This window comes from Scyliorhinus torazame, chromosome 19 (genome assembly GCF_047496885.1).
Source record: "Scyliorhinus torazame isolate Kashiwa2021f chromosome 19, sScyTor2.1, whole genome shotgun sequence".
Lineage (NCBI taxonomy): Eukaryota > Metazoa > Chordata > Chondrichthyes > Carcharhiniformes > Scyliorhinidae > Scyliorhinus > Scyliorhinus torazame.
The window spans coordinates 2,236,917-2,309,005 of NC_092725.1; positions in this window are offsets into that span (position 1 = coordinate 2,236,917).

The following is a 72,089-nucleotide window of genomic DNA, read 5'->3' on the forward strand; positions in this document are numbered from 1 at the left end:
CAGCAGGGTGAGGATCACTCACTGTGTAACTGTACAGAGTCACTGTTTATTCAGCAGGGTGAGGATCACTCACTGTGTAACTGTATCGAGTCACTGTTTATTCAGGGTGAGGATCACTCACTGTGTAACTGTACAGAATCACAGTTTAATCAGGGTGAGGATGACTCACTGTGTAACTGCACAGTCACTGTTTATTCAGAGTGAGGATCACTCACTGTGTAACTGTACAGAGTCACTGTTTATTCAGAGTGAGGATCACTCACTGTGTAACTGTACAGAGCCACTGTTTATTCAGGGTGAGGATCACTCACTGTGTAACTGTACAGAGTCACTGTTTATTCAGAGTGAGGATCACTCACTGTGTAACTATACAGTCACTGTTTATCCAGAGTGAGGATCGCTCACTGTGTAACTGTACAGAGTCACTGTTTATTCAGGGTGAGGATCACTCACTGTGTAACTGTACAGAGTCACTGTTTATTCAGAGTGAGGATCACTCACTGTGTAACTGTACAGAGCCACTGTTTATTCAGGTTGAGGATCACTCACTGTGTAACTGTAGTGTCACTGTTTATTCAGAGTGAGGATCACGCACTGTGTAACTGTACAGAGTCACTGTTTATTCAGGGTGAGGATCACTCACTGTGTAACTGTACAGAGTCACTGTTTATTCAGCAGCGTGAGGATCACTCACTGTGTAACTGTACAGAGTCACTGTTTATTCAGAGTGAGGATCACTCACTGTGTAACTGTACAGAGTCACTGTTTATTCAGGGTGAGGATCACTCACTGTGTAACTGTACAGAGTCACTGTTTATTCAGGGTGAGGATCACTCACTGTGTAACTGTACAGAGTCACTGTTTATTCAGGGTGAAGGTCACTCACTGTGTAACTGTACAGAGTCACTGTTTATTCAGCAGGGTGAGGATCACACACTGTGTAACTGTACAAAGTCACTGTTTATTCAGCAGGGTGAGGATCACTCACTGTGTAACTGTACAGAGTCACTGTTTATTCAGCAGGGTGAGGATCATTCACTGTGTAACTGTAGAGTCACTGTTTATTCAGGGTGAGGGTCACTCACTGTGTAACTGTACAGAATCACTGTTTATTCAGGGTGAGGATCACTCACTGTGTAACTGTACAGAGTCACTGTTTATTCAGCAGGGTGAGGATCACTCACTGTGTAACTGTATCGAGTCACTGTTTATTCAGGGTGAGGATCACTCTCTGTGTAACTGTCCAGAGTCACTGTTTATTCAGCAGGGTGAGGATCACTCACTATGTAACTGTACAGAGTCACTGTTTATTCAGCAGGGTGAGGATCACTCACTGTGTAACTGTATCGAGTCACTGTTTATTCAGGGTGAGGATCACTCACTGTGTAACTGTACAGAATCACTGTTTATTCAGGGTGAGGATCACTCACTGTGTAACTGCACAGTCACTGTTTATTCAGCAGGGTGAGGATCACTCACTGTGTAACTGTACAGAGTCACTGCTTATTCAGCAGGGTGAGGATCACTCACTGTGTAACTGTAGAGAATCGCTGTTTATTCAGGGTGAGGATCACTCACTGTGTAACTGCACAGTCACTGTTTATTCAGCAGGGTGAGGATCACTCACTGTGTTACTGTACAGAGTCACTGTTTATTCAGCAGGGTGAGGATCACTCACTGTGTAACTGTACAGAGTCACTGTTTATTCAGCAGGGTGAGGATCACTCCTGTGTAACTGTACAGAGTCACTGTTTATTCAGGGTGAGGATCACTCACTATGTAACTGTACAGAGTCACTGTTTATTCAGGGTGAGGATCACTCACTGCGTAACTGCACAGAGTCACTGTTTATTCAGGGTGAGGATCACTCACTGTGTAACTGTACAGAGTCACTGTTTATTCAGCAGGGTGAGGATCACTCACTGTGTAACTGTACAGAGTCACTGTTTATTCAGAGTGAGGATCACTCACTGTGTAACTGTACAGAGCCACTGTTTATTCAGGGTGAGGATCACTCACTGTGTAACTGTACAGAGACACTGTTTATTCAGCAGGGTGAGGGTCAGTCACTGTGTAACTGCACAGAGTCACTGTTTATTCAGAGTGAGGATCACTCACTGTGTAACTGTACAGAGCCACAATTTATTCAGGGTGAGGATCACTCGCTGTGTAACTGTACAGAGTCACTGTTTATTCAGAGTGAGGATCACTGACTGTGTAACTGTACAGTCACTGTTTATTCAGCAGGGTGAGGATCACGCACTGTGTAACTGTAGAGTCACTGTTTATTCAGGGTGAGGATCACTCACTGTGTAACTGTACAGAGTCACTGTTTATTCAGGGTGAGGATCACTCACTGTGTAACTGCACAGAGTCACTGTTTATTCAGAGTGACGATCACTCACTGTGTAACTGTACAGAGTCATTGTTTATTCAGCAGGGTGAGGATCACTCACTGTGTAACTGCACAGAGTCACTGTTTATTCAGCAGGGTGAGGATCACTCACTGTGTAACTGTACAGAGTCACTGTTTATTCAGCAGGGTGAGGATCACTCACTGTGTAACTGTACAGAGTCACTGTTTATTCAGCAGGGTGAGGATCACTCACTGTGTAACTGTACAGTGTCACTATTTATTCAGCAGGGTGAGGATCACTCACTGTGTAACTGTAGAATCACTGTTTATTCAGGGTGAGGGTCACTCACTGTGTAACTGTACAGAATCACTGTTTATTCAGGGTGAGGATCACTCACTGTGTAACTGTACAGAGTCACTGTTTATTCAGCAGGGTGAGGATCACTCACTGTGTAACTGTATCGAGTCACTGTTTATTCAGGGTGAGGATCACTCTCTGTGTAACTGTCCAGAGTCACTGTTTATTCAGCAGGGTGAGGATCACTCACTGTGTAACTGTACAGAGTCACTGTTTATTCAGCAGGGTGAGGATCACTCACTGTGTAACTGTATCGAGTCACTGTTTATTCAGGGTGAGGATCACTCACTGTGTAACTGTACAGAATCACAGTTTAATCAGGGTGAGGATGACTCACTGTGTAACTGCACAGTCACTGTTTATTCAGAGTGAGGATCACTCACTGTGTAACTGTACAGAGTCACTGTTTATTCAGAGTGAGGATCACTCACTGTGTAACTGTACAGAGCCACTGTTTATTCAGGGTGAGGATCACTCACTGTGTAACTGTACAGAGTCACTGTTTATTCAGAGTGAGGATCACGCACTGTGTAACTGTACAGAGTCACTGTTTATTCAGGGTGAGGATCACTCACTGTGTAACTGTACAGAGTCACTGTTTATTCAGGGTGAGGATCACTCACTGTGTAACTGTACAGAGTCACTGTTTATTCAGCAGCGTGAGGATCACTCACTGTGTAACTGTACAGAGCCACTGTTTATTCAGCAGGGTGAGGATCACTCACTGTGTAACTGTACAGAGTCACTGTTTATTCAGCAGGGTGAGGATCACTCACTGTGTAACTGTAGAGTCACTGTTTATTCAGGGTGAGGATCACTCACTGTGTAACTGTACAGAGTCACTGTTTATTCAGGGTGAGGATCACTCACTGTGTAACTGCACAGAGTCACTGTTTATTCAGAGTGAGGATCACTCACTGTGTAACTGGACAGAGTCACTGTTTATTCAGCAGGGTGAGGATCACTCACTGTGTAACTGCACAGAGTCACTGTTTATTCAGCAGGGTAAGGTTCACTCACTGTGTAACTGTACAGAGTCACTGTTTATTCAGCAGGGTGAGGATCACTCACTGTGTAACTGTACAGAGTCACTGTTTATTCAGCAGGGTGAGGATCACACACTGTGTAACTGTGCAAAGTCACTGTTTATTCAGCAGGGTGAGGATCACTCACTGTGTAACTGTACAGAGTCACTGTTTATTCAGCAGGGTGAGGATCACTCACTGTGTAACTGTACAGTGTCACTGTTTATTCAGCAGGGTGAGGATCACTCACTGTGTAACTGTAGAGTCACTGTTTATTCAGGGTGAGGGTCACTCACTGTGTAACTGTACAGAATCACTGTTTATTCAGGGTGAGGATCACTCACTGTGTAACTGTACAGAGTCACTGTTTATTTAGCAGGGTGAGGATCACTCACTGTGTAACTGTATCGAGTCACTGTTTATTCAGCAGGGTGAGGATCACTCACTGTGTAACTACAGAGTCACTGTTTATTCAGCAGGGTGAGGATCACTCACTGTGTAACTGTCCAGAGTCACTGTTTATTCAGCAGGGTGAGGATCACTCACTGTGTAACTGTACAGAGTCACTGATTATTCAGGGTGAGGATCACTCACTGTGTAACTGTACAGAGTCACTGTTTATTCAGCAGGGTGAGGATCACTCCTGTGTAACTGTACAGAGTCACTGTTTATTCAGGGTGAGGATCACTCACTATGTAACTGTACAGAGTCACTGTTTATTCAGGGTGAGGATCACTCACTGCGTAACTGCACAGAGTCACTGTTTATTCAGGGTGAGGATCACTCACTGTGTAACTGGACAGAGTCACTGTTTATTCAGCAGGGTGAGGATCACTCACTGTGTAACTGCACAGAGTCACTGTTTATTCAGCAGGGTAAGGTTCACTCACTGTGTAACTGTACAGAGTCACTGTTTATTCAGCAGGGTGAGGATCACTCACTGTGTAACTGTACAGAGTCACTGTTTATTCAGCAGGGTGAGGATCACACACTGTGTAACTGTGCAAAGTCACTGTTTATTCAGCAGGGTGAGGATCACTCACTGTGTAACTGTACAGAGTCACTGTTTATTCAGCAGGGTGAGGATCACTCACTGTGTAACTGTACAGTGTCACTGTTTATTCAGCAGGGTGAGGATCACTCACTGTGTAACTGTAGAGTCACTGTTTATTCAGGGTGAGGGTCACTCACTGTGTAACTGTACAGAATCACTGTTTATTCAGGGTGAGGATCACTCACTGTGTAACTGTACAGAGTCACTGTTTATTTAGCAGGGTGAGGATCACTCACTGTGTAACTGTATCGAGTCACTGTTTATTCAGCAGGGTGAGGATCACTCACTGTGTAACTACAGAGTCACTGTTTATTCAGCAGGGTGAGGATCACTCACTGTGTAACTGTCCAGAGTCACTGTTTATTCAGCAGGGTGAGGATCACTCACTGTGTAACTGTACAGAGTCACTGATTATTCAGGGTGAGGATCACTCACTGTGTAACTGTACAGAGTCACTGTTTATTCAGCAGGGTGAGGATCACTCCTGTGTAACTGTACAGAGTCACTGTTTATTCAGGGTGAGGATCACTCACTATGTAACTGTACAGAGTCACTGTTTATTCAGGGTGAGGATCACTCACTGCGTAACTGCACAGAGTCACTGTTTATTCAGGGTGAGGATCACTCACTGTGTAACTGTACAGAGTCACTGTTTATTCAGCAGGGTGAGGATCACTCACTGTGTAACTGTACAGAGTCACTGTTCACTCAGGATAAGCATCACTCACTGTGTAACTGTACAGAGTCACTGTTTATTCAGAGTGAAGATCACTCACTGTGTAACTGTACAGAGTCACTGTTTATTCAGGATGAGGATCACTCACTGTGTAACTGTACAGAGTCACTGTTTATTCAGGGTGAGGATCACTCACTGTGTAACTGTACAGAGTCACTGTTTATTCAGAGTGAGGATCACTCACTGTGTAACTGTACAGAGTCACTGTTTATTCAGGGTGAGGATCACTCACTGTGTAACTGTACAGAGTCACTGTTTATTCAGAGCGAGGATCACTCACTGTGTAACTGTACAGAGTCACTGTTTATTCAGGGTGAGGATCACTCACTGTGTAACTGTACAGAGTCACTGTTTATTCAGGGTGAGGTTCACTCACTATGTAACTGTACAGAGTCACTGTTTATTCAGCAGGGTGAGGATCACTCACTGTGTAACTGTACAGAGTCACTGTTTATTCAGCAGGGTGAGGGTCACTCACTGTGTAACTGTACAGAGTCACTGTTAATTCAGAGTGAGGGTCACTCATTGTGTAACTGTACATAGTCACTGTTTATTCAGCAGGGTGAGGATCACTCACTGTGTAACTGTACAGAGTCACTGTTTATTCAGCAGGGTGAGGATCACTCACTGTGTAACTGTACAGAGTCACTGTTTATTCAGCAGGGTGAGGGTCACTCACTGTGTAACTGTACAGAGTCACTCTTTATTCAGCAGGGTTAAGATCAGTCACTGTGTATCTGTACAGAGTCACAGTTTTTTCAGCAGGGTGAGGATCGCTCACTGTGTAACTGTACAGAGTCATTGTTTATTCAGGGTGAGGATCACTCACTGTGTAACTGTACAGAGTCACTGTTTATTCAGCAGGGTGAGGATCACTCACTGTAACTGTACAGTCACTGTTTATTCAGAGTGACGATCACTCACTGTGTAACTGTACAGAGTCACTGTTTATTCAGCAGGGTGAGGGTCACTCACTGTGTAACTGTACAGAGTCACTGTTTATTCAGTGTGAGGATCACCCACTGTGTAACTACACAGAGTCACTGTTTATTCAGCAGGGTGAGGGTCACTCACTGTGTAACTGTACAGAGTCACTGTTAATTCAGAGTGAGGGTCACTCATTGTGTAACTGTACATAGTCACTGTTTATTCAGCAGGGTGAGGATCACTCACTGTGTAACTGTACAGAGTCACTGTTTATTCAGCAGGGTGAGGATCACTCACTGTGTAACTGTACAGAGTCACTGTTTATTCAGCAGGGTGAGGGTCACTCGCTGTGTAACTGTACAGAGTCACTCTTTATTCAGCAGGGTTAGGATCAGTCACTGTGTATCTGTACAGAGTCACAGTTTTTTCAGCAGGGTGAGGATCGCTCACTGTGTAACTGTACAGAGTCATTGTTTATTCAGGGTGAGGATCACTCACTGTGTAACTGTACAGAGTCACTGTTTATTCAGCAGGGTGAGGATCACTCACTGCAACTGTACAGTCACTGTTTATTCAGAGTGACGATCACTCACTGTGTAACTGTACAGAGTCACTGTTTATTCAGCAGGGTGAGGGTCACTCACTGTGTAACTGTACAGAGTCACTGTTTATTCAGCAGGGTGAGGATCACTCACTGTGTAACTGTACAGAGTCACTGTTTATTCAGCAGGGTGAGGATCACTCACTGTGTAACTGTACAGAATCACTGTTTATTCAGGGTGAGGGTCACTCACTGTGTAACTGTGCAGAGTCACTGTTTATTCATGGTGAGGATCACTCACTGTGTAACTGTACAGAGTCACTGTTTATTCAGCAGGGTGAGGATCACTCACTGTGTAACTGTACAGAGTCACTCTTTATTCAGCAGCGTGAGGATCACTCACTGTGTAACTGTACAGAATCACTGTTTATTCAGGGTGAGGATCACTCACTGTGTAACTGCACAGTCACTGTTTATTCAGCAGGGTGAGGATCACTCACTGTGTAACTGTACAGAGTCACTGTTTATTCAGCAGTGTGAGGATCACTCACTGTGTAACTGTACAGAGTCACTGTTTATTCAGGGTGAGGATCACTCACTGTGTAACTGTACAGATTCACTGTTTATTCAGGGTGAGGATCACGCACTGTGTAACTGTACAGAGTCACTGTTTATTCAGGGTGAGGATCACTCGCTGTGTAACTGTACAGAGTCACTGTTTATTCAGCAGGGTGAGGATCACTCACTGTGTAACTGTACAGAGTCACTGTTTATTCAGCAGTGTGAGGATCACTCACTGTGTAACTGTACAGAGTCACTGTTTATTCAGGGTGAGGATCACTCACTGTGTAACTGTACAGAGTCACTGTTTATTCAGCAGGGTGAGGATCACTCACTGTGTAACTGTACAGAGTCACTGTTTATTCAGCAGGGTGTGGATCACTCACTGTAACTGTACAGAGTCACTGTTTATTCAGGGTGAGGATCACTCACTGTGTAACTGTACAGAATCACTGTTTATTCAGCAGGGTGAGGATCTCTCACTGTGTAACTGTACAGAGTCACTGTTTATTCAGCAGGGTGAGGATCACTCACTGTGTAACTGTACAGAGTCACTGTTTATTCAGCAGGGTGAGGATCACTCACTGTGTAACTGTACAGAGTCACTGTTTATTCAGCAGGGTGAGGATCACTCACTGTGTAACTGTAGAGAATCACTGTTTATTCAGGGTGAGGATCAGTCACTGTGTAACTGTACAGAGTCACTGTTTATTCAGCAGGGTGAGGATCACTCACTGTTTAACTGTACAGAGTCACTGTTTATTCAGCAGGGTGAGGATCACTCCTGTGTAACTGTACAGAGTCACTGTTTATTCAGGGTGAGGATCACTCACTATGTAACTGTACAGAGTCACTGTTTATTCAGGGTGAGGATCACTCACTGCGTAACTGCACAGAGTCACTGTTTATTCAGGGTGAGGATCACTCACTGTGTAACTGTACAGAGTCACTGTTTATTCAGTGTGAGGATCACTCACTGTGTAACTGTACAGAGTCACTGTTTATTCAGCAGGGTGAGGATCACTCACTGTGTAACTGTACAGAGTCACTGTTTATTCAGCAGGGTAAGGATCACTCACTGTGTAACTGTACAGAGTCACTGTTTATTCAGCAGGGTGAGGATCACTCACTGTGTAACTGTACAGAGTCACTGTTCACTCAGGATAAGCATCACTCACTGTGTAACTGTACAGAGTCACTGTTTATTCAGAGTGAGGATCACTCACTGTGTATCTGTACAGAGTCACTGTTTATTCAGGGTGAGGATCACTCACTGTGTAACTGTACAGAGTCACTGTTTATTCAGGGTGAGGATCACTCACTGTGTAACTGTACAGAGTCACTGTTTATTCAGCAGGGTGAGGGTCACTCACTGTGTAACTGTACAGAGTCACTGTTTATTCAGCAGGGTGAGGATCACTCACTGTATAACTGTACAGACTCACTGTTTATTCAGGGTGAGGATCACTCACTGTGTAACTGTACAGAGTCACTGTTTATTCAGGGTGAGGATCACTCACTGTGTAACTGTACAGAGTCACTGTTTATTCAGAGTGAGGATCACTCACTGTGTAACTGTACAGAGTCACTGTTTATTCAGCAGGGTGAGGGTCACTCACTGTGTAACTGTACAGAGTCACTGTTTATTCAGCAGGGTGAGGATCACTCACTCTGTAACTGTACAGACTCACTGTTTATTCAGGGTGAGGATCACTCACTGTGTAACTGTACAGAGTCACTGTTTATTCAGGGTGAGGATCACTCACTGTGTAACTGTACAGAGTCACTGTTTATTCAGGGTGAGGATCACTCACTGTGTAACTGTACAGAGTCACTGTTTATTCAGAGTGAGGATCACTCACTGTGTAACTGTACAGAGTCACTGTTTATTCAGCAGGGTGAGGATCACTCACTGTGTAACTGTACAGAGTCACTGTTTATTCAGGGTGAGGATCACTCACTGTGTAACTGTACAGAGTCACTGTTTATTCAGGGTGAGGTTCACTCACTGTGTAACTGTACAGAGTCACTGTTTATTCAGGGTGAGGATCACTCACTGTGTAACTGTACAGAGTCACTGTTTATTCAGAGTGAGGATCACTCACTGTGTAACTGTACAGAGTCACTGTTTATTCAGCAGGGTGAGGATCACTCACTGTGTAACTGTACAGAGTCTCTGTTTATTCAGGGTGAGGATCACTCACTGTGTAACTGTAAAGAGTCACTGTTTATTCAGGGTGAGGATCACTCACTGTGTAACTGTACAGAGTCACTGTTTATTCAGGGTGAGGATCACTCACTGTGTAACTGTACAGAGTCACTGTTTATTCAGAGTGAGGATCACTCACTGTGTAACTGTACAGAGTCACTGTTTATTCAGCAGGGTGAGGATCACTCACTGTGTAACTGTATCGAGTCACTGTTTATTCAGCAGGGTGAGGGTCACTCACTGTGTAACTGTACAGAGTCACTGTTTATTCAGCAGGGTGAGGATCACTCACTGTGTAACTGTACAGAGTCACTGTTTATTCAGGGTGAGGATCACTCACTGTGTAACTGTACAGAGTCACTGTTTATTCAGCAGGGTGAGGATCACTCACTGTGTAACTGTATCGAGTCACTGTTTATTCAGCAGGGTGAGGGTCACTCACTGTGTAACTGTACAGAGTCACTGTTTATTCAGCAGGGTGAGGATCACTCACTGTGTAACTGGACAGAGTCACTGTTTATTCAGCAGGGTGAGGATCACTCACTGTGTAACTGTACAGACTCACTGTTTATTCAGCAGGGTGAGGATCACATACTGTTTAACTGTACAGAGTCACTGTTTATTCAGCTGGGTGAAAATCACTCACTGTGTAACTGTACAGTGTCACTGTTTATTCAGGGTGAGGATCACTCACTGTGCAACTGTACAGAGTCACTGTTTATTCAGCAGTGTGAGGATCACTCACTGTGTAACTGTACAGAGTCACTGTTTATTCAGGGTGAGGATCACTCACTGTGTAACTGTACAGACTCACTGTTTATTCAGGGTGAGGTTCACTCACTATGTAACTGTACAGAGTCACTGTTTATTCAGCAGGGTGAGGATCACTCACTGTGTAACTGTACAGAGTCACTGTATATTCAGCATGGTGAGGGTCACTCACTGTGTAACTGTACAGAGTCACTGTTTATTCAGAGTGAGGGTCACTCATTGTGTAACTGTACAGAGTCACTGTTTATTCAGGGTGAGGATCACTCACTGTGTAACTGTACAGAGTCACTGTTTATTCAGCAGGGCGAGGATCACTCACTGTGTAACTGTACAGAATCACTGTTTATTCAGGGTGAGGATCACTCACTGTGTAACTGCACAGTCACTGTTTATTCAGCAGGGTGAGGATCACTCACTGTGTAACTGTACAGAGTCACTGTTTATTCAGCAGGGTGAGGATCACTCACTGTGTCACTGTACAGAGTCACTGTTTATTCAGCAGGGTGAGGATCACTCACTGTAACTGTACAGAGTCACTGTTTATTCAGCAGGGTGAGGATCACTCACTGTGTAACTGTACAGAGTCACTGTTTATTCAGGGTGAGGATCACTCACTGTGTAACTGTACAGAGTCACTGTTTATTCAGCAGGGTGAGGATCACTCACTGTGTAACTGTACAGAGCCACTGTTTATTCAGCAGGGTGAGGATCACTCACTGTGTAACTGTACAGAGTCACTGTTCACTCTGGATAAGCATCACTCACTGTGTAACTGTACAGAGTCACTGTTTATTCAGAGTGAGGATCACCAACTGTGTAACGGTACAGAGTCACTGTTTATTCAGGGTGAGGATCACTCACTGTGTAATTGTACAGTGTCACTGTTTATTCAGAGTGAGGGTCACTCACTGTGTAACTGTACAGAGTCACTGTTTATTCAACAGGGTGAGGATCACTCACTGTGTAACTGTACAGAGTCACTGTTTATTCAGGGTGAGGATCACTCACTGTGTAACTGTACAGAGTCACCGTTTATTCAGCAGGGTGAGGATCACTCACTGTGTAACTGACAGAGTCACTGTTTATTCAGGGTGAGGATCACTCACTGTGTAACTGTACAGAGTCACTGTTTATTCAGCAGGGTGAGGATCACTCACTGTGTAACTGTACAGAGTCACTGTTTATTCAGAGTGAGGATCACTCACTGTGTAACTGTACACAGTCACTGTTTATTCAGGGTGAGGATCACTCACTGTGTAACTGTACAGAGTCACTGTTTATTCAGCAGGGTGAGGATCACTCACTGTGTAACTGTACAGAGTCACCGTTTATTCAGCAGGGTGAGGATCACTCACTGTGTAACTGTACAGAGTCACTGTTTATTCAGCAGGGTGAGGATCACTCACTGTGTAACTGTACAGAGTCACTGTTTATTCAGCAGGGTGAGGATCACTCACTGTGTAACTGTACAGAGACACTGTTTATTCAGGGTGAGGATCACTCACTGTGTAACTGACAGAGTCACTGTTTATTCAGGGTGAGGATCACTCACTGTGTAACTGACAGAGTCACTGTTTATTCAGGGTGAGGATCACTCACTGTGTAACTGTACAGAGTCACTGTTTATTCAGCAGGGTGAGGGTCAGTCACAGTGTAACTGTACAGAGTCACTGTTTATTCAGCAGAGTGAGGGTCACTCACTGTGTAACTGTACAGAGTCACTGTTTATTCAGCAGGGTGAGGATCACTCACTGTGTTTCTGTCCAGAGTCACTGTTTATTCAGCAGGGTGAGGATCACTCACTGTGTAACTGTACAGTCACTGTTTATTCAGGGTGAGGATCACTTACTGTGTAACTGTACAGAGTCACTGTTTATTCAGCAGGGTGAGGGTCACTAACTGTGTAACTGTACAGAGTCACTGTTTATTCAGAGTGAGAGTCACTCACTGTGTAACTGTACAGAGTCACTGTTTATTCATGGTGAGGGTCACTCACTGTGTAACTGTACAGAGTCACTGTTTATTCAGCAGGGTGAGGATCACTCTCTGTGTAACTGTACACAGTCACTGTTTATTCAGGGTGACGATCACTCACTGTGTAACTGTACAGAGTCACTGTTTATTCAGAGTGAGGATCACTCACTGTGTAACTGTACAGATTCACTGTTTATTCAGCAGGGTGAGGGTCACTCACTGTGTAACTGTACAGTCACTGTTTATTCAGAGTGAGGGTCACTCACTGTGTAACTGTACAGAGTCACTGTTTATTCAGGGTGAGGATCACTCACTGTGTAACTGTACAGAGTCACTCTTTATTCAGAGTGAGGATCACTCACTGTGTAACTGTACACAGTCACTGTTTATTCAGGGTGAGGATCACTCACTGTGTAACTGTACAGAGTCACTGTTTATTCAGCAGGGTGAGGGTCACTCACTGTGTAACTGTACAGAGTCACTGTTTATTCAGAGTGAGGGTCACTCAATGTGTAACTGTACAGAGTCGCTGTTTATTCAGCAGGGTGAGGATCACTCACAGTGTAACTGTACAGAGTCACTGTTTATTCAGCAGGGTGAGGATCACTCACTGTGTAACTGTACAGAGTCACTGTTTACTCAGCAGGGTGAGGGTCTGTCACTGTGTAACTGTACAGAGTCACTGTTTATTCATCAGGGTGAGGGTCACTCACTGTGTAACTGTACAGAGTCACTGTTTATTCAGCAGTGTAGGGATCACTCACTGTGTATCTGCACAGAGTCACTATTTATTCAGCAGGGTGAGGATCACTCACTGTGAAACTGTACAGAGTCACTGTTTATTCAGGGTGAGGATCACTCACTGTGTAACTGTACAGAGTCACTGTTTATTCAGCAGGGTGAGGATCACTCACTGTGTAACTGTACAGAGTCACTGTTTATTCAGGGTGAGGATCACTCACTGTGTAACTGTACAGAGTCACTGTTTATTCAGCAGGGTGAGGATCACTCACTGTAACTGTACAGTCACTGTTTATTCAGAGTGACGATCACTCACTGTGTAACTGTACAGAGTCACTGTTTAGTCAGCAGGGTGAGGGTCACTCACTGTGTAACTGTACAGAGTCACTGTTTATTCAGTGTGAGGATCACACACTGTAACTGTACAGAGTCACTGTTTATTCAGCAGGGCGAGGATCACTCACTGTGTAACTGTGCAGAATCACTGTTTATTCAGGGTGAGGATCACTCACTGTGTAACTGTAAAGAGTCACTGTTTATTCAGGGTGAGGATCACTCACTGTGTAACTGTACAGAGTCACTGTTTATTCAGGGTGAGGATCACTCACTGTGTAACTGTACAGAGTCACTGTTTATTCAGAGTGAGGATCACTCACTGTGTAACTGTACAGAGTCACTGTTTATTCAGCAGGGTGAGGATCACTCACTGTGTAACTGTATCGAGTCACTGTTTATTCAGCAGGGTGAGGGTCACTCACTGTGTAACTGTACAGAGTCACTGTTTATTCAGGGTGAGGGTCACTCACTGTGTAACTGTACAGAGTCACTGTTTATTCAGGGTGAGGATCACTCACTGTGTAACTGTACAGAGTCACTGTTTATTCAGCAGGGTGAGGATCACTCACTGTGTAACTGTATCGAGTCACTGTTTATTCAGCAGGGTGAGGGTCACTCACTGTGTAACTGTACAGAGTCACTGTTTATTCAGCAGGGTGAGGATCACTCACTGTGTAACTGGACAGAGTCACTGTTTATTCAGCAGGGTGAGGATCACTCACTGTGTAACTGTACAGACTCACTGTTTATTCAGCAGGGTGAGGATCACATACTGTTTAACTGTACAGAGTCACTGTTTATTCAGCTGGGTGAAAATCACTCACTGTGTAATTGTACAGAGTCGCTGTTTATTCAGCAGTGTGAGGATCACTCACTGTGTAACTGTACAGAGTCACTGTTTATTCAGGGTGAGGATCACTCACTGTGTAACTGTACAGACTCACTGTTTATTCAGGGTGAGGTTCACTCACTATGTAACTGTACAGAGTCACTGTTTATTCAGCAGGGTGAGGATCACTCACTGTGTAACTGTACAGAGTCACTGTATATTCAGCATGGTGAGGGTCACTCACTGTGTAACTGTACAGAGTCACTGTTTATTCAGAGTGAGGGTCACTCATTGTGTAACTGTACAGAGTCACTGTTTATTCAGGGTGAGGATCACTCACTGTGTAACTGTACAGAGTCACTGTTTATTCAGCAGGGTGAGGATCACTCACTGTAACTGTACAGTCACTGTTTATTCAGAGTGACGATCACTCACTGTGTAACTGTACAGAGTCACTGTTTATTCAGCAGGGTGAGGGTCACTCACTGTGTAACTGTACAGAGTCACTGTTTATTCAGTGTGAGGATCACACACTGTAACTGTACAGAGTCACTGTTTATTCAGCAGGGTGAGGATCACTCACTGTGTAACTGTACAGAATCACTGTTTATTCAGGGTGAGGATCACTCACTGTGTAACTGCACAGTCACTGTTTATTCAGCAGGGTGAGGATCACTCACTGTGTAACTGTACAGAGTCACTGTTTATTCAGCAGGGTGAGGATCACTCACTGTGTCACTGTACAGAGTCACTGTTTATTCAGCAGGGTGAGGATCACTCACTGTAACTGTACAGAGTCACTGTTTATTCAGCAGGGTGAGGATCACTCACTGTGTAACTGTACAGAGTCACTGTTTATTCAGGGTGAGGATCACTCACTGTGTAACTGTACAGAGTCACTGTTTATTCAGCAGGGTGAGGATCACTCACTGTGTAACTGTACAGAGTCACAGTTTATTCAGGGTGAGGATCACTCACTGTGTAACTGTACAGAGCCACTGTTTATTCAGCAGGGTGAGGATCACTCACTGTGTAACTGTACAGAGTCACTGTTCACTCTGGATAAGCATCACTCACTGTGTAACTGTACAGAGTCACTGTTTATTCAGAGTGAGGATCACCAACTGTGTAACGGTACAGAGTCACTGTTTATTCAGGGTGAGGATCACTCACTGTGTAATTGTACAGTGTCACTGTTTATTCAGAGTGAGGGTCACTCACTGTGTAACTGTACAGAGTCACTGTTTATTCAACAGTGTGAGGATCACTCACTGTGTAACTGTACAGAGTCACTGTTTATTCAGGGTGAGGATCACTCACTGTGTAACTGTACAGAGTCACTGTTTATTCAGCAGGGTGAGGATCACTCACTGTGTAACTGTACAGAGTCACTGTTTATTCAGGGTGAGGATCACTCACTGTGTAACTGTACAGAGTCACTGTTTATTCAGCAGGGTGAGGATCACTCACTGTGTAACTGTACAGAGTCACTGTTTATTCAGAGTGAGGATCACTCACTGTGTAACTGTACACAGTCACTGTTTATTCAGGGTGAGGATCACTCACTGTGTAACTGTACAGAGTCACTGTTTATTCAGCAGGGTGAGGATCACTCACTGTGTAACTGACAGAGTCACTGTTTATTCAGGGTGAGGATCACTCACTGTGTAACTGACAGAGTCACTGTTTATTCAGGGTGAGGATCACTCACTGTGTAACTGTACAGAGTCACTGTTTATTCAGCAGGGTGAGGGTCAGTCACAGTGTAACTGTACAGAGTCACTGCTTATTCAGCAGAGTGAGGGTCACTCACTGTGTAACTGTACAGAGTCACTGTTTATTCAGCAGGGTGAGGGTCAGTCACAGTGTAACTGTACAGAGTCACTGTTTATTCAGCAGAGTGAGGGTCACTCACTGTGTAACTGTACAGAGTCACTGTTTATTCAGCAGGGTGAGGATCACTCACTGTGTTTCTGTCCAGAGTCACTGTTTATTCAGCAGGGTGAGGATCACTCACTGTGTAACTGTACAGTCACTGTTTATTCAGGGTGAGGATCACTTACTGTGTAACTGTACAGAGTCACTGTTTATTCAGCAGGGTGAGGGTCACTCACTGTGTAACTGTACAGAGTCACTGTTTATTCAGAGTGAGGGTCACTCACTGTGTAACTGTACAGAGTCACTGTTTATTCATGGTGAGGGTCACTCACTGTGTAACTGTACAGAGTCACTGTTTATTCAGCAGGGTGAGGATCACTCTCTGTGTAACTGTACACAGTCACTGTTTATTCAGGGTGACGATCACTCACTGTGTAACTGTACAGAGTCACTGTTTATTCAGAGTGAGGATCACTCACTGTGTAACTGTACAGATTCACTGTTTATTCAGCAGGGTGAGGGTCACTCACTGTGTAACTGTACAGTCACTGTTTATTCAGAGTGAGGGTCACTCACTGTGTAACTGTACAGAGTCACTGTTTATTCAGGGTGAGGATCACTCACTGTGTAACTGTACAGAGTCACTCTTTATTCAGAGTGAGGATCACTCACTGTGTAACTGTACACAGTCACTGTTTATTCAGGGTGAGGATCACTCACTGTGTAACTGTACAGAGTCACTGTTTATTCAGCAGGGTGAGGGTCACTCACTGTGTAACTGTACAGAGTCACTGTTTATTCAGAGTGAGGGTCACTCAATGTGTAACTGTACAGAGTCGCTGTTTATTCAGCAGGGTGAGGATCACTCACAGTGTAACTGTACAGAGTCACTGTTTATTCAGCAGGGTGAGGATCACTCACTGTGTAACTGTACAGAGTCACTGTTTACTCAGCAGGGTGAGGGTCAGTCACTGTGTAACTGTACAGAGTCACTGTTTATTCATCAGGGTGAGGGTCACTCACTGTGTAACTGTACAGAGTCACTGTTTATTCAGCAGTGTAGGGATCACTCACTGTGTATCTGCACAGAGTCACTATTTATTCAGCAGGGTGAGGATCACTCACTGTGAAACTGTACAGAGTCACTGTTTATTCAGGGTGAGGATCACTCACTGTGTAACTGTACAGAGTCACTGTTTATTCAGCAGGGTGAGGATCACTCACTGTGTAACTGTACAGAGTCACTGTTTATTCAGGGTGAGGATCACTCACTGTGTAACTGTACAGAGTCACTGTTTATTCAGCAGGGTGAGGATCACTCACTGTAACTGTACAGTCACTGTTTATTCAGAGTGACGATCACTCACTGTGTAACTGTACAGAGTCACTGTTTAGTCAGCAGGGTGAGGGTCACTCACTGTGTAACTGTACAGAGTCACTGTTTATTCAGTGTGAGGATCACACACTGTAACTGTACAGAGTCACTGTTTATTCAGCAGGGTGAGGATCACTCACTGTGTAACTGTACAGAATCACTGTTTATTCAGGGTGAGGATCACTCACTGTGTAACTGCACAGTCACTGTTTATTCAGCAGGGTGAGGATCACTCACTGTGTAACTGTACAGAGTCACTGTTTATTCAGCAGGGTGAGGATCACTCACTGTGTCACTGTACAGAGTCACTGTTTATTCAGCAGGGTGAGGATCACTCACTGTAACTGTACAGAGTCACTGTTTATTCAGCAGGGTGAGGATCACTCACTGTGTAACTGTACAGAGTCACTGTTTATTCAGGGTGAGGATCACTCACTGTGTAACTGTACAGAGTCACTGTTTATTCAGCAGGGTGAGGATCACTCACTGTGTAACTGTACAGAGTCACAGTTTATTCAGGGTGAGGATCACTCACTGTGTAACTGTACAGAGCCACTGTTTATTCAGCAGGGTGAGGATCACTCACTGTGTAACTGTACAGAGCCACTGTTTATTCAGCAGGGTGAGGATCACTCACTGTGTAACTGTACAGAGTCACTGTTCACTCTGGATAAGCATCACTCACTGTGTAACTGTACAGAGTCACTGTTTATTCAGAGTGAGGATCACTCACTGTGTAACGGTACAGAGTCACTGTTTATTCAGGGTGAGGATCACTCACTGTGTAATTGTACAGAGTCACTGTTTATTCAGAGTGAGGGTCACTCACTGTGTAACTGTACAGAGTCACTGTTTATTCAACAGGGTGAGGATCACTCACTGTGTAACTGTACAGAGTCACTGTTTATTCAGGGTGAGGATCACTCACTGTTTAACTGTACAGAGTCACTGTTTATTCAGCAGGGTGAGGATCACTCACTGTGTAACTGTACAGAGTCACTGTTTATTCAGCATGGTGAGGATCACTCACTGTGTAACTGTACAGCGTCACTGTTTATTCAGCAGGGTGAGGATCACTCACTGTGTAACTGTACAGAGTCACTGTTTATTCAGCAGGGTGAGGGTCACTCACTGTGTAACTGTACAGAGTCACTGTTTATTCAGCAGTGTGAGGATCACTCACTGTGTAACTGTACAGATTCACTGTTTATTCAGCAGTGTGAGGATCACTCACTGTGTAACTGTACAGAGTCACTGTTTATTCAGCAGGGTGAGGATCACTCACTGTGTAACTGTACAGAGTCACCGTTTATTCAGCAGGGTGAGGATCACTCACTGTGGAACTGTACAGAGTCACTGTTTATTCAGGGTGAGGATCACTCACTGTGTAACTGACAGAGTCACTGATTATTCAGGGTGAGGATCACTCACTGTGTAACTGTACAGAGTCACTGTTTATTCAGAGTGAGGATCACTCACTGTGTAACTGTACAGAGTCACTGTTTATTCAGCAGGGTGAGGGTCAGTCACTGTGTAACTGTACAGAGTCACTGTTTATTCAGCAGAGTGAGGGTCACTCACTGTATAACTGTACAGAGTCACTGTTTATTCAGCAGGGTGAGGATCACTCACTGTGTTTCTGTCCAGAGTCACTGTTTATTCAGCAGGGTGAGGATCACTCACTGTGTAACTGTACAGTCACTGTTTATTCAGGGTGAGGATCACTTACTGTGTAACTGTACAGAGTCACTGTTTATTCAGCAGGGTGAGGGTCACTCACTGTGTAACTGTACAGAGTCACTGTTTATTCAGAGTGAGGGTCACTCACTGTGTAACTGTACAGAGTCACTGTTTATTCATGGTGAGGGTCACTCACTGTGTAACTGTACAGAGTCACTGTTTATTCAGCAGGGTGAGGATCACTCTCTGTGTAACTGTACACAGTCACTGTTTATTCAGGGTGACGATCACTCACTGTGTAACTGTACAGAGTCACTGTTTATTCAGAGTGAGGATCACTCACTGTGTAACTGTACAGATTCACTGTTTATTCAGCAGGGTGAGGGTCACTCACTGTGTAACTGTACAGTCACTGTTTATTCAGAGTGAGGGTCACTCACTGTGTAACTGTACAGAGTCACTGTTTATTCAGGGTGAGGATCACTCACTGTGTAACTGTACAGAGTCACTCTTTATTCAGAGTGAGGATCACTCACTGTGTAACTGTACACAGTCACTGTTTATTCAGGGTGAGGATCACTCACTGTGTAACTGTACAGAGTCACTGTTTATTCAGCAGGGTGAGGGTCACTCACTGTGTAACTGTACAGAGTCACTGTTTATTCAGAGTGAGGGTCACTCAATGTGTAACTGTACAGAGTCGCTGTTTATTCAGCAGGGTGAGTATCACTCACAGTGTAACTGTACAGAGTCACTGTTTATTCAGCAGGGTGAGGATCACTCACTGTGTAACTGTACAGAGTCACTGTTTACTCAGCAGGGTGAGGGTCAGTCACTGTGTAACTGTACAGAGTCACTGTTTATTCATCAGGGTGAGGGTCACTCACTGTGTAACTGTACAGAGTCACTGTTTATTCAGCAGTGTAGGGATCACTCACTGTGTATCTGCACAGAGTCACTATTTATTCAGCAGGGTGAGGATCACTCACTGTGAAACTGTACAGAGTCACTGTTTATTCAGGGTGAGGATCACTCACTGTGTAACTGTACAGAGTCACTGTTTATTCAGCAGGGTGAGGATCACTCACTGTGTAACTGTACAGAGTCACTGTTTATTCAGGGTGAGGATCACTCACTGTGTAACTGTACAGAGTCACTGTTTATTCAGCAGGGTGAGGATCACTCACTGTAACTGTACAGTCACTGTTTATTCAGAGTGACGATCACTCACTGTGTAACTGTACAGAGTCACTGTTTAGTCAGCAGGGTGAGGGTCACTCACTGTGTAACTGTACAGAGTCACTGTTTATTCAGTGTGAGGATCACACACTGTAACTGTACAGAGTCACTGTTTATTCAGCAGGGTGAGGATCACTCACTGTGTAACTGTACAGAATCACTGTTTATTCAGGGTGAGGATCACTCACTGTGTAACTGTAAAGAGTCACTGTTTATTCAGGGTGAGGATCACTCACTGTGTAACTGTACAGAGTCACTGTTTATTCAGGGTGAGGATCACTCACTGTGTAACTGTACAGAGTCACTGTTTATTCAGAGTGAGGATCACTCACTGTGTAACTGTACAGAGTCACTGTTTATTCAGCAGGGTGAGGATCACTCACTGTGTAACTGTATCGAGTCACTGTTTATTCAGCAGGGTGAGGGTCACTCACTGTGTAACTGTACAGAGTCACTGTTTATTCAGCAGGGCGAGGATCACTCACTGTGTAACTGTACAGAGTCACTGTTTATTCAGGGTGAGGGTCACTCACTGTGTAACTGTACAGAGTCACTGTTTATTCAGGGTGAGGATCACTCACTGTGTAACTGTACAGAGTCACTGTTTATTCAGCAGGGTGAGGATCACTCACTGTGTAACTGTATCGAGTCACTGTTTATTCAGCAGGGTGAGGGTCACTCACTGTGTAACTGTACAGAGTCACTGTTTATTCAGCAGGGTGAGGATCACTCACTGTGTAACTGGACAGAGTCACTGTTTATTCAGCAGGGTGAGGATCACTCACTGTGTAACTGTACAGACTCACTGTTTATTCAGCAGGGTGAGGATCACATACTGTTTAACTGTACAGAGTCACTGTTTATTCAGCTGGGTGAAAATCACTCACTGTGTAATTGTACAGAGTCACTGTTTATTCAGCAGTGTGAGGATCACTCACTGTGTAACTGTACAGAGTCACTGTTTATTCAGGGTGAGGATCACTCACTGTGTAACTGTACAGACTCACTGTTTATTCAGGGTGAGGTTCACTCACTATGTAACTGTACAGAGTCACTGTTTATTCAGCAGGGTGAGGATCACTCACTGTGTAACTGTACAGAGTCACTGTATATTCAGCATGGTGAGGGTCACTCACTGTGTAACTGTACAGAGTCACTGTTTATTCAGAGTGAGGGTCACTCATTGTGTAACTGTACAGAGTCACTGTTTATTCAGGGTGAGGATCACTCACTGTGTAACTGTACAGAGTCACTGTTTATTCAGCAGGGTGAGGATCACTCACTGTAACTGTACAGTCACTGTTTATTCAGAGTGACGATCACTCACTGTGTAACTGTACAGAGTCACTGTTTATTCAGCAGGGTGAGGGTCACTCACTGTGTAACTGTACAGAGTCACTGTTTATTCAGTGTGAGGATCACACACTGTAACTGTACAGAGTCACTGTTTATTCAGCAGGGTGAGGATCACTCACTGTGTAACTGTACAGAATCACTGTTTATTCAGGGTGAGGATCACTCACTGTGTAACTGCACAGTCACTGTTTATTCAGCAGGGTGAGGATCACTCACTGTGTAACTGTACAGAGTCACTGTTTATTCAGCAGGGTGAGGATCACTCACTGTGTCACTGTACAGAGTCACTGTTTATTCAGCAGGGTGAGGATCACTCACTGTAACTGTACAGAGTCACTGTTTATTCAGCAGGGTGAGGATCACTCACTGTGTAACTGTACAGAGTCACTGTTTATTCAGGGTGAGGATCACTCACTGTGTAACTATACAGAGTCACTGTTTATTCAGCAGGGTGAGGATCACTCACTGTGTAACTGTACAGAGTCACAGTTTATTCAGGGTGAGGATCACTCACTGTGTAACTGTACAGAGCCACTGTTTATTCAGCAGGGTGAGGATCACTCACTGTGTAACTGTACAGAGTCACTGTTCACTCTGGATAAGCATCACTCACTGTGTAACTGTACAGAGTCACTGTTTATTCAGAGTGAGGATCACCAACTGTGTAACGGTACAGAGTCACTGTTTATTCAGGGTGAGGATCACTCACTGTGTAATTGTACAGTGTCACTGTTTATTCAGAGTGAGGGTCACTCACTGTGTAACTGTACAGAGTCACTGTTTATTCAACAGTGTGAGGATCACTCACTGTGTAACTGTACAGAGTCACTGTTTATTCAGGGTGAGGATCACTCACTGTGTAACTGTACAGAGTCACTGTTTATTCAGCAGGGTGAGGATCACTCACTGTGTAACTGTACAGAGTCACCGTTTATTCAGCAGGGTGAGGATCACTCACTGTGTAACTGACAGAGTCACTGTTTATTCAGGGTGAGGATCACTCACTGTGTAACTGTACAGAGTCACTGTTTATTCAGCAGGGTGAGGATCACTCACTGTGTAACTGTACAGAGTCACTGTTTATTCAGAGTGAGGATCACTCACTGTGTAACTGTACACAGTCACTGTTTATTCAGGGTGAGGATCACTCACTGTGTAACTGTACAGAGTCACTGTTTATTCAGCAGGGTGAGGATCACTCACTGTGTAACTGACAGAGTCACTGTTTATTCAGGGTGAGGATCACTCACTGTGTAACTGTACAGAGTCACTGTTTATTCAGCAGGGTGAGGGTCAGTCACAGTGTAACTGTACAGAGTCACTGTTTATTCAGCAGAGTGAGGGTCACTCACTGTGTAACTGTACAGAGTCACTGTTTATTCAGCAGGGTGAGGGTCAGTCAAAGTGTAACTGTACAGAGTCACTGTTTATTCAGCAGAGTGAGGGTCACTCACTGTGTAACTGTACAGACTCACTGTTTATTCAGCAGGGTGAGGATCACTCACTGTGTAACTGTACAGAGTCACTGTTTATTCAGGGTGAGGGTCACTCACTGTGTAACTGACAGAGTCACTGTTTATTCAGGGTGAGGATCACTCACTGTGTAACTGTACAGAGTCACTGTTTATTCAGCAGGGTGAGGGTCAGTCACAGTGTAACTGTACAGAGTCACTGTTTATTCAGCAGAGTGAGGGTCACTCACTGTGTAACTGTACAGAGTCACTGTTTATTCAGCAGGGTGAGGGTCAGTCACAGTGTAACTGTACAGAGTCACTGTTTATTCAGCAGAGTGAGGGTCACTCACTGTGTAACTGTACAGAGTCACTGTTTATTCAGCAGGGTGAGGATCACTCACTGTGTTTCTGTCCAGAGTCACTGTTTATTCAGCAGGGTGAGGATCACTCACTGTGTAACTGTACAGTCACTGTTTATTCAGGGTGAGGATCACTTACTGTGTAACTGTACAGAGTCACTGTTTATTCAGCAGGGTGAGGGTCACTCACTGTGTAACTGTACAGAGTCACTGTTTATTCAGAGTGAGGGTCACTCACTGTGTAACTGTACAGAGTCACTGTTTATTCATGGTGAGGGTCACTCACTGTGTAACTGTACAGAGTCACTGTTTATTCAGCAGGGTGAGGATCACTCTCTGTGTAACTGTACACAGTCACTGTTTATTCAGGGTGACGATCACTCACTGTGTAACTGTACAGAGTCACTGTTTATTCAGAGTGAGGATCACTCACTGTGTAACTGTACAGATTCACTGTTTATTCAGCAGGGTGAGGGTCACTCACTGTGTAACTGTACAGTCACTGTTTATTCAGAGTGAGGGTCACTCACTGTGTAACTGTACAGAGTCACTGTTTATTCAGGGTGAGGATCACTCACTGTGTAACTGTACAGAGTCACTCTTTATTCAGAGTGAGGATCACTCACTGTGTAACTGTACACAGTCACTGTTTATTCAGGGTGAGGATCACTCACTGTGTAACTGTACAGAGTCACTGTTTATTCAGCAGGGTGAGGGTCACTCACTGTGTAACTGTACAGAGTCACTGTTTATTCAGAGTGAGGGTCACTCAATGTGTAACTGTACAGAGTCGCTGTTTATTCAGCAGGGTGAGGATCACTCACAGTGTAACTGTACAGAGTCACTGTTTATTCAGCAGGGTGAGGATCACTCACTGTGTAACTGTACAGAGTCACTGTTTACTCAGCAGGGTGAGGGTCAGTCACTGTGTAACTGTACAGAGTCACTGTTTATTCATCAGGGTGAGGGTCACTCACTGTGTAACTGTACAGAGTCACTGTTTATTCAGCAGTGTAGGGATCACTCACTGTGTATCTGCACAGAGTCACTATTTATTCAGCAGGGTGAGGATCACTCACTGTGAAACTGTACAGAGTCACTGTTTATTCAGGGTGAGGATCACTCACTGTGTAACTGTACAGAGTCACTGTTTATTCAGCAGGGTGAGGATCACTCACTGTGTAACTGTACAGAGTCACTGTTTATTCAGGGTGAGGATCACTCACTGTGTAACTGTACAGAGTCACTGTTTATTCAGCAGGGTGAGGATCACTCACTGTAACTGTACAGTCACTGTTTATTCAGAGTGACGATCACTCACTGTGTAACTGTACAGAGTCACTGTTTAGTCAGCAGGGTGAGGGTCACTCACTGTGTAACTGTACAGAGTCACTGTTTATTCAGTGTGAGGATCACACACTGTAACTGTACAGAGTCACTGTTTATTCAGCAGGGTGAGGATCACTCACTGTGTAACTGTACAGAATCACTGTTTATTCAGGGTGAGGATCACTCACTGTGTAACTGCACAGTCACTGTTTATTCAGCAGGGTGAGGATCACTCACTGTGTAACTGTACAGAGTCACTGTTTATTCAGCAGGGTGAGGATCACTCACTGTGTCACTGTACAGAGTCACTGTTTATTCAGCAGGGTGAGGATCACTCACTGTAACTGTACAGAGTCACTGTTTATTCAGCAGGGTGAGGATCACTCACTGTGTAACTGTACAGAGTCACTGTTTATTCAGGGTGAGGATCACTCACTGTGTCACTGTACAGAGTCACTGTTTATTCAGCAGGGTGAGGATCACTCACTGTGTAACTGTACAGAGTCACAGTTTATTCAGGGTGAGGATCACTCACTGTGTAACTGTACAGAGCCACTGTTTATTCAGCAGGGTGAGGATCACTCACTGTGTAACTGTACAGAGCCACTGTTTATTCAGCAGGGTGAGGATCACTCACTGTGTAACTGTACAGAGTCACTGTTCACTCTGGATAAGCATCACTCACTGTGTAACTGTACAGAGTCACTGTTTATTCAGAGTGAGGATCACTCACTGTGTAACGGTACAGAGTCACTGTTTATTCAGGGTGAGGATCACTCACTGTGTAATTGTACAGAGTCACTGTTTATTCAGAGTGAGGGTCACTCACTGTGTAACTGTACAGAGTCACTGTTTATTCAACAGGGTGAGGATCACTCACTGTGTAACTGTACAGAGTCACTGTTTATTCAGGGTGAGGATCACTCACTGTGTAACTGTACAGAGTCACTGTTTATTCAGCAGGGTGAGGATCACTCACTGTGTAACTGTACAGAGTCACTGTTTATTCAGCATGGTGAGGATCACTCACTGTGTAACTGTACAGCGTCACTGTTTATTCAGCAGGGTGAGGATCACTCACTGTGTAACTGTACAGAGTCACTGTTTATTCAGCAGGGTGAGGGTCACTCACTGTGTAACTGTACAGAGTCACTGTTTATTCAGCAGTGTGAGGATCACTCACTGTGTAACTGTACAGATTCACTGTTTATTCAGCAGTGTGAGGATCACTCACTGTGTAACTGTACAGAGTCACTGTTTATTCAGCAGGGTGAGGATCACTCACTGTGTAACTGTACAGAGTCACGTTTATTCAGCAGGGTGAGGATCACTCACTGTGGAACTGTACAGAGTCACTGTTTATTCAGGGTGAGGATCACTCACTGTGTAACTGACAGAGTCACTGATTATTCAGGGTGAGGATCACTCACTGTGTAACTGTACAGAGTCACTGTTTATTCAGCAGGGTGAGGGTCAGTCACTGTGTAACTGTACAGAGTCACTGTTTATTCAGCAGAGTGAGGGTCACTCACTGTATAACTGTACAGAGTCACTGTTTATTCAGCAGGGTGAGGATCACTCACTGTGTTTCTGTCCAGAGTCACTGTTTATTCAGCAGGGTGAGGATCACTCACTGTGTAACTGTACAGTCACTGTTTATTCAGGGTGAGGATCACTCACTGTGTAACTGTACAGAGTCACTGTTTATTCAGCAGGGTGAGGGTCACTCACTGTGTAACTGTACAGAGTCACTGTTTATTCAGAGTGAGGGTCACTCACTGTGTAACTGTACAGAGTCACTGTTTATTCATGGTGAGTGTCACTCACTGTGTAACTGTACAGAGTCACTGTTTATTCAGCAGGGTGAGGATCACTCTCTGTGTAACTGTACACAGTCACTGTTTATTCAGGGTGAGGATCACTCACTGTGTAACTGTACAGAGTCACTGTTTATTCAGAGTGAGGATCACTCACTGTGTAACTGTACAGAGTCACTGTTTATTCAGCAGGGTGAGGGTCACACACTGTGTAACTGTACAGTCACTGTTTATTCAGAGTGAGGGTCACTCACTGTGTAACTGTACAGAGTCACTGTTTATTCAGGGTGAGGATCACTCACTGTGTAATTGTACAGAGTCACTCTTTATTCAGAGTGAGGATCACTCACTGTGTAACTGTACACAGTCACTGTTTATTCAGGGTGAGGATCACTCACTGTGTAACTGTACAGAGTCACTGTTTATTCAGCAGGGTGAGGGTCACTCACTGTGTAACTGTACAGAGTCACTGTTTATTCAGAGTGAGGGTCACTCACTGTGTAACTGTACAGAGTCACTGTTTATTCAGCAGGGTGAGGATCACTCACTGTGTAACTGTACAGAGTCACTGTTTATTCAGCAGGGTGAGGATCACACACTGTGTAACTGTACAGAGTCACTGTTTACTCAGCAGGGTGAGGGTCAGTCACTGTGTAACTGTACAGAGTCACTGTTTATTCATCAGGGTGAGGGTCACTCACTGTGTAACTGTACAGAGTCACTGTTTATTTAGCAGTGTAGGGATCACTCACTGTGTATCTGCACAGAGTCACTATTTATTCAGCAGGGTGAGGATCACTCACTGTGTAACTGTACAGAGTCACTGTTTATTCAGGGTGAGGATCACTCACTGTGTAACTGTACAGAGTCACTGTTTATTCAGCAGGGTGAGGATCACTCACTGTAACTGTACAGAGTCACTGTTTATTCAGAGTGAGGATCACTCACTGTGTAACTGTACAGAGTCACTGTTTATTCATGGTGAGGGTCACTCATTGTGTAACTGTACAGAGTAACAGTTTATTCAGCAGGGTGAGGATCACATACTGTAACTGTACAGTCACTGTTTATTCAGAGTGAGGATCACTCACTGTGTAACTGTACAGAGTCACTGTTTATTCAGGGTGAGGATCACTCACTGTATAACTGTACAGAGTCACTGTTTATTCAGCAGGGTGAGGATCACCCACTGTGTAACTGTACAGAGTCACTGTTTATTCAGGGTGAGGATCACTCACTGTGTAACTGTACAGAATCACTGTTTATTCAGGGTGAGGATCACTCTCTGTGTATCTGTACACAGTCACTGTTTATTCAGGGTGAGGATCACTCACTGTGTAACTGTACAGAGTCACTGTTTACTCAGCAGGGTGAGGGTCAGTCACTGTGTAACTGTACAGAGTCACTGTTTATTCATCAGGGTGAGGGTCACTCACTGTGTAACTGTACAGAGTCACTGTTTATTCAGCAGTGTAGGGATCACTCACTGTGTATCTGCACAGAGTCACTATTTATTCAGCAGGGTGAGGATCACTCACTGTGTAACTGTACAGAGTTACTGTTTATTCAGGGTGAGGATCACTCACTGTGTAACTGTACAGAGTCACTGTTTATTCAGCAGGGTGAGGATCACTCACTGTAACTGTACAGAGTCACTGTTTATTCAGAGTGAGGATCACTCACTGTGTAACTGTACAGAGTCACTGTTTATTCATGGTGAGGGTCACTCATTGTGTAACTGTACAGAGTAACAGTTTATTCAGCAGGGTGAGGATCACATACTGTAACTGTACAGTCACTGTTTATTCAGAGTGAGGATCACTCACTGTGTAACTGTACAGAGTCACTGTTAATTCAGGGTGAGGATCACTCACTGTATAACTGTACAGAGTCACTGTTTATTCAGCAGGGTGAGGATCACCCACTGTGTAACTGTACAGAGTCACTGTTTATTCAGGGTGAGGATCACTCACTGTGTAACTGTACAGAATCACTGTTTATTCAGGGTGAGGATCACTCTCTGTGTAACTGTAGAGAGTCACTGTTTATTCAGGGTGAGGATCACTCACTGTGTAACTGTACAGAGTCACTGTTTATTCAGGGTGAGGATCACTCACTGTGTAACTGTACAGAGTCACTGTTTATTCAGCAGGGTGAGGATCACTCACTGTGTAACTGTACAGAGTCACTGTTTATTCAGGGTGAGGATCACTCACTGTGTAACTGTACAGAGTCACTGTTTATTCAGCAGGGTGAGGATCACTCACTGTGTAACTGTACAGAGTCACTGTTTATTCAGGGTGAGGATCACTCACTGTGTAACTGTACAGAGTCACTGTTTATTCAGAGTGAGGATCACTCACTGTGTAACTGTACAGAGTCACTGTTTATTCAGGGTGAGGATCACTCACTGTGTAACTGTACAGAGTCACTGTTTATTCAGCAGGGTGAGGATCACTCACTGTGTAACTGTACAGAGTCACTGTTTATTCAGGGTGAGGATCACTCACTGTGTAACTGTACAGAGTCACTGTTTATTCAGCAGGGTGAGGATCACTCACTGTGTAACTGTACAGAGTCACTGTTTATTCAGGGTGAGGATCACTCACTGTGTAACTGTACAGAGTCACTGTTTATTCAGAGTGAGGATCACTCACTGTGTAACTGTACAGAGTCACTGTTTATTCAGCAGGGTGAGGGTCAGTCACTGTGTAACTGTACAGAGTCACTGTTTATTCAGGGTGAGGATCACTCACTGTGTAACTGTACAGAGTCACTGTTTATTCATGGTGAGGGTCACTCATTGTGTAACTGTACAGAGTCACTGTTTATTCAGCAGGGTGAGGATCACTCACTGTGTAACTGTACAGAGTCACTGTTTATTCAGGGTGAGGATCACTCACTGTGTAACTGTACAGAATCACTGTTTATTCAGGGTGAGGATCACTCTCTGTGTAACTGTACAGAGTCACTGTTTATTCAGGGTGAGGATCACTCACTGTGTAACTGTACAGAATCACTGTTTATTCAGGGTGAGGATCACTCTCTGTGTAACTGTAGAGAGTCTCTGTTTATTCAGGGTGAGGATCACTCACTGTGTAACTGTACAGAATCTGTTTATTCAGGGTGAGGATCACTCACTGTGTAACTGCACAGTCACTGTTTATTCAGAAGGGTGAGGATCACTCACTGTGTAACTGTACAGAGTCACTGTTTATTCAGGGTGAGGGTCACTCACTGTGTAACTGTACAGAGTCACTGTTTATTCAGCAGGGTGAGGATCACTCACTGTAACTGTACAGAGTCACTGTTTATTCAGAGTGAGGATCACTCACTGTGTAACTGTACAGAGTCACTGTTTATTCAGCAGGGTGAGGGTCACTCACTGTGTAACTGTACAGTCACTGTTTATTCAGAGTGAGGGTCACTCACTGTGTAACTGTACAGAGTCACTGTTTATTCAGGGTGAGGATCACTCACTGTGTAACTGTACAGAGTCACTCTTTATTCAGAGATAGGATCACTCACTGTGTAACTGTACACAGTCACTGTTTATTCAGGGTGAGGATCACTCACTGTGTAACTGTACAGAGTCACTGTTTATTAGCAGGGTGAGGGTCACTCACTGTGTAACTGTACAGAGTCACTGTTTATTCAGAGTGAGGGTCACTCACTGTGTAACTGTACAGAGTCACTGTTTATTCAGCAGGGTGAGGATCACTCACTGTGTAACTGTACAGAGTCACTGTTTATTCAGCAGGGTGAGGATCACTCACTGTGTAACTGTACAGAGTCACTATTTACTCAGCAGGGTGAGGGTCAGTCACTGTGTAACTGTACAGAGTCACTGTTTATTCATCAGGGTGAGGGTCACTCACTGTGTAACTGTACAGAGTCACTGTTTATTCAGCAGTGTAGGGATCACTCACTGTGTATCTGCACAGAGTCACTATTTATTCAGCAGGGTGAGGATCACTCACTGTGTAACTGTACAGAGTCACTGTTTATTCAGGGTGAGGATCACTCACTGTGTCACTGTACAGAGTCACTGTTTATTCAGCAGGGTGAGGATCACTCACTGTAACTGTACAGAGTCACTGTTTATTCAGCAGGGTGAGGATCACTCACTGTGGACCTGTACAGAGTCACTGTTTATTCAGGGTGAGGATCACTCACTGTGTAACTGTACAGAGTCACTGTTTATTCAGCAGGGTGAGGATCACTCACTGTGTAACTGTACAGAGTCACAGTTTATTCAGGGTGAGGATCACTCACTGTGTAACAGTACAGAGCCACTGTTTATTCAGCAGGGTGAGGATCACTCACTGTGTAACTGTACAGAGTCACTGTTCACTCTGGATAAGCATCACTCACTGTGTAACTGTACAGAGTCACTCTTTATTCAGAGTGAGGATCACTCACTGTGTAACTGTACAGAGTCACTGTTTATTCAACAGGGTGAGGATCACTCACTGTGTAACTGTACAGAGTCACTGTTTATTCAGGGTGAGGATCACTCACTGTGTAACTGTACAGAGTCACTGATTATTCAGGGTGAGGATCACTCACTGTGTAACTGTACAGAGTCACTGATTATTCAGGGTGAGCATCACTCACTGTGTAACTGTACAGAGTCACTGTTCACTCTGGATAAGCAGCACTGACTGTGTAACTGTACAGAGTCACTGTTTATTCAGAGTGAGGATCACTCACTGTGTAACTGTACAGAGTCACTGTTTATTCAACAGGGTGAGGATCACTCACTGTGTAACTGTACAGAGTCACTGTTTATTCAGGGTGAGGATCACTCACTGTGTAACTGTACAGAGTCACTGATTATTCAGGGTGAGGATCACTCACTGTGTAACTGTACAGAGTCACTGATTATTCAGGGTGAGGATCACTCACTGTGTAACTGTACAGAGTCACTGTTTATTCAACAGGGTGAGGGTCAGTCACTGTGTAACTGTACAGAGTCACTGTTTATTCAGCAGAGTGAGGATCACTCACTGTGTAACTGTACAGAGTCACTGTTTATTCAGGGTGAGGGTCACTCACTGTGTAACTGTACAGAGTCACTGTTTATTCAGCAGGGTGAGGATCACTCACTGTGTTTCTGTCCAGAGTCACTGTTTATTCAGCAGGGTGAGGATCACTCACTGTGTAACTGTACAGTCACTGTTTATTCAGGGTGAGGATCACTCACTGTGTAACTGTACAGAGTCACTGTTTATTCAGCAGGGTGAGGGTCACTTACTGTGTAACTGTACAGAGTCACTGTTTATTCAGAGTGAGGGTCACTCACTGTGTAACTGTACAGAGTCACTGTTTATTCATGGTGAGGGTCACTCACTGTGTAACTGTACAGAGTCACTGTTTATTCAGCAGGGTGAGGATCACTCTCTGTGTAACTGTACACATTCACTGTTTATTCAGGGTGAGGATCACTCACTGTGTAACTGTACAGAGTCACAGTTTATTCAGAGTGAGGATCACTCACTGTGTAACTGTACAGAGTCACTGTTTATTCAGCAGGGTGAGGGTCACTCACTGTGTAACTGTACAGTCACTGTTTATTCAGAGTGAGGGTCACTCACTGTGTAACTGTACAGAGTCACTGTTTATTCAGGGTGAGGATCACTCACTGTGTAACTGTACAGAGTCACTCTTTATTCAGAGTGAGGATCACTCACTGTGTAACTGTACAGAATCACTGTTTATTCAGGGTGAGGATCACTCTCTGTGTAACTGTACAGAGTCACTGTTTATTCAGGGTGAGGATCACTCACTGTGTAACTGTACAGAATCACTGTTTATTCAGGGTGAGGATCACTCTCTGTGTAACTGTAGAGAGTCACTGTTTATTCAGCAGTGTGAGGATCACTCACTGTGTAACTGTACAGAGTCACTGTTTATTCAGCAGGGTGAGGATCACTCACTGTGTAACTGTACAGAGTCACTGTTTATTCAGGGTGAGGATCACTCACTGTGTAACTGTACAGAGTCACTGTTTATTCAGCAGGGTGAGGATCACTCACTGTGTAACTGTACAGAGTCACTGTTTATTCAGGGTGAGGATCACTCACTGTGTAACTGTACAGAGTCACTGTTTATTCATGGTGAGGGTCACTCATTGTGTAACTGTACAGAGTCACTGTTTATTCAGCAGGGTGAGGATCACTCACTGTGTAACTGTACAGAGTCACTGTTTATTCAGGGTGAGGATCACTCACTGTGTAACTGTACAGAATCACTGTTTATTCAGGGTGAGGATCACTCTCTGTGTAACTGTACAGAGTCACTGTTTATTCAGGGTGAGGATCACTCACTGTGTAACTGTACAGAATCACTGTTTATTCAGGGTGAGGATCACTCTCTGTGTAACTGTAGAGAGTCACTGTTTATTCAGGGTGAGGATCACTCACTGTGTAACTGTACAGAATCTGTTTATTCAGGGTGAGGATCACTCACTGTGTAACTGCACAGTCACTGTTTATTCAGCAGGGTGAGGATCACTCACTGTGTAACTGTACAGAGTCACTGTTTATTCAGGGTGAGGGTCACTCACTGTGTAACTGTACAGAGTCACTGTTTATTCAGCAGGGTTAGGATCACTCACTGTAACTGTACAGAGTCACTGTTTATTCAGAGTGAGGATAACTCACTGTGTAACTGTACAGAGTCACTGTTTATTCAGCAGGGTGAGGTTCACTCACTGTGTTACTGTACAGTCACTGTTTATTCAGAGTGAGGGTCACTCACTGTGTAACTGTACAGAGTCACTGTTTATTCAGGGTGAGGATCACTCACTGTGTAACTGTACAGTCACTCTTTATTCAGAGATAGGATCACTCACTGTGTAACTGTACACAGTCACTGTTTATTCAGGGTGAGGATCACTCACTGTGTAACTGTACAGAGTCACTGTTTATTCAGCAGAGTGAGGATCACTCACTGTGTAACTGTACAGAGTCACTGTTTATTCAGGGTGAGGGTCACTCACTGTGTAACTGTACAGAGTCACTGTTTATTCAGCAGGGTGAGGATCACTCACTGTGTTTCTGTCCAGAGTCACTGTTTATTCAGCAGGGTGAGGATCACTCACTGTGTAACTGTACAGTCACTGTTTATTCAGCAGGGTGAGGGTCACTTACTGTGTAACTGTACAGAGTCACTGTTTATTCAGAGTGAGGGTCACTCACTGTGTAACTGTACAGAGTCACTGTTTATTCATGGTGAGGGTCACTCACTGTGTAACTGTACAGAGTCACTGTTTATTCAGCAGGGTGAGGATCACTCTCTGTGTAACTGTACACATTCACTGTTTATTCAGGGTGAGGATCACTCACTGTGTAACTGTACAGAGTCACAGTTTATTCAGAGTGAGGATCACTCACTGTGTAACTGTACAGAGTCACTGTTTATTCAGCAGGGTGAGGGTCACTCACTGTGTAACTGTACAGTCACTGTTTATTCAGAGTGAGGGTCACTCACTGTGTAACTGTACAGAGTCACTGTTTATTCAGGGTGAGGATCACTCACTGTGTAACTGTACAGAGTCACTCTTTATTCAGAGTGAGGATCACTCACTGTGTAACTGTACAGAATCACTGTTTATTCAGGGTGAGGATCACTCTCTGTGTAACTGTACAGAGTCACTGTTTATTCAGGGTGAGGATCACTCACTGTGTAACTGTACAGAATCACTGTTTATTCAGGGTGAGGATCACTCTCTGTGTAACTGTAGAGAGTCACTGTTTATTCAGCAGTGTGAGGATCACTCACTGTGTAACTGTACAGAGTCACTGTTTATTCAGCAGGGTGAGGATCACTCACTGTGTAACTGTACAGAGTCACTGTTTATTCAGGGTGAGGATCACTCACTGTGTAACTGTACAGAGTCACTGTTTATTCAGCAGGGTGAGGATCACTCACTGTGTAACTGTACAGAGTCACTGTTTATTCAGCAGGGTGAGGATCACTCTCTGTGTAACTGTACACATTCACTGTTTATTCAGGGTGAGGATCACTCACTGTGTAACTGTACAGAGTCACAGTTTATTCAGAGTGAGGATCACTCACTGTGTAACTGTACAGAGTCACTGTTTATTCAGCAGGGTGAGGGTCACTCACTGTGTAACTGTACAGTCACTGTTTATTCAGAGTGAGGGTCACTCACTGTGTAACTGTACAGAGTCACTGTTTATTCAGGGTGAGGATCACTCACTGTGTAACTGTACAGAGTCACTCTTTATTCAGAGTGAGGATCACTCACTGTGTAACTGTACAGAATCACTGTTTATTCAGGGTGAGGATCACTCTCTGTGTAACTGTACAGAGTCACTGTTTATTCAGGGTGAGGATCACTCACTGTGTAACTGTACAGAATCACTGTTTATTCAGGGTGAGGATCACTCTCTGTGTAACTGTAGAGAGTCACTGTTTATTCAGCAGTGTGAGGATCACTCACTGTGTAACTGTACAGAGTCACTGTTTATTCAGCAGGGTGAGGATCACTCACTGTGTAACTGTACAGAGTCACTGTTTATTCAGGGTGAGGATCACTCACTGTGTAACTGTACAGAGTCACTGTTTATTCAGCAGGGTGAGGATCACTCACTGTGTAACTGTACAGAGTCACTGTTTATTCAGGGTGAGGATCACTCACTGTGTAACTGTACAGAGTCACTGTTTATTCATGGTGAGGGTCACTCATTGTGTAACTGTACAGAGTCACTGTTTATTCAGCAGGGTGAGGATCACTCACTGTGTAACTGTACAGAGTCACTGTTTATTCAGGGTGAGGATCACTCACTGTGTAACTGTACAGAATCACTGTTTATTCAGGGTGAGGATCACTCTCTGTGTAACTGTACAGAGTCACTGTTTATTCAGGGTGAGGATCACTCACTGTGTAACTGTACAGAATCACTGTTTATTCAGGGTGAGGATCACTCTCTGTGTAACTGTAGAGAGTCACTGTTTATTCAGGGTGAGGATCACTCACTGTGTAACTGTACAGAATCTGTTTATTCAGGGTGAGGATCACTCACTGTGTAACTGCACAGTCACTGTTTATTCAGCAGGGTGAGGATCACTCACTGTGTAACTGTACAGAGTCACTGTTTATTCAGGGTGAGGGTCACTCACTGTGTAACTGTACAGAGTCACTGTTTATTCAGCAGGGTTAGGATCACTCACTGTAACTGTACAGAGTCACTGTTTATTCAGAGTGAGGATAACTCACTGTGTAACTGTACAGAGTCATTGTTTATTCAGCAGGGTGAGGTTCACTCACTGTGTTACTGTACAGTCACTGTTTATTCAGAGTGAGGGTCACTCACTGTGTAACTGTACAGAGTCACTGTTTATTCAGGGTGAGGATCACTCACTGTGTAACTGTACAGTCACTCTTTATTCAGAGATAGGATCACTCACTGTGTAACTGTACACAGTCACTGTTTATTCAGGGTGAGGATCACTCACTGTGTAACTGTACAGAGTCACTGTTTATTAGCAGGGTGAGGGTCACTCACTGTGTAACTGTACAGAGTCACTGTTTATTCAGAGTGAGGGTCACTCACTGTGTAACTGTACAGAGTCACTGTTTATTCAGCAGGGTGAGGATCACTCACTGTGTAACTGTACAGAGTCACTGTTTATTCAGCAGGGTGAGGATCACTCACTGTGTAACTGTACAGAGTCACTATTTACTCAGCAGGGTGAGGGTCAGTCACTGTGTAACTGTACAGAGTCACTGTTTATTCATCAGGGTGAGGGTCACTCACTGTGTAACTGTACAGAGTCACTGTTTATTCAGCAGTGTAGGGATCACTCACTGTGTATCTGCACAGAGTCACTATTTATTCAGCAGGGTGAGGATCACTCACTGTGTAACTGTACAGAGTCACTGTTTATTCAGGGTGAGGATCACTCACTGTGTCACTGTACAGAGTCACTGTTTATTCAGCAGGGTGAGGATCACTCACTGTAACTGTACAGAGTCACTGTTTATTCAGCAGGGTGAGGATCACTCACTGTGGACCTGTACAGAGTCACTGTTTATTCAGGGTGAGGATCACTCACTGGGTAACTGTACAGAGTCACTGTTTATTCAGCAGGGTGAGGATCACTCACTGTGTAACTGTACAGAGTCACAGTTTATTCAGGGTGAGGATCACTCACTGTGTAACTGTACAGAGCCACTGTTTATTCAGCAGGGTGAGGATCACTCACTGTGTAACTGTACAGAGTCACTGTTCACTCTGGATAAGCATCACTCACTGTGTAACTGTACAGAGTCACTGTTTATTCAGAGTGAGGATCACTCACTGTGTAACTGTACAGAGTCACTGTTTATTCAACAGGGTGAGGATCACTCACTGTGTAACTGTACAGAGTCACTGTTTATTCAGGGTGAGGATCACTCACTGTGTAACTGTACAGAGTCACTGATTATTCAGGGTGAGGATCACTCACTGTGTAACTGTACAGAGTCACTGATTATTCAGGGTGAGGATCACTCACTGTGTAACTGTACAGAGTCACTGTTCACTCTGGATAAGCATCACTCACTGTGTAACTGTACAGAGTCACTGTTTATTCAGAGTGAGGATCACTCACTGTGTAACTGTACAGAGTCACTGTTTATTCAACAGGGTGAGGATCACTCACTGTGTAACTGTACAGAGTCACTGTTTATTCAGGGTGAGGATCACTCACTGTGTAACTGTACAGAGTCACTGATTATTCAGGGTGAGGATCACTCACTGTGTAACTGTACAGAGTCACTGATTATTCAGGGTGAGGATCACTCACTGTGTAACTGTACAGAGTCACTGTTTATTCAGCAGGGTGAGGGTCAGTCACTGTGTAACTGTACAGAGTCACTGTTTATTCAGCAGAGTGAGGATCACTCACTGTGTAACTGTACAGAGTCACTGTTTATTCAGGGTGAGGGTCACTCACTGTGTAACTGTACAGAGTCACTGTTTATTCAGCAGGGTGAGGATCACTCACTGTGTTTCTGTCCAGAGTCACTGTTTATTCAGCAGGGTGAGGATCACTCACTGTGTAACTGTACAGTCACTGTTTATTCAGGGTGAGGATCACTCACTGTGTAACTGTACAGAGTCACTGTTTATTCAGCAGGGTGAGGGTCACTCACTGTGTAACTGTACAGAGTCACTGTTTATTCAGAGTGAGGGTCACTCACTGTGTAACTGTACAGAGTCACTGTTTATTCATGGTGAGGGTCACTCACTGTGTAACTGTACAGAGTCACTGTTTATTCAGCAGGGTGAGGATCACTCTCTGTGTAACTGTACACAGTCACTGTTTATTCAGGGTGAGGATCACTCACTGTGTAACTGTACAGAGTCACAGTTTATTCAGAGTGAGGATCACTCACTGTGTAACTGTACAGAGTCACTGTTTATTCAGCATGGTGAGGGTCACTCACTGTGTAACTGTACAGTCACTGTTTATTCAGAGTGAGGGTCACTCACTGTGTAACTGTACAGAGTCACTGTTTATTCAGGGTGAGGATCACTCACTGTGTAACTGTACAGAGTCACTCTTTATTCAGAGTGAGGATCACTCACTGTGTAACTGTACAGAATCACTGTTTATTCAGGGTGAGGATCACTCTCTGTGTAACTGTACAGAGTCACTGTTTATTCAGGGTGAGGATCACTCACTGTGTAACTGTACAGAATCACTGTTTATTCAGGGTGAGGATCACTCTCTGTGTAACTGTAGAGAGTCACTGTTTATTCAGGGTGAGGATCACTCACTGTGTAACTGTACAGAATCTGTTTATTCAGGGTGAGGATCACTCACTGTGTAACTGCACAGTCACTGTTTATTCAGCAGGGTGAGGATCACTCACTGTGTAACTGTACAGAGTCACTGTTTATTCAGGGTGAGGGTCACTCACTGTGTAACTGTACAGAGTCACTGTTTATTCAGCAGGGTGAGGATCACTCACGGTAACTGTACAGAGTCACTGTTTATTCAGCAGGGTGAGGATCACTCACTGTGTAACTGTACAGAGTCACTGTTTATTCAGCAGGGTGAGGATCACTCACTGGGTAACTGTACAGAGTCACTGTTTATTCAGGGTGAGGATCACTCACTATGTAACTGTACAGAGTCACTGTTTATTCAGGGTGAGGATCACTCACTGTGTAACTGTACAGAGTCACTGTTTATTCAGCAGGGTGAGGATCACACACTGTGTAACTGTACAGAGTCACTGTTCACTCAGGATAAGCATCACTCACTGTGTAACTGTACAGAGTCACTGTTTATTCAGAGTGAGGATCACTCACTGTGTAACTGTACAGAGTCAATGTTTATTCAGCAGGGTGAGGGTCACTCACTGTGTAACTGTACAGAGTCACTGTTTATTCAGCAGGGTGAGGGTCAGTCACTGTGTAACTGTACAGAGTCACTGTTTATTCAGCAGAGTGAGGGTCACTCACTGTGTAACTGTACAGAGTCACTGTTTATTCAGCAGGGTGAGGATCACTCACTGTGTTTCTGTCCAGAGTCACTGTTTATTCAGCAGGGTGAGGATCAGTCACTGTGTAACTGTACAGTCACTGTTTATTCAGGGTGAGGATCACTCACTGTGTAACTGTACAGAGTCACTGTTTATTCAGCAGGGTGAGGGTCACTCACTGTGTAACTGTACAGAGTCACTGTTTATTCAGAGTGAGGGTCACTCACTGTGTAACTGTACAGAGTCACTGTTTATTCATGGTGAGGGTCACTCACTGTGTAACTGTACAGAGTCACTGTTTATTCAGCAGGGTGAGGATCACTCTCTGTGTAACTGTACACAGTCACTGTTTATTCAGGGTGAGGATCACTCACTGTGTAACTGTACAGAGTCACTGTTTATTCAGAGTGAGGATCACTCACTGTGTAACTGTACAGAGTCACTGTTTATTCAGCAGGGTGAGGGTCACTCACTGTGTAACTGTACAGAGTCACTCTTTATTCAGAGTGAGGATCACTCACTGTGTAACTGTACACAGTCACTGTTTATTCAGGGTGAGGATCACTCACTGTGTAACTGTACAGAGTCACTGTTTATTCATGGTGAGGATCACTCACTGTGTAACTGTACAGAGTCACTCTTTATTCAGAGTGAGGATCACTCACTGTGTAACTGTACACAGTCACTGTTTATTCAGGGTGAGGATCACTCACTGTGTAACTGTACAGAGTCACTGTTTATTCAGCAGGGTGAGGATCACTCACTGGGTAACTGTACAGAGTCACTGGTTATTCAGGGTGAGGATCACTCACTATGTAACTGTACAGAGTCACTGTTTATTCAGGGTGAGGATCACTCACTGTGTAACTGTACAGAGTCACTGTTTATTCAGCAGGGTGAGGATCACACACTGTGTAACTGTACAGAGTCACTGTTCACTCAGGATAAGCATCACTCACTGTGTAACTGTACAGAGTCACTGTTTATTCAGAGTGAGGATCACTCACTGTGTAACTGTACAGAGTCACTGTTTATTCAGCAGGGTGAGGATCACTCACTGTGTAACTGTACAGAGTCACTGTTTATTCAGAGTGAGGATCACTCACTGTGTAACTGTACAGAGTCACTGTTTATTCAGCAGGGTGAGGGTCACTCACTGTGTAACTGTACAGTCACTGTTTATTCAGAGTGAGGGTCACTCACTGTGTAACTGTACAGAGTCACTGTTTATTCAGGGTGAGGATCACTCACTGTGTAACTGTACAGAGTCACTCTTTATTCAGAGTGAGGATCACTCACTGTGTAACTGTACACAGTCACTGTTTATTCAGGGTGAGGATCACTCACTGTGTAACTGTACAGAGTCACTGTTTATTCAGCAGGGTGAGGGTCACTCACTCTGTAACTGTACAGAGTCACTGTTTATTCAGAGTGAGGGTCACTCACTGTGTAACTGTACAGAGTCACTGTTTATTCAGCAGGGTGAGGATCACTCACTGTGTAACTGTACAGAGTCACTGTTTATTCAGCAGGGTGAGGATCACTCACTGTGTAACTGTACAGAGTCACTGTTTATTCAGGGTGAGGATCACTCACTGTGTAACTGTACAGAGTCACTGTTTATTCAGCAGGGTGAGGGTCAGTCACTGTGTAACTGTACAGAGTCACTGTTTATTCAGCAGGGTGAGGATCACTCTCTGTGTAACTGTACAGAGTCACTGTTTATTCAGGGTGAATATCACGCACTGTGTAACTGTACAGAGTCACTTTTTATTCAGGGTGAGGATCACTCACTGTGTATCTGTACAGAGTCACTGTTTATTCAGGGTGAGGATCACTCACTGTGTAACTGTACAGAGTCACTGTTTATTCAGCAGGGTGAGGATCACTCACTGTAACTGTACAGTCACTGTTTATTCAGAGTGAGGATCACTCACTGTGTAACTGTACAGAGGCACTGTTTATTCAGGGTGAGGATCACTCACTGTGTAACTGTACAGAGTCACTGTTTATTCATGGTGAGGGTCACTCATTGTGTCACTGTACAGAGTCACTGTTTATTCAGCAGGGTGAGGATCACTCACTGTGTAACTGTACAGAGTCACTGATTATTCAGGGTGAGGATCACTCACTGTGTAACTGTACAGAATCACTGTTTATTCAGGGTGAGGATCACTCACTGTGTAACTGTACAGAATCACTGTTTATTCAGGGTGAGGATCACTCACTGTGTAACTGCACAGAGTCACTGTTTATTCAGCAGGGCGAGGATCACTCACTGTGTAACTGTACAGTGTCACTGTTTATTCAGGGTGAGGATCACTCACTGTGTAACTGTACAGAGTCACTGTTTATTCAGCAGGGTGAGGATCACTCACTGTGTAACTGTACAGAGTCACTGTTTATTCAGCAGGGTGAGGATCACTCACTGTGTAACTGTACAGACTCACTGTTTATTCAGCAGGGTGAGGATCACTCACTGTGGAACTGTATCGACTCACTGTTTATTCAGCAGGGTGAGGGTCACTCACTGTGTAACTGTACAGAGTCACTGTTTATTCAGCAGGATGAGGATCACTCACTGTGTAACTGGACAGAGTCACTGTTTATTCAGCAGGGTGAGGATCACTCACTGTGTAACTGTACAGACTCACTGTTTATTCAGCAGGGTGAGGATCACATACTGTTTAACTGTACAGAGTCACTGTTTATTCAGCTGGGTGAAAATCACTCACTGTGTAACTGTACAGAGTCACTGTTTATTCTGCAGTGTGAGGATCACTCACTGTGTAACTGTACAGAGTCACTGTTTATTCAGCAGGGTGAGGGTCACTCACTGTGTAACTGTACAGACTCACTGTTTATTCAGGGTGAGGTTCACTCACTATGTAACTGTACAGAGTCACTGTTTATTCAGCAGGGTGAGGATCACTCACTGTGTAACTGTACAGAGTCACTGTATATTCAGCATGGTGAGGGTCACTCACTGTGTAACTGTACAGAGTCACTGTTTATTCAGAGTGAGGGTCACTCATTGTGTAACTGTACAGAGTCACTGTTTATTCAGGGTGAGGATCACTCACTGTGTAACTGTACAGAGTCACTGTTTATTCAGGGTGAGGTTCACTCACTATGTAACTGTACAGAGTCACTGTTTATTCAGCAGGGTGAGGATCACTCACTGTGTAACTGTACAGAGTCACTGTATATTCAGCATGGTGAGGGTCACTCACTGTGTAACTGTACAGAGTCACTGTTTATTCAGAGTGAGGGTCACTCATTGTGTAACTGTACAGATTCACTGTTTATTCAGGGTGAGGATCACTCACTGTGTAACTGTACAGAGTCACTGTTTATTCAGCAGGGTGAGGATCACTCACTATGTAACTGTACAGAGTCACTGTTTATTCAGCAGGGTGAGGATCACTCACTGTGTAACTGTACAGAGTCACTGTTTATTCAGCAGGGTGAGGGTCACTCACTGTGTAACTGTACAGAGTCACTCTTTATTCAGCAGGGTGAGGATCACTCACTGTGTATCTGTACAGAGTCACAGTTTTTTCAGCAGGGTGAGGATCGCTCACTGTGTAACTGTACAGAGTCACTGTTTATTCAGGGTGAGGATCACTCACTGTGTAACTGTACAGAGTCACTGTTTATTCACCAGGGTGAGGATCACTCACTGTAACTGTACAGTCACTGTTTATTCAGAGTGACGATCACTCACTGTGTAACTGTACAGAGTCACTGTTTATTCAGCAGGGTGAGGGTCACTCACTGTGTAACTGTACAGAGTCACTGTTTATTCAGTGTGAGGATCACACACTGTAACTGTACAGAGTCACTGTTTATTCAGCAGGGTGAGGATCACTCACTGTGTAACTGTACAGAATCACTGTTTATTCAGGGTGAGGATCACTCACTGTGTAACTGCACAGTCACTGTTTATTCAGCAGGGTGAGGATCACTCACTGTGTAACTGTACAGAGTCACTGTTTATTCAGCAGGGTGAGGATCACTCACTGTGTCATTGTACAGAGTCACTGTTTATTCAGCAGGGTGAGGATCACTCACTGTAACTGTACAGAGTCACTGTTTATTCAGCAGGGTGAGGATCACTCACTGTGTAACTGTACAGAGTCACTGTTTATTCAGGGTGAGGATCACTCACTGTGTAACTGTACAGAGTCACTGTTTATTCAGCAGGGTGAGGATCACTCACTGTAACTGTACAGTCACTGTTTATTCAGAGTGAGGATCACTCACTGTGTAACTGTACAGAGTCACTGTTTATTCAGCAGGGTGAGGATCACTCACTGTGTAACTGTACAGAGTCACTGTTTATTCAGCAGGGTGAGGGTCACTCACTGTGTAACTGTACAGTCACTGTTTATTCAGAGTGAGGGTCACTCACTGTGTAACTGTACAGAGTCACTGTTTATTCAGGGTGAGGATCACTCACTGTGTAACTGTACAGAGTCACTCTTTATTCAGAGTGAGGATCACTCACTGTGTAACTGTACACAGTCACTGTTTATTCAGGGTGAGGATCACTCACTGTGTAACTGTACAGAGTCACTGTTTATTCAGCAGGGTGAGGGTCACTCACTGTGTAACTGTACAGAGTCACTGTTTATTCAGAGTGAGGGTCACTCACTGTGTAACTGTACAGAGTCACTGTTTATTCAGCAGGGTGAGGATCACTCACTGTGTAACTGTACAGAGTCACTGTTTATTCAGCAGGGTGAGGATCACTCACTGTGTAACTGTACAGAGTCACTGTTTATTCAGGGTGAGGATCACTCACTGTGTAACTGTACAGAGTCACTGTTTATTCAGCAGGGTGAGGGTCAGTCACTGTGTAACTGTACAGAGTCACTGTTTATTCAGCAGGGTGAGGATCACTCTCTGTGTAACTGTACAGAGTCACTGTTTATTCAGGGTGAATATCACGCACTGTGTAACTGTACAGAGTCACTTTTTATTCAGGGTGAGGATCACTCACTGTGTATCTGTACAGAGTCACTGTTTATTCAGGGTGAGGATCACTCACTGTGTAACTGTACAGAGTCACTGTTTATTCAGCAGGGTGAGGATCACTCACTGTAACTGTACAGTCACTGTTTATTCAGAGTGAGGATCACTCACTGTGTAACTGTACAGAGGCACTGTTTATTCAGGGTGAGGATCACTCACTGTGTAACTGTACAGAGTCACTGTTTATTCATGGTGAGGGTCACTCATTGTGTAACTGTACAGAGTCACTGTTTATTCAGCAGGGTGAGGATCACTCACTGTGTAACTGTACAGAGTCACTGATTATTCAGGGTGAGGATCACTCACTGTGTAACTGTACAGAATCACTGTTTATTCAGGGTGAGGATCACTCACTGTGTAACTGTACAGAATCACTGTTTATTCAGGGTGAGGATCACTCACTGTGTAACTGCACAGAGTCACTGTTTATTCAGCAGGGCGAGGATCACTCACTGTGTAACTGTACAGTGTCACTGTTTATTCAGGGTGAGGATCACTCACTGTGTAACTGTACAGAGTCACTGTTTATTCAGCAGGGTGAGGATCACTCACTGTGTAACTGTACAGAGTCACTGTTTATTCAGCAGGGTGAGGATCACTCACTGTGTAACTGTACAGACTCACTGTTTATTCAGCAGGGTGAGGATCACTCACTGTGGAACTGTATCGACTCACTGTTTATTCAGCAGGGTGAGGGTCACTCACTGTGTAACTGTACAGAGTCACTGTTTATTCAGCAGGATGAGGATCACTCACTGTGTAACTGGACAGAGTCACTGTTTATTCAGCAGGGTGAGGATCACTCACTGTGTAACTGTACAGACTCACTGTTTATTCAGCAGGGTGAGGATCACATACTGTTTAACTGTACAGAGTCACTGTTTATTCAGCTGGGTGAAAATCACTCACTGTGTAACTGTACAGAGTCACTGTTTATTCTGCAGTGTGAGGATCACTCACTGTGTAACTGTACAGAGTCACTGTTTATTCAGGGTGAGGATCACTCACTGTGTAACTGTACAGACTCACTGTTTATTCAGGGTGAGGTTCACTCACTATGTAACTGTACAGAGTCACTGTTTATTCAGCAGGGTGAGGATCACTCACTGTGTAACTGTACAGAGTCACTGTATATTCAGCATGGTGAGGGTCACTCACTGTGTAACTGTACAGAGTCACTGTTTATTCAGAGTGAGGGTCACTCATTGTGTAACTGTACAGAGTCACTGTTTATTCAGGGTGAGGATCACTCACTGTGTAACTGTACAGAGTCACTGTTTATTCAGGGTGAGGTTCACTCACTATGTAACTGTACAGAGTCACTGTTTATTCAGCAGGGTGAGGATCACTCACTGTGTAACTGTACAGAGTCACTGTATATTCAGCATGGTGAGGGTCACTCACTGTGTAACTGTACAGAGTCACTGTTTATTCAGAGTGAGGGTCACTCATTGTGTAACTGTACAGATTCACTGTTTATTCAGGGTGAGGATCACTCACTGTGTAACTGTACAGAGTCACTGTTTATTCAGCAGGGTGAGGATCACTCACTATGTAACTGTACAGAGTCACTGTTTATTCAGCAGGGTGAGGATCACTCACTGTGTAACTGTACAGAGTCACTGTTTATTCAGCAGGGTGAGGGTCACTCACTGTGTAACTGTACAGAGTCACTCTTTATTCAGCAGGGTGAGGATCACTCACTGTGTATCTGTACAGAGTCACAGTTTTTTCAGCAGGGTGAGGATCGCTCACTGTGTAACTGTACAGAGTCACTGTTTATTCAGGGTGAGGATCACTCACTGTGTAACTGTACAGAGTCACTGTTTATTCACCAGGGTGAGGATCACTCACTGTAACTGTACAGTCACTGTTTATTCAGAGTGACGATCACTCACTGTGTAACTGTACAGAGTCACTGTTTATTCAGCAGGGTGAGGGTCACTCACTGTGTAACTGTACAGAGTCACTGTTTATTCAGTGTGAGGATCACACACTGTAACTGTACAGAGTCACTGTTTATTCAGCAGGGTGAGGATCACTCACTGTGTAACTGTACAGAATCACTGTTTATTCAGGGTGAGGATCACTCACTGTGTAACTGCACAGTCACTGTTTATTCAGCAGGGTGAGGATCACTCACTGTGTAACTGTACAGAGTCACTGTTTATTCAGCAGGGTGAGGATCACTCACTGTGTCATTGTACAGAGTCACTGTTTATTCAGCAGGGTGAGGATCACTCACTGTAACTGTACAGAGTCACTGTTTATTCAGCAGGGTGAGGATCACTCACTGTGTAACTGTACAGAGTCACTGTTTATTCAGGGTGAGGATCACTCACTGTGTAACTGTACAGAGTCACTGTTTATTCAGCAGGGTGAGGATCACTCACTGTGTAACTGTACAGAGTCACAGTTTATTCAGGGTGAGGATCACTCACTGTGTAACTGTACAGAGCCACTGTTTATTCAGCAGGGTGAGGATCACTCACTGTGTAACTGTACAGAGTCACTGTTCACTCTGGATAAGCATCACTCACTGTGTAACTGTACAGAGTCACTGTTTATTCAGAGTGAGGATCACTCACTGTGTAACGGTACAGAGTCACTGTTTATTCAGGGTGAGGATCACTCACTGTGTAATTGTACAGAGTCACTGTTTATTCAGAGTGAGGGTCACTCACTGTGTAACTGTACAGAGTCACTGTTTATTCAACAGGGTGAGGATCACTCACTGTGTAACTGTACAGAGTCACTGTTTATTCAGGGTGAGGATCACTCACTGTGTAACTGTACAGAGTCACTGTTTATTCAGCAGGGTGAGGATCACTCACTGTGTAACTGTACAGAGTCACTGTTTATTCAGGGTGAGGATCACTCACTGTGTAACTGTACAGAGTAACTGTTTATTCAGGGTGAGGATCACTCACTGTGTAACTGCACAGAGTCACTGTTTATTCAGCAGGGTGAGGATCACTCACTGTGTAACTGTACAGAGTCACCGTTTATTCAGCAGGGTGAGGATCACTCACTGTGTAACTGTACAGAGTCACTGTTTATTCAGGGTGAGGATCACTCACTGTGTAACTGACAGAGTCACTGTTTATTCAGGGTGAGGATCACTCACTGTGTAACTGTACAGAGTCACTGATTATTCAGGGTGAGGATCACTCACTGTGTAACTGTACAGAGTCACTGTTTATTCAGCAGGGTGAGGGTCAGTCACTGTGTAACTGTACAGAGTCACTGTTTATTCAGCAGAGTGAGGGTCACTCACTGTGTAACTGTACAGAGTCACTGTTTATTCAGCAGGGTGAGGATCACTCACTGTGTTTCTGTCCAGAGTCACTGTTTATTCAGCAGGGTGAGGATCACTCACTGTGTAACTGCACAGTCACTGTTTATTCAGGGTGAGGATCACTTACTGTGTAACTGTACAGAGTCACTGTTTATTCAGCAGGGTGAGGGTCACTCACTGTGTAACTGTACAGAGTCACTGTTTATTCAGAGTGAGGGTCACTCACTGTGTAACTGTACAGAGTCACTGTTTATTCATGGTGAGGGTCACTCACTGTGTAACTGTACAGAGTCACTGTTTATTCAGCAGGGTGAGGATCACTCTCTGTGTAACTGTACACAGTCACTGTTTATTCAGGGTGAGGATCACTCACTGTGTAACTGTACAGAGTCACTGTTTATTCAGAGTGAGGATCACTCACTGTGTAACTGTACAGAGTCACTGTTTATTCAGCAGGGTGAGGGTCACTCACTGTGTAACTGTACAGTCACTGTTTATTCAGAGTGAGGGTCACTCACTGTGTAACTGTACAGAGTCACTGTTTATTCAGGGTGAGGATCACTCACTGTGTAACTGTACAGAGTCACTCTTTATTCAGAGTGAGGATCACTCACTGTGTAACTGTACACAGTCACTGTTTATTCAGGGTGAGGATCACTCACTGTGTAACTGTACAGAGTCACTGTTTATTCAGCAGGGTGAGGGTCACTCACTGTGTAACTGTACAGAGTCACTGTTTATTCAGAGTGAGGGTCACTCACTGTGTAACTGTACAGAGTCACTGTTTATTCAGCAGGGTGAGGATCACTCACTGTGTAACTGTACAGAGTCACTGTTTATTCAGCAGGGTGAGGATCACTCACTGTGTAACTGTACAGAGTCACTGTTTATTCAGGGTGAGGATCACTCACTGTGTAACTGTACAGAGTCACTGTTTATTCAGCAGGGTGAGGGTCAGTCACTGTGTAACTGTACAGAGTCACTGTTTATTCAGCAGGGTGAGGATCACTCTCTGTGTAACTGTACAGAGTCACTGTTTATTCAGGGTGAATATCACGCACTGTGTAACTGTACAGAGTCACTTTTTATTCAGGGTGAGGATCACTCACTGTGTATCTGTACAGAGTCACTGTTTATTCAGGGTGAGGATCACTCACTGTGTAACTGTACAGAGTCACTGTTTATTCAGCAGGGTGAGGATCACTCACTGTAACTGTACAGTCACTGTTTATTCAGAGTGAGGATCACTCACGGTGTAACTGTACAGAGGCACTGTTTATTCAGGGTGAGGATCACTCACTGTGTAACTGTACAGAGTCACTGTTTATTCATGGTGAGGGTCACTCATTGTGTAACTGTACAGAGTCACTGTTTATTCAGCAGGGTGAGGATCACTCACTGTGTAACTGTACAGAGTCACTGATTATTCAGGGTGAGGATCACTCACTGTGTAACTGTACAGAATCACTGTTTATTCAGGGTGAGGATCACTCACTGTGTAACTGTACAGAATCACTGTTTATTCAGGGTGAGGATCACTCACTGTGTAACTGCACAGAGTCACTGTTTATTCAGCAGGGCGAGGATCACTCACTGTGTAACTGTACAGTGTCACTGTTTATTCAGGGTGAGGATCACTCACTGTGTAACTGTACAGAGTCACTGTTTATTCAGCAGGGTGAGGATCACTCACTGTGTAACTGTACAGAGTCACTGTTTATTCAGCAGGGTGAGGATCACTCACTGTGTAACTGTACAGACTCACTGTTTATTCAGCAGGGTGAGGATCACTCACTGTGGAACTGTATCGACTCACTGTTTATTCAGCAGGGTGAGGGTCACTCACTGTGTAACTGTACAGAGTCACTGTTTATTCAGCAGGGTGAGGATCACTCACTGTGTAACTGGACAGAGTCACTGTTTATTCAGCAGGGTGAGGATCACTCACTGTGTAACTGTACAGACTCACTGTTTATTCAGCAGGGTGAGGATCACATACTGTTTAACTGTACAGAGTCACTGTTTATTCAGCTGGGTGAAAATCACTCACTGTGTAACTGTACACAGTCACTGTTTATTCTGCAGTGTGAGGATCACTCACTGTGTAACTGTACAGAGTCACTGTTTATTCAGGGTGAGGATCACTCACTGTGTAACTGTACAGACTCACTGTTTATTCAGGGTGAGGTTCACTCACTATGTAACTGTACAGAGTCACTGTTTATTCAGCAGGGTGAGGATCACTCACTGTGTAACTGTACAGAGTCACTGTATATTCAGCATGGTGAGGGTCACTCACTGTGTAACTGTACAGAGTCACTGTTTATTCAGAGTGAGGGTCACTCATTGTGTAACTGTACAGAGTCACTGTTTATTCAGGGTGAGGATCACTCACTGTGTAACTGTACAGAGTCACTGTTTATTCAGGGTGAGGTTCACTCACTATGTAACTGTACAGAGTCACTGTTTATTCAGCAGGGTGAGGATCACTCACTGTGTAACTGTACAGAGTCACTGTATATTCAGCATGGTGAGGGTCACTCACTGTGTAACTGTACAGAGTCACTGTTTATTCAGAGTGAGGGTCACTCATTGTGTAACTGTACAGATTCACTGTTTATTCAGGGTGAGGATCACTCACTGTGTAACTGTACAGAGTCACTGTTTATTCAGCAGGGTGAGGATCACTCACTATGTAACTGTACAGAGTCACTGTTTATTCAGCAGGGTGAGGATCACTCACTGTGTAACTGTACAGAGTCACTGTTTATTCAGCAGGGTGAGGGTCACTCACTGTGTAACTGTACAGAGTCACTCTTTATTCAGCAGGGTGAGGATCACTCACTGTGTATCTGTACAGAGTCACAGTTTTTTCAGCAGGGTGAGGATCGCTCACTGTGTAACTGTACAGAGTCACTGTTTATTCAGGGTGAGGATCACTCACTGTGTAACTGTACAGAGTCACTGTTTATTCAGCAGGGTGAGGATCACTCACTGTAACTGTACAGTCACTGTTTATTCAGAGTGACGATCACTCACTGTGTAACTGTACAGAGTCACTGTTTATTCAGCAGGGTGAGGGTCACTCACTGTGTAACTGTACAGAGTCACTGTTTATTCAGTGTGAGGATCACACACTGTAACTGTACAGAGTCACTGTTTATTCAGCAGGGTGAGGATCACTCACTGTGTAACTGTACAGAATCACTGTTTATTCAGGGTGAGGATCACTCACTGTGTAACTGCACAGTCACTGTTTATTCAGCAGGGTGAGGATCACTCACTGTGTAACAGTACAGAGTCACTGTTTATTCAGCAGGGTGAGGATCACTCACTGTGTCATTGTACAGAGTCACTGTTTATTCAGCAGGGTGAGGATCACTCACTGTAACTGTACAGAGTCACTGTTTATTCAGCAGGGTGAGGATCACTCACTGTGTAACTGTACAGAGTCACTGTTTATTCAGGGTGAGGATCACTCACTGTGTAACTGTACAGAGTCACTGTTTATTCAGCAGGGTGAGGATCACTCACTGTGTATCTGTACAGAGTCACTGTTTATTCAGCAGGGTGAGGGTCAGTCACTGTGTAACTGTACAGAGTCACTGTTTATTCAGCAGAGTGAGGGTCACTCACTGTGTAACTGTACAGAGTCACTGTTTATTCAGCAGGGTGAGGATCACTCACTGTGTAACTGTACAGAATCACTGTTTATTCAGGGTGAGGATCACTCACTGTGTAACTGCACAGTCACTGTTTATTCAGCAGGGTGAGGATCACTCACTGTGTAACTGTACAGAGTCACTGTTTATTCAGCAGGGTGAGGATCACTCACTGTGTCATTGTACAGAGTCACTGTTTATTCAGCAGGGTGAGGATCACTCACTGTAACTGTACAGAGTCACTGTTTATTCAGCAGGGTGAGGATCACTCACTGTGTAACTGTACAGAGTCACTGTTTATTCAGGGTGAGGATCACTCACTGTGTAACTGTACAGAGTCACTGTTTATTCAGCAGGGTGAGGATCACTCACTGTGTAACTGTACAGAGTCACAGTTTATTCAGGGTGAGGATCACTCACTGTGTAACTGTACAGAGCCACTGTTTATTCAGCAGGGTGAGGATCACTCACTGTGTAACTGTACAGAGTCACTGTTCACTCTGGATAAGCATCACTCACTGTGTAACTGTACAGAGTCACTGTTTATTCAGAGTGAGGATCACTCACTGTGTATCGGTACAGAGTCACTGTTTATTCAGGGTGAGGATCACTCACTGTGTAATTGTACAGAGTCACTGTTTATTCAGAGTGAGGGTCACTCACTGTGTAACTGTACAGAGTCACTGTTTATTCAACAGGGTGAGGATCACTCACTGTGTAACTGTACAGAGTCACTGTTTATTCAGGGTGAGGATCACTCACTGTGTAACTGTACAGAGTCACTGTTTATTCAGCAGGGTGAGGATCACTCACTGTGTAACTGTACAGAGTCACTGTTTATTCAGGGTGAGGATCACTCACTGTGTAACTGTACAGAGTAACTGTTTATTCAGGGTGAGGATCACTCACTGTGTAACTGCACAGAGTCACTGTTTATTCAGCAGGGTGAGGATCACTCACTGTGTAACTGTACAGAGTCACCGTTTATTCAGCAGGGTGAGGATCACTCACTGTGTAACTGTACAGAGTCACTGTTTATTCAGGGTGAGGATCACTCACTGTGTAACTGACAGAGTCACTGTTTATTCAGGGTGAGGATCACTCACTGTGTAACTGTACAGAGTCACTGATTATTCAGGGTGAGGATCACTCACTGTGTAACTGTACAGAGTCACTGTTTATTCAGCAGGGTGAGGGTCAGTCACTGTGTAACTGTACAGAGTCACTGTTTATTCAGCAGAGTGAGGGTCACTCACTGTGTAACTGTACAGAGTCACTGTTTATTCAGCAGGGTGAGGATCACTCACTGTGTTTCTGTCCAGAGTCACTGTTTATTCAGCAGGGTGAGGATCACTCACTGTGTAACTGCACAGTCACTGTTTATTCAGGGTGAGGATCACTTACTGTGTAACTGTACAGAGTCACTGTTTATTCAGCAGGGTGAGGGTCACTCACTGTGTAACTGTACAGAGTCACTGTTTATTCAGAGTGAGGGTCACTCACTGTGTAACTGTACAGAGTCACTGTTTATTCATGGTGAGGGTCACTCACTGTGTAACTGTACAGAGTCACTGTTTATTCAGCAGGGTGAGGATCACTCTCTGTGTAACTGTACACAGTCACTGTTTATTCAGGGTGAGGATCACTCACTGTGTAACTGTACAGAGTCACTGTTTATTCAGAGTGAGGATCACTCACTGTGTAACTGTACAGAGTCACTGTTTATTCAGCAGGGTGAGGGTCACTCACTGTGTAACTGTACAGTCACTGTTTATTCAGAGTGAGGGTCACTCACTGTGTAACTGTACAGAGTCACTGTTTATTCAGGGTGAGGATCACTCACTGTGTAACTGTACAGAGTCACTCTTTATTCAGAGTGAGGATCACTCACTGTGTAACTGTACAGAGTCACTGTTTATTCAGCAGGGTGAGGGTCACTCACTGTGTAACTGTACAGAGTCACTGTTTATTCAGGGTGAGGATCACTCACTGTGTAACTGTACAGAGTCACTGTTTATTCAGCAGGGTGAGGGTCACTCACTGTGTAACTGTACAGAGTCACTGTTTATTCAGAGTGAGGGTCACTCACTGTGTAACTGTACAGAGTCACTGTTTATTCAGCAGGGTGAGGATCACTCACTGTGTAACTGTACAGAGTCACTGTTTATTCAGCAGGGTGAGGATCACTCACTGTGTAACTGTACAGAGTCACTGTTTATTCAGGGTGAGGATCACTCACTGTGTAACTGTACAGAGTCACTGTTTATTCAGCAGGGTGAGGGTCAGTCACTGTGTAACTGTACAGAGTCACTGTTTATTCAGCAGGGTGAGGATCACTCTCTGTGTAACTGTACAGAGTCACTGTTTATTCAGGGTGAATATCACGCACTGTGTAACTGTACAGAGTCACTTTTTATTCAGGGTGAGGATCACTCACTGTGTATCTGTACAGAGTCACTGTTTATTCAGGGTGAGGATCACTTACTGTGTAACTGTACAGAGTCACTGTTTATTCAGCAGGGTGAGGATCACTCACTGTAACTGTACAGTCACTGTTTATTCAGAGTGAGGATCACTCACGGTGTAACTGTACAGAGGCACTGTTTATTCAGGGTGAGGATCACTCACTGTGTAACTGTACAGAGTCACTGTTTATTCATGGTGAGGGTCACTCATTGTGTAACTGTACAGAGTCACTGTTTATTCAGCAGGGTGAGGATCACTCACTGTGTAACTGTACAGAGTCACTGATTATTCAGGGTGAGGATCACTCACTGTGTAACTGTACAGAATCACTGTTTATTCAGGGTGAGGATCACTCACTGTGTAACTGTACAGAATCACTGTTTATTCAGGGTGAGGATCACTCACTGTGTAACTGCACAGAGTCACTGTTTATTCAGCAGGGCGAGGATCACTCACTGTGTAACTGTACAGTGTCACTGTTTATTCAGGGTGAGGATCACTCACTGTGTAACTGTACAGAGTCACTGTTTATTCAGCAGGGTGAGGATCACTCACTGTGTAACTGTACAGAGTCACTGTTTATTCAGGGTGAGGATCACTCACTGTGTAACTGTACAGAGTAACTGTTTATTCAGGGTGAGGATCACTCACTGTGTAACTGCACAGAGTCACTGTTTATTCAGCAGGGTGAGGATCACTCACTGTGTAACTGTACAGAGTCACCGTTTATTCAGCAGGGTGAGGATCACTCACTGTGTAACTGTACAGAGTCACTGTTTATTCAGGGTGAGGATCACTCACTGTGTAACTGACAGAGTCACTGTTTATTCAGGGTGAGGATCACTCACTGTGTAACTGTACAGAGTCACTGATTATTCAGGGTGAGGATCACTCACTGTGTAACTGTACAGAGTCACTGTTTATTCAGCAGGGTGAGGGTCAGTCACTGTGTAACTGTACAGAGTCACTGTTTATTCAGCAGAGTGAGGGTCACTCACTGTGTAACTGTACAGAGTCACTGTTTATTCAGCAGGGTGAGGATCACTCACTGTGTTTCTGTCCAGAGTCACTGTTTATTCAGCAGGGTGAGGATCACTCACTGTGTAACTGCACAGTCACTGTTTATTCAGGGTGAGGATCACTTACTGTGTAACTGTACAGAGTCACTGTTTATTCAGCAGGGTGAGGGTCACTCACTGTGTAACTGTACAGAGTCACTGTTTATTCAGAGTGAGGGTCACTCACTGTGTAACTGTACAGAGTCACTGTTTATTCATGGTGAGGGTCACTCACTGTGTAACTGTACAGAGTCACTGTTTATTCAGCAGGGTGAGGATCACTCTCTGTGTAACTGTACACAGTCACTGTTTATTCAGGGTGAGGATCACTCACTGTGTAACTGTACAGAGTCACTGTTTATTCAGAGTGAGGATCACTCACTGTGTAACTGTACAGAGTCACTGTTTATTCAGCAGGGTGAGGGTCACTCACTGTGTAACTGTACAGTCACTGTTTATTCAGAGTGAGGGTCACTCACTGTGTAACTGTACAGAGTCACTGTTTATTCAGGGTGAGGATCACTCACTGTGTAACTGTACAGAGTCACTCTTTATTCAGAGTGAGGATCACTCACTGTGTAACTGTACAGAGTCACTGTTTATTCAGCAGGGTGAGGGTCACTCACTGTGTAACTGTACAGAGTCACTGTTTATTCAGGGTGAGGATCACTCACTGTGTAACTGTACAGAGTCACTGTTTATTCAGCAGGGTGAGGGTCACTCACTGTGTAACTGTACAGAGTCACTGTTTATTCAGAGTGAGGGTCACTCACTGTGTAACTGTACAGAGTCACTGTTTATTCAGCAGGGTGAGGATCACTCACTGTGTAACTGTACAGAGTCACTGTTTATTCAGCAGGGTGAGGATCACTCACTGTGTAACTGTACAGAGTCACTGTTTATTCAGGGTGAGGATCACTCACTGTGTAACTGTACAGAGTCACTGTTTATTCAGCAGGGTGAGGGTCAGTCACTGTGTAACTGTACAGAGTCACTGTTTATTCAGCAGGGTGAGGATCACTCTCTGTGTAACTGTACAGAGTCACTGTTTATTCAGGGTGAATATCACGCACTGTGTAACTGTACAGAGTCACTTTTTATTCAGGGTGAGGATCACTCACTGTGTATCTGTACAGAGTCACTGTTTATTCAGGGTGAGGATCACTTACTGTGTAACTGTACAGAGTCACTGTTTATTCAGCAGGGTGAGGATCACTCACTGTAACTGTACAGTCACTGTTTATTCAGAGTGAGGATCACTCACGGTGTAACTGTACAGAGGCACTGTTTATTCAGGGTGAGGATCACTCACTGTGTAACTGTACAGAGTCACTGTTTATTCATGGTGAGGGTCACTCATTGTGTAACTGTACAGAGTCACTGTTTATTCAGCAGGGTGAGGATCACTCACTGTGTAACTGTACAGAGTCACTGATTATTCAGGGTGAGGATCACTCACTGTGTAACTGTACAGAATCACTGTTTATTCAGGGTGAGGATCACTCACTGTGTAACTGTACAGAATCACTGTTTATTCAGGGTGAGGATCACTCACTGTGTAACTGCACAGAGTCACTGTTTATTCAGCAGGGCGAGGATCACTCACTGTGTAACTGTACAGTGTCACTGTTTATTCAGGGTGAGGATCACTCACTGTGTAACTGTACAGAGTCACTGTTTATTCAGCAGGGTGAGGATCACTCACTGTGTAACTGTACAGAGTCACTGTTTATTCAGCAGGGTGAGGATCACTCACTGTGTAACTGTACAGACTCACTGTTTATTCAGCAGGGTGAGGATCACTCACTGTGGAACTGTATCGACTCACTGTTTATTCAGCAGGGTGAGGGTCACTCACTGTGTAACTGTACAGAGTCACTGTTTATTCAGCAGGGTGAGGATCACTCACTGTGTAACTGGACAGAGTCACTGTTTATTCAGCAGGGTGAGGATCACTCACTGTGTAACTGTACAGACTCACTGTTTATTCAGCAGGGTGAGGATCACATACTGTTTAACTGTACAGAGTCACTGTTTATTCAGCTGGGTGAAAATCACTCACTGTGTAACTGTACACAGTCACTGTTTATTCTGCAGTGTGAGGATCACTCACTGTGTAACTGTACAGAGTCACTGTTTATTCAGGGTGAGGATCACTCACTGTGTAACTGTACAGACTCACTGTTTATTCAGGGTGAGGTTCACTCACTATGTAACTGTACAGAGTCACTGTTTATTCAGCAGGGTGAGGATCACTCACTGTGTAACTGTACAGAGTCACTGTATATTCAGCATGGTGAGGGTCACTCACTGTGTAACTGTACAGAGTCACTGTTTATTCAGAGTGAGGGTCACTCATTGTGTAACTGTACAGAGTCACTGTTTATTCAGGGTGAGGATCACTCACTGTGTAACTGTACAGAGTCACTGTTTATTCAGGGTGAGGTTCACTCACTATGTAACTGTACAGAGTCACTGTTTATTCAGCAGGGTGAGGATCACTCACTGTGTAACTGTACAGAGTCACTGTATATTCAGCATGGTGAGGGTCACTCACTGTGTAACTGTACAGAGTCACTGTTTATTCAGAGTGAGGGTCACTCATTGTGTAACTGTACAGATTCACTGTTTATTCAGGGTGAGGATCACTCACTGTGTAACTGTACAGAGTCACTGTTTATTCAGCAGGGTGAGGATCACTCACTATGTAACTGTACAGAGTCACTGTTTATTCAGCAGGGTGAGGATCACTCACTGTGTAACTGTACAGAGTCACTGTTTATTCAGCAGGGTGAGGGTCACTCACTGTGTAACTGTACAGAGTCACTCTTTATTCAGCAGGGTGAGGATCACTCACTGTGTATCTGTACAGAGTCACAGTTTTTTCAGCAGGGTGAGGATCGCTCACTGTGTAACTGTACAGAGTCACTGTTTATTCAGGGTGAGGATCACTCACTGTGTAACTGTACAGAGTCACTGTTTATTCAGCAGGGTGAGGATCACTCACTGTAACTGTACAGTCACTGTTTATTCAGAGTGACGATCACTCACTGTGTAACTGTACAGAGTCACTGTTTATTCAGCAGGGTGAGGGTCACTCACTGTGTAACTGTACAGTCACTGTTTATTCAGTGTGAGGATCACACACTGTAACTGTACAGAGTCACTGTTTATTCAGCAGGGTGAGGATCACTCACTGTGTAACTGTACAGAATCACTGTTTATTCAGGGTGAGGATCACTCACTGTGTAACTGCACAGTCACTGTTTATTCAGCAGGGTGAGGATCACTCACTGTGTAACTGTACAGAGTCACTGTTTATTCAGCAGGGTGAGGATCACTCACTGTGTCATTGTACAGAGTCACTGTTTATTCAGCAGGGTGAGGATCACTCACTGTAACTGTACAGAGTCACTGTTTATTCAGCAGGGTGAGGATCACTCACTGTGTAACTGTACAGAGTCACTGTTTATTCAGGGTGAGGATCACTCACTGTGTAACTGTACAGAGTCACTGTTTATTCAGCAGGGTGAGGATCACTCACTGTGTAACTGTACAGAGTCACAGTTTATTCAGGGTGAGGATCACTCACTGTGTAACTGTACAGAGCCACTGTTTATTCAGCAGGGTGAGGATCACTCACTGTGTAACTGTACAGAGTCACTGTTCACTCTGGATAAGCATCACTCACTGTGTAACTGTACAGAGTCACTGTTTATTCAGAGTGATGATCACTCACTGTGTAACGGTACAGAGTCACTGTTTATTCAGGGTGAGGATCACTCACTGTGTAATTGTACAGAGTCACTGTTTATTCAGAGTGAGGGTCACTCACTGTGTAACTGTACAGAGTCACTGTTTATTCAACAGGGTGAGGATCACTCACTGTGTAACTGTACAGAGTCACTGTTTATTCAGGGTGAGGATCACTCACTGTGTAACTGTACAGAGTCACTGTTTATTCAGCAGGGTGAGGATCACTCACTGTGTAACTGTACAGAGTCACTGTTTATTCAGGGTGAGGATCACTCACTGTGTAACTGTACAGAGTAACTGTTTATTCAGGGTGAGGATCACTCACTGTGTAACTGCACAGAGTCACTGTTTATTCAGCAGGGTGAGGATCACTCACTGTGTAACTGTACAGAGTCACCGTTTATTCAGCAGGGTGAGGATCACTCACTGTGTAACTGTACAGAGTCACTGTTTATTCAGGGTGAGGATCACTCACTGTGTAACTGACAGAGTCACTGTTTATTCAGGGTGAGGATCACTCACTGTGTAACTGTACAGAGTCACTGATTATTCAGGGTGAGGATCACTCACTGTGTAACTGTACAGAGTCACTGTTTATTCAGCAGGGTGAGGGTCAGTCACTGTGTAACTGTACAGAGTCACTGTTTATTCAGCAGAGTGAGGGTCACTCACTGTGTAACTGTACAGAGTCACTGTTTATTCAGCAGGGTGAGGATCACTCACTGTGTTTCTGTCCAGAGTCACTGTTTATTCAGCAGGGTGAGGATCACTCACTTTGTAACTGTACAGTCACTGTTTATTCAGGGTGAGGATCACTTACTGTGTAACTGTACAGAGTCACTGTTTATTCAGCAGGGTGAGGGTCACTCACTGTGTAACTGTACAGAGTCACTGTTTATTCAGAGTGAGGGTCACTCACTGTGTAACTGTACAGAGTCACTGTTTATTCATGGTGAGGGTCACTCACTGTGTAACTGTACAGAGTCACTGTTTATTCAACAGGGTGAGGATCACTCTCTGTGTAACTGTACACAGTCACTGTTTATTCAGGGTGAGGATCACTCACTGTGTAACTGTACAGAGTCACTGTTTATTCAGAGTGAGGATCACTCACTGTGTAACTGTACAGATTCACTGTTTATTCAGCAGGGTGAGGGTCACTCACTGTGTAACTGTACAGTCACTGTTTATTCAGAGTGAGGGTCACTCACTGTGTAACTGTACAGAGTCACTGTTTATTCAGGGTGAGGATCACTCACTGTGTAACTGTACAGAGTCACTCTTTATTCAGAGTGAGGATCACTCACTGTGTAACTGTACACAGTCACTGTTTATTCAGGGTGAGGATCACTCACTGTGTAACTGTACAGAGTCACTGTTTATTCAGCAGGGTGAGGGTCACTCACTGTGTAACTGTACAGAGTCACTGTTTATTCAGAGTGAGGGTCACTCACTGTGTAACTGTACAGAGTCACTGTTTATTCAGCAGGGTGAGGATCACTCACTGTGTAACTGTACAGAGTCACTGTTTATTCAGCAGGGTGAGGATCACTCACTGTGTAACTGTACAGAGTCACTGTTTACTCAGCAGGGTGAGGGTCAGTCACTGTGTAACTGTACAGAGTCACTGTTTATTCATCAGGGTGAGGGTCACTCACTGTGTAACTGTACAGAGTCACTGTTTATTCAGCAGTGTAGGGATCACTCACTGTGTATCTGCACAGAGTCACTATTTATTCAGCAGGGTGAGGATCACTCACTGTGTAACTGTACAGAATCACTGTTTATTCAGGGTGAGGATCACTCACTGTGTAACTGTACAGAGTCACTGTTTATTCAGCAGGGTGAGGATCACTCACTGTAACTGTACAGTCACTGTTTATTCAGAGTGACGATCACTCACTGTGTAACTGTACAGAGTCACTGTTTATTCAGCAGGGTGAGGGTCACTCACTGTGTAACTGTACAGAGTCACTGTTTATTGAGTGTGATGATCACACACTGTAACTGTACAGAGTCACTGTTTATTCAGCAGGGTGAGGATCACTCACTGTGTAACTGTACAGAATCACTGTTTATTCAGGGTGAGGATCACTCACTGTGTAACTGCACAGTCACTGTTTATTCAGCAGGGTGAGGATCACTCACTGTTTAACTGTACAGAGTCACTGTTTATTCAGCAGGGTGAGGATCACTCACTGTGTCACTGTACAGAGTCACTGTTTATTCAGCAGGGTGAGGATCACTCACTGTAACTGTACAGAGTCACTGTTTATTCAGCAGGGTGAGGATCACTCACTGTGTAACTGTACAGAGTCACTGTTTATTCAGCAGGGTGAGGATCACTCACTGTGTAACTGTACAGAGTCACTCTTTATTCAGCAGGGTGAGGATCACTCACTGTGTAACTGTACAGAGTCACAGTTTATTCAGGGTGAGGATCACTCACTGTGCAATTGTACAGAGTCACTGTTTATTCAGAGTGAGGGTCACTCACTGTGTAACTGTACAGAGTCACAGTTTATTCAGGGTGAGGATCACTCACTGTGTAATTGTACAGAGTCACTGTTTATTCAGAGTGAGGGTCACTCACTGTGTAACTGTACAGAGTCACTGTTTATTCAACAGGGTGAGGATCACTCACTGTGTAACTGTACAGAGTCACTGTTTATTCAGGGTGAGGATCACTCACTGTGTAACTGTACAGAGTCACTGTTTATTCAGCAGGGTGAGGATCACTCACTGTGTAACTGTACAGAGTCACTGTTTATTCAGGGTGAGGATCACTCACTGTGTAACTGTACAGAGTCACTGTTTATTCAGCAGGGTGAGGGTCACTCACTGTGTAACTGTACAGAGTCACTGGTTATTCAGGGCGAGGATCACTCACTGTGTAACTGTACAGAGTCACTGTTTATTCAGCAGGGTGAGGGTCACTCGTTGTGTAACTGTACAGAGTCACTGTTTATTCAGCAGGGTGAGGATCGCTCACTGTGTAACTGTACAGAGTCACTGTTTATTCAGCAGGGTGAGGATCACTCACTGTGTAACTGTACAGAGTCACCGTTTATTCAGCAGGGTGAGGATCACTCACTGTGTAACTGACAGAGTCACTGATTATTCAGGGTGAGGATCACTCACTGTGTAACTGTACAGAGTCACTGTTTATTCAGCAGGGTGAGGATCACTCACTGTGTAACTGTACAGAGTCACTGTTTATTCAGGGTGAGGATCACTCACTGTGTAACTGTACAGAGTCACTGTTTATTCAGCAGGGTGAGGTTCACTCACTGTGTAACTGTACAGAGTCACTGATTATTCAGGGTGAGGATCACTCACTGTGTAACTGTACAGAGTCACTGTTTATTCAGCAGGGTGAGGGTCACTCACTGTGTAACTGTACAGAGTCACTCTTTATTCAGGGTGAGGATCACTCACTGTGTAACTGTACAGAGTAACTGTTTATTCAGGGTGAGGATCACTCACTGTGTAACTGCACAGAGTCACTGTTTATTCAGCAGGGTGAGGATCACTCACTGTGTAACTGTACAGAGTCACCGTTTATTCAGCAGGGTGAGGATCACTCACTGTGTAACTGTACAGAGTCACTGTTTATTCAGGGTGAGGATCACTCACTGTGTAACTGACAGAGTCACTGTTTATTCAGGGTGAGGATCACTCACTGTGTAACTGTACAGAGTCACTGATTATTCAGGGTGAGGATCACTCACTGTGTAACTGTACAGAGTCACTGTTTATTCAGCAGGGTGAGGGTCAGTCACTGTGTAACTGTACAGAGTCACTGTTTATTCAGCAGAGTGAGGGTCACTCACTGTGTAACTGTACAGAGTCACTGTTTATTCAGCAGGGTGAGGATCACTCACTGTGTTTCTGTCCAGAGTCACTGTTTATTCAGCAGGGTGAGGATCACTCACTTTGTAACTGTACAGTCACTGTTTATTCAGGGTGAGGATCACTTACTGTGTAACTGTACAGAGTCACTGTTTATTCAGCAGGGTGAGGGTCACTCACTGTGTAACTGTACAGAGTCACTGTTTATTCAGAGTGAGGGTCACTCACTGTGTAACTGTACAGAGTCACTGTTTATTCATGGTGAGGGTCACTCACTGTGTAACTGTACAGAGTCACTGTTTATTCAACAGGGTGAGGATCACTCTCTGTGTAACTGTACACAGTCACTGTTTATTCAGGGTGAGGATCACTCACTGTGTAACTGTACAGAGTCACTGTTTATTCAGAGTGAGGATCACTCACTGTGTAACTGTACAGATTCACTGTTTATTCAGCAGGGTGAGGGTCACTCACTGTGTAACTGTACAGAGTCACTGTTTATTCAGGGTGAGGATCACTCACTGTGTAACTGTACAGAGTCACTCTTTATTCAGAGTGAGGATCACTCACTGTGTAACTGTACACAGTCACTGTTTATTCAGGGTGAGGATCACTCACTGTGTAACTGTACAGAGTCACTGTTTATTCAGCAGGGTGAGGGTCACTCACTGTGTAACTGTACAGAGTCACTGTTTATTCAGAGTGAGGGTCACTCACTGTGTAACTGTACAGAGTCACTGTTTATTCAGCAGGGTGAGGATCACTCACTGTGTAACTGTACAGAGTCACTGTTTATTCAGCAGGGTGAGGATCACTCACTGTGTAACTGTACAGAGTCACTGTTTACTCAGCAGGGTGAGGGTCAGTCACTGTGTAACTGTACAGAGTCACTGTTTATTCATCAGGGTGAGGGTCACTCACTGTGTAACTGTACAGAGTCACTGTTTATTCAGCAGTGTAGGGATCACTCACTGTGTATCTGCACAGAGTCACTATTTATTCAGCAGGGTGAGGATCACTCACTGTGTAACTGTACAGAATCACTGTTTATTCAGGGTGAGGATCACTCACTGTGTAACTGTACAGAGTCACTGTTTATTCAACAGGGTGAGGATCACTCACTGTAACTGTACAGTCACTGTTTATTCAGAGTGACGATCACTCACTGTGTAACTGTACAGAGTCACTGTTTATTCAGCAGGGTGAGGGTCACTCACTGTGTAACTGTACAGAGTCACTGTTTATTGAGTGTGATGATCACACACTGTAACTGTACAGAGTCACTGTTTATTCAGCAGGGTGAGGATCACTCACTGTGTAACTGTACAGAATCACTGTTTATTCAGGGTGAGGATCACTCACTGTGTAACTGCACAGTCACTGTTTATTCAGCAGGGTGAGGATCACTCACTGTGTAACTGTACAGAGTCACTGTTTATTCAGCAGGGTGAGGATCACTCACTGTGTCACTGTACAGAGTCACTGTTTATTCAGCAGGGTGAGGATCACTCACTGTAACTGTACAGAGTCACTGTTTATTCAGCAGGGTGAGGATCACTCACTGTGTAACTGTACAGAGTCACTGTTTATTCAGCAGGGTGAGGATCACTCACTGTGTAACTGTACAGAGTCACTGTTTATTCAGCAGGGTGAGGATCACTCACTGTGTAACTGTACAGAGTCACAGTTTATTCAGGGTGAGGATCACTCACTGTGTAATTGTACAGAGTCACTGTTTATTCAGAGTGAGGGTCACTCACTGTGTAACTGTACAGAGTCACAGTTTATTCAGGGTGAGGATCACTCACTGTGTAATTGTACAGAGTCACTGTTTATTCAGAGTGAGGGTCACTCACTGTGTAACTGTACAGAGTCACTGTTTATTCAACAGGGTGAGGATCACTCACTGTGTAACTGTACAGAGTCACTGTTTATTCAGGGTGAGGATCACTCACTGTGTAACTGTACAGAGTCACTGTTTATTCAGCAGGGTGAGGATCACTCACTGTGTAACTGTACAGAGTCACTGTTTATTCAGGGTGAGGATCACTCACTGTGTAACTGTACAGAGTCACTGTTTATTCAGCAGGGTGAGGGTCACTCACTGTGTAACTGTACAGAGTCACTGGTTATTCAGGGCGAGGATCACTCACTGTGTAACTGTACAGAGTCACTGTTTATTCAGCAGGGTGAGGGTCACTCGTTGTGTAACTGTACAGAGTCACTGTTTATTCAGCAGGGTGAGGATCGCTCACTGTGTAACTGTACAGAGTCACTGTTTATTCAGCAGGGTGAGGATCACTCACTGTGTAACTGTACAGAGTCACCGTTTATTCAGCAGGGTGAGGATCACTCACTGTGTAACTGACAGAGTCACTGATTATTCAGGGTGAGGATCACTCACTGTGTAACTGTACAGAGTCACTGTTTATTCAGCAGGGTGAGGATCACTCACTGTGTAACTGTACAGAGTCACTGTTTATTCAGGGTGAGGATCACTCACTGTGTAACTGTACAGAGTCACTGTTTATTCAGCAGGGTGAGGTTCACTCACTGTGTAACTGTACAGAGTCACTGATTATTCAGGGTGAGGATCACTCACTGTGTAACTGTACAGAGTCACTGTTTATTCAGCAGGGTGAGGGTCACTCACTGTGTAACTGTACAGAGTCACTGTTTATTCAGCAGAGTGAGGGTCAGTCACTGTGTAACTGTACAGAGTCACTGTTTATTCAGCAGAGTGAGGGTCACTCACTGTGTAACTGTACAGAGTCACTGTTTATTCAGCAGAGTGAGGGTCAGTCACTGTGCAACTGTACAGAGTCACTGTTTATTCAGCAGAGTGAGGATCACTCACTGTGTAACTGTACAGAGTCACTGTTTATTCAGGGTGAGGATCACTCACTGTGTCACTGTACAGAGTCACTGTTTATTCAGGGTGAGGATCACTCACTGTGTAACTGTACAGAGTCACTGTTTATTCACGGTGAGGATCACTCACTGTGTAACTGTACAGAGTCACTGTTTATTCAGCAGGGTGAGGATCACTCACTGTGTTTCTGTCCAGAGTCACTGTTTATTCAGCAGGGTGAGGATCACTCACTGTGTAACTGTACAGTCACTGTTTATTCAGGGTGAGGATCACTCACTGTGTAACTGTACAGAGTCACTGTTTATTCAGCAGGGTGAGGGTCACTCACTGTGTAACTGTACAGAGTCACTGTTTATTCAGAGTGAGGGTCACTCACTGTGTAACTGTACAGAGTCACTGTTTATTCATGGTGAGTGTCACTCACTGTGTAACTGTACAGAGTCACTGTTTATTCAGCAGGGTGAGGATCACTCTCTGTGTAACTGTACACAGTCACTGTTTATTCAGGGTGAGGATCACTCACTGTGTAACTGTACAGAGTCACTGTTTATTCAGAGTGAGGATCACTCACTGTGTAACTGTACAGAGTCACTGTTTATTCAGCAGGGTGAGGGTCACTCACTGTGTAACTGTACAGTCACTGTTTATTCAGAGTGAGGGTCACTCACTGTGCAACTGTACAGAGTCACTGTTTATTCAGGGTGAGGATCACTCACTGTGTAATTGTACAGAGTAACTCTTTATTCAGAGTGAGGATCACTCACTGTGTAATTGTACACAGTCACTGTTTATTCAGGGTGAGGATCACTCACTGTGTAACTGTACAGAGTCACTGTTTATTCAGCAGGGTGATGGTCACTCACTGTGTAACTGTACAGAGTCACTGTTTATTCAGAGTGAGGGTCACTCACTGTGTAACTGTACAGAGTCACTGTTTATTCAGCAGGGTGAGGATCACTCACTGTGTAACTGTACAGAGTCACTGTTTATTCAGCAGGGTGAGGATCACACACTGTGTAACTGTACAGAGTCACTGTTTACTCAGCAGGGTGAGGGTCAGTCACTGTGTAACTGTACAGAGTCACTGTTTATTCATCAGGGTGAGGGTCACTCACTGTGTAACTGTACAGAGTCACTGTTTATTCAGCAGTGTAGGGATCACTCACTGTGTATCTGCACAGAGTCACTATTTATTCAGCAGGGTGAGGATCACTCACTGTGTAACTGTACAGAGTCACTGTTTATTCAGGGTGAGGATCACTCACTGTGTAACTGTACAGAGTCACTGTTTATTCAGCAGGGTGAGGATCACTCACTGTAACTGTACAGAGTCACTGTTTATTCAGAGTGAGGATCACTCACTGTGTAACTGTACAGAGTCACTGTTTATTCATGGTGAGGGTCACTCATTGTGTAACTGTACAGAGTAACAGTTTATTCAGCAGGGTGAGGATCACATACTGTAACTGTACAGTCACTGTTTATTCAGAGTGAGGATCACTCACTGTGTAACTGTACAGAGTCACTGTTTATTCAGGGTGAGGATCACTCACTGTATAACTGTACAGAGTCACTGTTTATTCAGCAGGGTGAGGATCACCCACTGTGTAACTGCACAGAGTCACTATTTATTCAGGGTGAGGATCACTCACTGTGTAACTGTACAGAGTCACTGTTTATTCAGGGTGAGGATCACTCACTGTGTAACTGTACAGAGTCACTGTTTATTCAGGGTGAGGATCACTCACTGTGTAACTGTACAGAGTCACTGTTTATTCAGGGTGAGGATCACTCACTGTGTAACTGTACAGAGTCACTGTTTATTCAGCAGGGTGAGGATCACTCACTGTGTAACTGTACAGAGTCACTGTTTATTCAGGGTGAGGATCACTCACTGTGTAACTGTACAGAGTCACTGTTTATTCAGCAGGGTGAGGATCACTCACTGTGGAACTGTACAGAGTCACTGTTTATTCAGGGTGAGGATCACTCACTGTGTAACTGTACAGAGTCACTGTTTATTCAGAGTGAGGATCACTCACTGTGTAACTGTACAGAGTCACTGTTTATTCAGCAGGGTGAGGGTCAGTCACTGTGTAACTGTACAGAGTCACTGTTTATTCAGGGTGAGGATCACTCACTGTGTAACTGTACAGAGTCACTGTTTATTCATGGTGAGGGTCACTCATTGTATAACTGTACAGAGTCACTGTTTATTCAGCAGGGTGAGGATCACTCACTGTGTAACTGTACAGAGTCACTGTTTATTCAGGGTGAGGATCACTCACTGTGTAACTGTACAGAATCACTGTTTATTCAGGGTGAGGATCACTCTCTGTGTAACTGTACAGAGTCACTGTTTATTCAGGGTGAGGATCACTCACTGTGTAACTGTACAGAATCACTGTTTATTCAGGGTGAGGATCACTCTCTGTGTAACTGTAGAGAGTCACTGTTTATTCAGGGTGAGGATCACTCACTGTGTAACTGTACAGAATCTGTTTATTCAGGGTGAGGATCACTCACTGTGTAACTGCACAGTCACTGTTTATTCAGCAGGGTGAGGATCACTCACTGTGTAACTGTACAGAGTCACTGTTTATTTAGGGTGAGGGTCACTCACTGTGTAACTGTACAGAGTCACTGTTTATTCAGCAGTGTGAGGATCACTCACTGTAACTGTTCAGAGTCACTGTTTATTCAGAGTGAGGATCACTCACTGTGTAACTGTACAGAGTCACTGTTTATTCAGCAGGGTGAGGGTTACTCACTGTGTAACTGTACAGTCACTGTTTATTCAGAGTGAGGGTCACTCACTGTGTAACTGTACAGAGTCACTGTTTATTCAGGGTGAGGATCACTCACTGTGTAACTGTACAGAGTCACTCTTTATTCAGAGATAGGATCACTCACTGTGTAACTGTTCACAGTCACTGTTTATTCAGGGTGAGGATCACTCACTGTGTAACTGTACAGAGTCACTGTTTATTCAGCAGGGTGAGGGTCACTCACTGTGTAACTGTACAGAGTCACTGTTTATTCAGAGTGAGGGTCACTCACTGTGTAACTGTACAGAGTCACTGTTTATTCAGCAGGGTGAGGATCACTCACTGTGTAACTGTACAGAGTCACTGTTTATTCAGCAGGGTGAGGATCACTCACTGTGTAACTGTACAGAGTCACTATTTACTCAGCAGGGTGAGGGTCAGTCACTGTGTAACTGTACAGAGTCACTGTTTATTCATCAGGGTGAGGGTCACTCACTGTGTAACTGTACAGAGTCACTGTTTATTCAGCAGTGTAGGGATCACTCACTGTGTATCTGCACAGAGTCACTATTTATTCAGCAGGGTGAGGATCACTCACTGTGTAACTGTACAGAGTCACTGTTTATTCAGGGTGAGGATCACTCACTGTGTAACTGTACAGAGTCAGTGTTTATTCAGCAGGTTGAGGATCACTCACTGTAACTGTACAGTCACTGTTTATTCAGAGTGACGATCACTCACTGTGTAACTGTACAGAGTCACTGTTTATTCAGCAGGGTGAGGGTCACTCACTGTGTAACTGTACAGAGTCACTGTTTATTCAGTGTGAGGATCACACACTGTAACTGTACAGAGTCACTGTTTATTCAGCAGTGTGAGGATCACTCACTGTGTAACTGTACAGAATCACTGTTTATTCAGGGTGAGGATCACTCACTGTGTAACTGCACAGTCACTGTTTATTCAGCAGGGTGAGGATCACTCACTGTGTAACTGTACAGAGTCACTGTTTATTCAGCAGGGTGAGGATCACTCACTGTGTCACTGTACAGAGTCACTGTTTATTCAGCAGGGTGAGGATCACTCACTGTAACTGTACAGAGTCACTGTTTATTCAGCAGGGTGAGGATCACTCACTGTGTAACTGTACAGAGTCACTGTTTATTCAGGGTGAGGATCACTCACTGTGTAACTGTACAGAGTCACTGTTTATTCAGCAGGGTGAGGATCACTCACTGTGTAACTGTACAGAGTCACAGTTTATTCAGGGTGAGGATCACTCACTGTGTAACTGTACAGAGCCACTGTTTATTCAGCAGGGTGAGGATCACTCACTGTGTAACTGTACAGAGTCACTGTTCACTCTGGATAAGCATCACTCACTGTGTAACTGTACAGAGTCACTGTTTATTCAGAGTGAGGATCACTCACTGTGTAACTGTACAGAGTCACTGTTTATTCAACAGGGTGAGGATCACTCACTGTGTAACTGTACAGAGTCACTGTTTATTCAGGGTGAGGATCACTCACTGTGTAACTGTACAGAGTCACTGATTATTCAGGGTGAGGATCACTCACTGTGTAACTGTACAGAGTCACTGATTATTCAGGGTGAGGATCACTCACTGTGTAACTGTACAGAGTCACTGTTTATTCAGCAGGGTGAGGGTCAGTCACTGTGTAACTGTACAGAGTCACTGTTTATTCAGCAGAGTGAGGGTCACTCACTGTGTAACTGTACAGAGTCACTGTTTATTCAGCAGGGTGAGGATCACTCACTGTGTTTCTGTCCAGAGTCACTGTTTATTCAGCAGGGTGAGGATCAGTCACTGTGTAACTGTACAGTCACTGTTTATTCAGGGTGAGGATCACTCACTGTGTAACTGTACAGAGTCACTGTTTATTCAGCAGGGTGAGGGTCACTCACTGTGTAACTGTACAGAGTCACTGTTTATTCAGAGTGAGGATCACTCACTGTGTAACTGTACAGAGTCACTGTTTATTCATGGTGAGGGTCACTCACTGTGTAACTGTACAGAGTCACTGTTTATTCAGCAGGGTGAGGATCACTCTCTGTGTAACTGTACACAGTCACTGTTTATTCAGGGTGAGGATCACTCACTGTGTAACTGTACAGAATCACTGTTTATTCAGGGTGAGGATCACTCTCTGTGTAACTGTAGAGAGTCACTGTTTATTCAGGGTGAGGATCACTCACTGTGTAACTGTACAGAATCTGTTTATTCAGGGTGAGGATCACTCACTGTGTAACTGCACAGTCACTGTTTATTCAGCAGGGTGAGGATCACTCACTGTGTAACTGTACAGAGTCACTGTTTATTCAGGGTGAGGGTCACTCACTGTGTAACTGTACAGAGTCACTGTTTATTCAGCAGGGTGAGGATCACTCACTGTAACTGTACAGAGTCACTGTTTATTCAGCAGGGTGAGGATCACTCACTGTGTAACTGTACAGAGTCACTGTTTATTCAGCAGGGTGAGGATCACTCACTGGGTAACTGTACAGAGTCACTGTTTATTCAGGGTGAGGATCACTCACTATGTAACTGTACAGAGTCACTGTTTATTCAGGGTGAGGATCACTCACTGTGTAACTGTACAGAGTCACTGTTTATTCAGCAGGGTGAGGATCACACACTGTGTAACTGTACAGAGTCACTGTTCACTCAGGATAAGCATCACTCACTGTGTAACTGTACAGAGTCACTGTTTATTCAGAGTGAGGACCACTCACTGTGTAACTGTACAGAGTCACTGTTTATTCAGCAGGGTGAGGGTCACTCACTGTGTAACTGTACAGAGTCACTGTTTATTCAGCAGGGTGAGGGTCAGTCACTGTGTAACTGTACAGAGTCACTGTTTATTCAGCAGGGTGAGGATCACTCACTGTGTTTCTGTCCAGAGTCACTGTTTATTCAGCAGGGTGAGGATCACTCACTGTGTAACTGTACAGTCACAGTTTATTCAGGGTGAGGATCACTCACTGTGTAACTGTACAGAGTCACTGTTTATTCAGCAGGGTGAGGGTCACTCACTGTGTAACTGTACAGAGTCACTGTTTATTCAGAGTGAGGGTCACTCACTGTGTAACTGTACAGAGTCACTGTTTATTCATGGTGAGGGTCACTCACTGTGTAACTGTACAGAGTCACTGTTTATTCAGCAGGGTGAGGATCACTCTCTGTGTAACTGTACACAGTCACTGTTTATTCAGGGTGAGGATCACTCACTGTGTAACTGTACAGAGTCACTGTTTATTCAGAGTGAGGATCACTCACTGTGTAACTGTACAGAGTCACTGTTTATTCAGCAGGGTGAGGGTCACTCACTGTGTAACTGTACAGAGTCACTCTTTATTCAGAGTGAGGATCACTCACTGTGTAACTGTACACAGTCACTGTTTATTCAGGGTGAGGATCACTCACTGTGTAACTGTACAGAGTCACTGTTTATTCATGGTGAGGATCACTCACTGTGTACCTGTACAGAGTCACTGTTTATTCAGCAGGGTGAGGATCACACACTGTGTAACTGTACAGAGTCACTGTTCACTCAGGATAAGCATCACTCACTGTGTAACTGTACAGAGTCACTGTTTATTCAGAGTGAGGATCACTCACTGTGTAACTGTACAGAGTCACTCTTTATTCAGAGTGAGGATCACTCACTGTGTAACTGTACACAGTCACTGTTTATTCAGGGTGAGGATCACTCACTGTGTAACTGTACAGAGTCACTGTTTATTCATGGTGAGGATCACTCACTGTGTAACTGTACAGAGTCACTGTTTATTCAGGGTGAGGATCACTCACTGTGTAACTGTACAGAGTCACTGTTTATTCAGCAGGGTGAGGATCACTCACTGTAACTGTACAGAGTCACTGTTTAT